The sequence below is a fragment of the Ovis canadensis genome, chromosome 1, assembly GCF_042477335.2.
Source record: "Ovis canadensis isolate MfBH-ARS-UI-01 breed Bighorn chromosome 1, ARS-UI_OviCan_v2, whole genome shotgun sequence".
Taxonomy (NCBI): Eukaryota; Metazoa; Chordata; class Mammalia; order Artiodactyla; family Bovidae; genus Ovis; species Ovis canadensis.
In genome coordinates, this window is record NC_091245.1 from 11,466,548 (window position 1) to 11,525,534 (window position 58,987).

Consider the following 58,987-nt stretch of genomic DNA (forward strand, 5'->3'; position numbering starts at 1 on the left):
AATAGCCATAGAGATCAGATGGTGGGGCAAACAGCCAGATGTCACCTTTATTGCTGATAAGACTTAGATAAGAGGACTTGCTTAGAAGTGAGGGCAAAAGAGAGTATAACATTCCCCTAATAGCTCAGATGCTAAAGAATCTGCCTGCAATGCAGGAAACCTGGCTTCAGTCCCTGAGTTGGGAAGATTCCCTGGAGAAGAGAATGGCAACCCACTCCAGTACTTTTGCCTGGAGAATTTCATGAACAAACCATGAGGTCCTAAAAAGTGGGGCAAGACAGAAGTATTAACACACTTACTTAACATATTTGCCTTCCTAGTCACAGTGAGCACAGGAAAAGCTTGGTTTTCCACAAAGTGAAGAGTCTACTTTTCCAAATTTACTGATTAAGCAATTTAAAATAAAATGGAAAAATAATTAAATCCCATTTAAATAGCATCAAGAATAAAAGTGTTTAGGAACAAATTTGAAAAAAATGTGCAAGATCTGTGCATTGAAAACTATAGAAATTAAACACCTACGTAAATGAAGAGATGCACTATGATCATGGATCAGAAGACTCAATAATAGGTGGCAAGTGGGAGGGAAGTTCAAGAGGGAGGGGACATACATGTACTTATGGCTAATTCATGTTGATATATGGCAGAAATTAAAGCAATTATCCTCCAATTAAAAATAAATTTAAACTTTAAAAAAAGCCAAAAAAAGAAGACTCAATAGTGTTACCCAAATTGACCTATAGATGAATTCCAATAAAAACTTCAGCAGACATTTTTCATCAAAATTTATTGCTAATTCTAAAATTTATACAGAAATTCAAAGGACCTAGAATAGACAAAAACAACTTTGAAAAGAAAAACATACTTGGAACTTATCTGTGGAGGATGCAGTCTAAGATGGCCCCATGTCCCCACCTCCTGGTGTAAAGGGTCCTCCTAAGTGTGGACAGGGCCTATGACTTGGTTCTAACCAGTCTGGCAAAAATGATGGGATGGGATTTTTGTGATTACATTATGTCTGATTCTGTTTGCTAGCAGACTCACTAGAAAGTCCTTCTCTCCCCTCCCCTCCCTTCTAACTGTGTGGGATGCCAAGGTGGCAAGGAACTGGGAGCGGCCTCTAGGCACTGAGGGCAGTTGTCTGCTGCCAGCCAAGAAAAACAGAAGCTCTTGGTTATACAGTTGCAGTGAACCAAATGACAAGCATAGGAGCTGGAAAATGGACTTTTTTTCCTAGTCAAGCCTCCAGATGTGAACCCAGCATGGCCTGTACTTTCAGATACTAGGTACATGATCTAACAAGCCATGCTTGGATCCTTAACCCACAGCAACTGTGAGATAATAAATGTATATTGCTTTAAGCCTCCAAATTTGTGGTAATTTGTTATGCAGCAGCGTAAAAATATGCTACCTCATTTCGAGATTTATTATAAAGCTACAATAATCAAGACAGTGTGTTGTTGGCATAAAGATATACATATATGAAACAGAATAAAGAGTCAAGAAATAGACCCATATATAAATGGCTAGTTCATTTTCAACACAAGTGCCAGGGCACATTAATGGGAGGAATCTTTTCAACAACTGGATAGACTTGTGCAAAAAAAAAAAGAACCTGACTTTTACCTCTCACCATATATAAAAAGTAGCTCAAAATGGATGCTAGAACTAAATATGAAAGCTAAAGCTATAAAACTTTTAGAAGAAAACATGGAAGAAAATCTTAGTGATCTTGAGTTTGTAAATATTTTTGAAACACAAAAGTCAACTACAAAGCAAAAATATCAATAAACTGGATTTCATGAAAATGAAAAATTTGACTCTTCATAACATACTGCAATGAAAAAGAAGAGGCAAGCCACAACCTGAAAGAAAATATTTGCAAAATGTATATTGGATAAAAGGCTTTATCTAGAATAAATGAGTTCCTACAACTTAAGACAAGTAATCATATTGAAATGATTGACAAGGACATCCTTGTCTGTCCAGGAGTTTAGACTCCACACTTCCATTGCAGAGGCTGCAGGTTCCATCCCTGCTTGGGGAACTAAGATCTCACATGGAGGTACTGCAGTCAAAAAACGTTAAAAAAAGATTGGTAGATTTGAACAGACATTTCACCTAAGAAAATAAACAAATGGCAAATAAACACTTGAAAAGATACTTAATATAATTTGTCATTGTATATGCCAAGTCACTGTTTGCGACCCTATGGACTGTAGCCCGTCAGGCTTCTCTGTCCATGAGGATTCTCTAGGCAAGAATACTGCAGTGGATAGCCTTTCCTTTCTCCAGGGTATTTTCCCAACCAAGAGATGGAACCCAGGTCTCTGCATTGCAGGCAGATTCTTTACCATCTGAGCCACCAGGGATACCTGAAATTCTCATACACTTCTGAGAATGTAAAATGAGGTAGTCACTTTGGAAAACAGTTTGGCTACTTTTAAAAAGTTCTTTAAGTTCTTTTATATGTGTGTGTGTGTGTGTGTGTGTGTTAATTAATTATTTATTTCTTACTTTAAAATATTGTATTGGTTTTGCCATACTAAGTTCTTTTAAAGTTGCACACCTACCCTAAATCCTGGCCACTTGACTCCTGGGTGTTTACACAAACAACTGTCCCTAAGACTTGTAGACAAATATTCATGTTTTATTTGTAATGGCCTCAAATTGAAAACAACCCAAATGCCCATAAACATGTGAATGAATAAACAAATAGTCCTATAGCCACATAATGGAGAACTATTCAGCATTGAAAAGTAATTGACTCATACACACAAGGTGTTTCCCTGTTGGCTTAGACGGTAAAGAATCTGCCCTCAGTGTGAGAAACCTGGGTTTGATCCCTGGGTCAGGAAGATCCCCTGGAGAAGGGAATGGCAACCCACTCCAGTATTCTTGCCTGGAGAATTCTACGGACAGAGGAGACTGGCTATGGTCCACGACGGCATCGCAAAGTGTTAGACACCACTGAGTGACTAACACACACACACACACACACACACACACACACACACACACAGAGCAACTTGGGTGAATCTCAAAATAATAATATTGAGAGAAAGAAGCAGCCAAAAGAAGAATCTATTCTGGTTATATAAAATACTAGAAAATTAAAACTGATCTATTATGAAAGCAGACCAGTGGTTGTAGAGTGGAAGGCAAGAAGAGACAAGAGGTAGGATTACCTGGGGTGGTAGGAAAGTTTTGAAGGTGATGGATATGTTTGTTTTCTTAATTGTGGTGATGGGGTCATACACGTATCAGTTCAGTTCAGTTGCTCAGTTGTGTCTGACTCTTTGCAACCCCATGAATCTCAGCACGCCAGGCCTTCCTGTCCATCACCAACTCCCGGAGTTCACTCAGACTCACGTCCATCGAGTCAGTGATGCCATCCAGCCATCTCATCCTCTGTCATCCCCTTTTCCTCCTGCCCCCAATCCCACCCAGCATCAGAGTCCTTTCCAATGAGTCAACTCTTTGCATGAGGTGGCCAAAGTACTGGAGTTTCAGCTTCAGCATCATTCCCTCCAAAGAAATCCCAGGGTTGATCTCCTTCAGAATGGACTGGTTGGATCTCCTTGCAGTCCAAGGGACTCTCAAGAGTCTTCTCCAACACCACAGTTCAAAAGCATCAATTCTTTGGCGCTCAGCTTTCTTCACAATCCAACTCTCACATTCATACATGACCACAGGAAAAACCATAGCCTTGACTAGACAGACCTTTGTTGGCAAAGTAATGTCTCTGCTTTTCAATATGCTATCTAGGTTGGTCATAACTTTTCTTCCAAGGAGTAAGTGTCTTTTAATTTCATGGCTGCAGTCACCATCTGCAGTGATTTTGGAGCCCCCAAAAATAAAGTCTGACACTGTTTCCACTGTTTCCCCGTCTGTTTCCCATGAAGTGATGGGACCAGATGCCATGATCTTCGTTTTCTGAATGTTGAGCTTTAAGCCAACTTTTTCACTCTCCTCTTTCACTTTCATCAAGAGGCTTTTTAGCTCCTCTTCACTGTCTGCCATAAGAGTGGTGTCATCTGCATATCTGAGGTTATTGATATTTCTCCCGGCAATCTTGATTCCAGCTTGTGCTTCTTCCAGCCCAGCATTTCTCATGATGTCCTCTGCATAGAAGTTAAATAAGCAGGGTGACAATATACAGCCTTGACGTACTCCTTTTCCTATTTGGAACCAGTCTGTTGTTCCATGTCCAGTTCTAACTGTTGCTTCCTGACCTGCATACTTTATGTCAAAACTCATCATATTTCCCATTTATTGAATGCCAATTAAGCATCAGTACAATGGAAAGGGAGCAGTTGCAAGCTTTCTGCAGCCCAGAGACTGAAATTAGGGGTGATGCGCAGCACCAGGTTGCGCATGCTCAGTTCTTTCTTCATGCTCACCAATCAGATCCCAGCTCGACCTGGCTCACTGAGGCCAGTGGTCCTCAGAGGCCGCCATGATGAGATGGAGTCACTCAAGAAGCGCGTGGCAGGGCTGCCTGAGGCCTTCCAGAACTCGGTGGCTTTCTATCCTGAGCGTACAGAAGCACCAGGGAAGGACTCTAAGCAGGTAAGAGGCTTAAACTGGCGTTCATTTTGAAACAGTATTTTGAAAGTGTATGGAAAATATGCTCAAGGCGGTAGGGAGTGAGCCGTCGAAAGGCTGTGGTAATTTTTTTCTCTCTCATTGGCTCCTTGTTCAACCGTGCATTCTTGGAGGGATAGGACTATCGTACTTATCACCAAAGTACTCTTGCCCAGTGGCTGGTGGTCAGAAAATTTTTGTTGAAGGGGTTGAGTAATCTCAGGTCACACAAGCTTGTACCTAAGTAAGAGCAGGATTCGTATTTAGCGCTTTTGACTCCAAACCCTGAGCTCTTCTCTTCCAAGCAAAATGAAAATGTAAAAAGTACTGAACGTTCATTTTGGGATTCAGCAGTCTAATCAGTACAATGACTTTGCCAGCCTTGAAATGTCTGCCATCAGTAATAAGGGGTTTCCGAAGGTGAGTGGAGAGATTTGAGTTTTTAAATATTAGGCAAGATTGATTTAATAAATATTATGCACTTACTCTTCTCCAGGCAGCTCATTTGGCTCTGGATGTATCAGTGAGGAGGATGGACATTGTCTTTGCCCTCACATAAAACAGACAAGGCTGTGTATTGTCATCCTGTTTATTTAACTTATATGCAGAGTACATCATGAGAAACTTTGGGCTGAAAGAAGCACAAGCTGGAATCCAGACTGCCAGGAGAAATATCAATAACTTCAGATATGCAGATGACACCACCCTTATGGCAGAAAGTGAAGAGGAACTAAAAAGCCTCCTGATGAAAGAGGAGAGTGAAAAAGTTGGCTTAAAGCTCAACATTCAGAAAACTAAGATCATGGCATCTGGTCCCATCACTTCATGGGAAATAGATGGGGAAAACAGTGTCAGACTTTATTTTGGGGGACTTCAAAATCGCTGCAGATGGTGATTACAGCCATGAAATTAAAAGACTCTTACTCCTTGGAAGAAAAGTTATGACCAACCTAGACAGCATATTGAAAAGCAGAGACATTACTTTGCCAACAAAGGTCCATCTAGTCAAGACTATGGCTTTTCCAGTGGTCACGTCTGGATGTGAGAGTTGGACTGTGAAGAAAGCTGAGCGCCGAAGAATTGATGCTTTTGAACTGTGGTGTGAGAGAAGACTCTTGAGAGTGCCTTGGACTGCAAGGAGACCCAACCAGTCCATTCTAAAGGAGACCGTTCCTGGGTGTTCTTTGGAAGGAATGATGCTAAAGCTGAAACTCCAGTACCTTGGCCACTTCATGCAAAGAGTTGACTCATTGGAAAAGACTCTGACGCTGGGAGGGATTGGGGGCAGGAGGAGAAGGGGACCGACAGAGGATGAGGTGGCTAGATAGCATCACTGACTCGATGGACGTGAGTTTGTGTGAACTCCGGGAGTTGATGATGGACAAGGAGGCCTGGCATGCTACAATTCCTGGGGTCACAGAGTTGACATGACTGAGTGACTGAAGGGAACTGAAAACAGACAAAATAATTAATAGGGAAGTGTGGTAAGTGATCTAAGATCTCTTTTTATTTTCCCTTTGAAATTTGAAATTTTACTGTGATCTGCTCTTGTGTGAGTTTTTCACGCCACCCCCCCCTTTTCCCAGTGTGTTGAGCACAGAATGGTTCCCCATTGGGGACCTCAGCCTATTAGGTCTGAGAAAGCTTTTTTGTATGAGATCTTTGATAATTTCTTCTTTTCCATTTTTTTCCCTTTCTCTCTCCTGAATTGGAACTTCTGTTGTTCAACTGTGGAACCTAATAGGTGGCACCTCTAATTTTATTTCATTTTCTCGTCTGTTTTCCACCTCTGCTTTCTGTTTTACTTTCCTGGGATAATTTTCTCAACTTTGTTTTTCATGTATGAATTTACAGTGTTAGCTATTTTAATATTTTACTTTATTTTAAATCGTTCTTTTTGTTACAGTCTCTTGTTTAGTGAGTGAAGTATCTTCTGTCTTTCTGAGAATGTAAAATGGTTTGGGGGAAGTTTTCTTGTGTTGCATTTGCATGTTCTCTATTTCCTTTCAGCTGTGTTTGCAGTTTGTTTTGTTCTCTGACTTTCATGTTGGAGACTTTCCTCAAAAAATATTAGCTAACATTTATTGAGCACTTACAGTGTTGTGGGCAAAGTTCTAAGCTCTTACAGATACTAATTTATTTAATCATCACAGTAACTAATGAAGTAGGTGCTACTACCTGCAGTTTATAAATGCTAAAATGAAGGAAATGAGAGCTTGAGTAATTTAACAAAGCTGACATAGTTTAAAAGTGGTGGAGCCAACATAATCTAGGTAGTCTAGGTTGTGTGTTCTAAGCTCTATTCTACATTGCCTCTTTATTTATTGAATTGAAGTATAGTTGATTTACAGTATTGTGTTAGTTTCTGGTATACAACAAAGTAATTCGGTTACATATATGTGTGTGTGTATATATATATACACATATATATATAATTTTTTTCAAATTGTTTCTATTATAGATTATTATAAGATGTTGAATATAGTTCCCTGTGCTATGTAGTAGAATCTTGTGTTTATCTATTTTATCTATATATAGTGTATCTGTTGATCCCAAACTCCTCATTTATCCCTCCTCCCCTTTCCTTCCCCTTTGGTAACCATAGTTTGTTTTCTGTATCTCTTAGTCTGTTTGTAAATAAGTTCATTTGTATCTTTTTTTAGATTCGTTATGTAAGTGATACCATATCTGTCTTTATCTGACTTTCTTCAGTTAGTATGATAATATCTAGGTCCATCCATGCTGATGCAAATGACATTCAGTTCAGTTCAGTCACTCAGTCGTGTCCGACCCTTTGCGACCCCATGAACCGAAGCACGCCAGGCCTCCCTGTGCATTGCCAACGCCCGGAGTCCACCCAAACCCGTGTCCATTTAGTCAGTGATGCCATCCATCCATCTCATCCTCTGTTGTCCCCTCCTTCTCCTGCCCTCAATCCCTCCCAGCATCAGGGTCTTTTCAAATGAATCAGCTCTTCGCATCAGGTGGCCAAAGTATTGAAATTTCAGCTTCAACATCAGTCTTTCCAATGAATACCCAGGACTGATCTCCTTTAGGAAGGACTGGTTGGATCTTCTTGCAGTCCAAGGAACTCTCAAGAGTCTTCTCCAACACCACAGTTCAAAAGCATCACTTTTTCTGCACTCAGCTTTCTTTATAGTCCAACTCTCATATCCATACATGACCACTGGAAAAACCATAGCCTTGACTAGACGGACCTTTGTTGACAAAGTACTGTCTCTGCTTTTTAATATGCTGTCTAGGTTGGTCGTAACTTTCCTTCCAAGAAGTAAGCATCTGTTAATTTCATGGCCCATCTGCAGTGATTTTGGAGCCCAGAAAAATAAAGTCAGCCACTGTTTCCATTGTTTCCCCATCTATTTGTCATGAAGTGATGGGACCAGATGCCATGATCTTAGTTTTCTGAATGTTAAGCTTTAAGCCAGCTTTTTCACTCTCCTTCTTCACTTTCATCAAGAGGCTTTTTAGTTCCTCTTCACTTTCTGCCATAAGGGTGGTGTCATCTGCACATCTGAGGCAAATGATATTAGTCCATTCATTTTTTGATGGCTGAGCAATATTCCCATTTGGGCTTCCCTGGTGGCTCACATGGTAAAAAATCTGCCTGCCACGCAGGTTCAATTCCTGGGTTAGGGAAGATTCCCTAGAGAGGGGAATGGCTACCTGTTCCAGTATTCTTGCTTAGAGAATTCCATGGACAGAGGAACCTGGCGGGCTCCAGTCCATGGGCTTGCAAAGAGTCATATATGACTGACTGACTTTAACTTTCAACATTCCATACGCACACACACACACACACACACACGTATCACATCTTCTTTATCCATTCATCTGTTGATGGACACTTAGGTGGCTATTGTAAATAGTGCTTCTGTGAACATTGGGGTGCATGTATCTTTTCAAATTAGAGTTTTATTGGAATATGTGCCCAGAAGCAGGATTGCTAGGTACTGTTTTTAATTTTCTAAGGAATCTCCATACTGTGTTTCATGGTGGCTGCACCAGTTGTTGTTCCCACCAACAGGGTAGAAGAGTTCCCTTTTCTCTACACCCTCTGCAGCATTTATTATTTGTATACTTTTTGACGATGGCCATTCTCACTGGTATGAGGTGATAACTCGCTGTAGTTTTGATTTTCATTTCTCTGATAATTAGCAATGATGAGCATCTTTTCATGTGACTGTTGCCCATCTTTGTGTCTTCTTTGAAGAATGTTTAAGTTGTCTGCTTATTTTTTAATTGGGTTGTTTGGTTTTGCTTTTTTTAAAACAAATATTGAGCTGTTGGAGCTGTTTGTTTCTGATTTCCTTTGCTTACACTGCCTCATATTTAAGAATGAAAACTTGCTTCTGATTAAAGGGGGTGGGTCATGCACCCATATTTACCTGTTTCTTCCACTAACCCCTCAAAACAAGAATAAATGAATAAAATAATAAGTAAATAAATAATACATTGGAAAAAGAGATACAAATCCATAATGACCCGCATAGAAAAGGAAAGGAGAGAAAAGAAATAAAATTTTGGAAGTTAGAAATCCTGTGGACGAATGGCAGCTGAATTTGCATGTCCCAGAAAGGTAAAGTGATGTGGGTAGTGATGGTGGTTTAGTTGCTAAGTTTTGTCCAACTATTGCGACCCCATCAACTGTAGCCTGCCAGGTTCCTCTGTCCATGGGATTCTCCAGGCAAGAATACTGGAGTGGGTTGCCATTTCCTTCTCCAGGGGATCTCCCCAACCCAGGCATCGAACTCAGGTCTTCTGTATTGCAGGCAGATTTTTTAACAACAGAGCTACGAGGGAAACGCTCGATGTGGGAGAAAACCAAAAGGCAAACTAGTTTTTCCTGCAGTCCACCTTCATTTTTCTCTCTCAAGCTTTCCCCCTCTCTCTCTCTCATACACGCACGCAGATACACACACACAGATTATAAATTGGAGACAGCAGGAATCTCTGGACATGGGGTTGAAGGTAGGGCAGAAAATAGGAAGGTAAGTTGGAAGAATATTAAAAATCTGTTAGGCTCCCAGAGCTTCTCTAACTTAGTCGTCAAATGACAGCGCATCTCTGCTATATTCAACCTGACAGAAGATTGAAAGTTTATTCTCTAGAGAGGATAAAACACTCTTAGTATATAAGAGCCTAGAGTACCACATTGAAAACAGAGAGTAAGTGAATGTTTACATAGTAAATTGAGGCACTTGAATATGTATTAAACAGTAAAATTCTCCCAACAGCTGTGTAGGTGTGGGCATTACTGCTTTTCCCTGATTTACAGAGAAGAAAACTGAGGCACAGTAAGACTAAATTAATTGTATCATATAGCATAGATATTTACAAAAGAATATAACATATATATATATATATATATATAGTATAAAGAAGAATGCTGTAACAGATACCTATAACCCAATATCCAACCATTCAGTTTACTAAACAAGAGAGAGAATATTACTTTTATCATTGTAGGTTTTTGTGAAGGTTTACATGTTGAACTGTGTGTGTTCCTTTGAAATCCAGTTCCAATTTTTTCCTTCTCAGATGTAACTACCGTCTTGAAGTTTGGGTTTACTGTTCCCTTGCTCTTCTGTTCTGCCATATTTCATCTTTAAACCGTACATGTTACTTTTGTTTATTTTTGAATTTTATATAATTAGAGGTACGTTGTATGCAATCTTCTGCAGCTGGTTTTGTCACTCAGTCTCAGATTTCTGAGGTCTGTGTGTCATAATTTATTTACCTATTCTATTATTAATGGTGTTGGTATATTTTTCAATATTTTGCTATTACAAACAGTGCTACTCAGAGCATTCTTATACATATCTCCTCTTCGCAAAAGCAGAAATTTCTCTGGACCACAGTTGCTGGATTGTAGGGTATGCACATTTTCAATTTTACAAAACAGTTTGTTCATTGGACCGATTTACCCTCTCACCAACAGTATCTTAAAAGTTCTCATCATTCTACATCCTGAATTTTTATCGAACTTGGTGGATGAAATTGTCTCACTGTGATGTTATCTTTTATTTTCCTTATAAGTAGTAAGACTGAACTTTCAAAAAAAGTATTTTATTGAAATACAGTTGATTTATAATGTATTAATTTCTGCTGTACAGCATAGTGATTCAGTTATATAAACTGAATCATATGTAAACATGAAACATATATAAACATTCTTTTTCATTATGGTTTATCACAGGATATTGAATGTAGTACTCTGTGCTATATACAGTAGACCCTTGTTGCATATCCATTCTATATGTTATAGTGAGATTGAACTTTTTAAATACCTTTTTTCATTCTTCATGTTCCCCCTTTTAAAAAATTGTCTGTTTCTTATGGATTTGTAGTTTTTTTTTTTTTTTTAATTTAGCAATGCTGCCTGGATTATGAGATCTTAGTTCCTGGCCCAGGATTGAACCCAGGCCATGGCAGTGGAAGGGCCGAGTCCTAACAATTGGACTGCCAGGTACTTCCTGTAGGAGTTCTTAATATGTATTGTGTACTATAATTTGCTGGTTATATATACTTGTTTTGCCTTGTATTCACTTTATTTATATGTCTTTTGATGAACTTCTTAATTTTAATCTAGATGAATTCATAGTCTTTTTTTTTAAATAGCTAGTATATTTTTGGTTAGTAGGTTATACTTAAGAAGTTCTTCCCCATCTTAGGACTTCTGTGGTGGTCCAGTGGTTAAGACTGTGGCTCCCAGCGCAGGGGGTGGGGGTTTGATCCCAAGTCAGGGATCCAAGATCCCACATGCCATGCAGTGTGTGGCAAAAATTGAAAAAAAATTTTTTTTATTAAAAAAAGAAGAAATTCTTGTCAATCTCAGGTAGCTTATATTTTTTTCCTACACATTTTTCAAGACTTGCCTTTTCACAGGAGTTGATTTTTGTGTGTGGAGTGAGGCAGGTCTCCAGTTTTATATTTCTCCATGTAGATAATTTGTTGTCCCAGTTCCGTTATTGATTAGTTTGTTCTTTGCCTAGCGGTTTGCAGTGCCGCCGCTATCATACCTGCATTGCTTCCACACATGCATGGGTTTGTTTCCAGACTCTGTAATCTGTTACACTAGTTGATTTGTTTAATCCAAGGCCACTACTTCACTGTCTTTATTACCACAGTTGAGTATAAGATTTTATATCTAGTAAGACAAATTCTTCCACTTGGTTTTTCTTTGTAAGTATCTTTGCTATTCTTTGGGTGTTTGTTCATCTATAAACACCTTAAACTAAGCTTATCTAGTTATATACACACAAACTCACACAAACCTGGTGAAACCTTTATTATGATTACACCAAATCTATAGATGAATTTGAGAATACATCTAGGTCTGTTCCCGTCCAATACATCTGCTTCTATCTGGGAGCAGTTTCTCTCTCCTTTCTCTCCATTTTAAGTCTCTTAAAATATTTTTCAATAGAATTTTTATAACTTTTTTCTGTCTAGGCTTTTTCCACATTTATTCTTCAGTGCTGTGTTATTTCTATTACTATTGTAAATTATCATCTTTTTAATACAGTAGATTTTAAAGAATATTAATCTCTTATTCATCAGTTTTCCTAAAAACTCTTATTTCTTATATAATAATTTTTCTATAGAGTATTTGGAGTTTTCATTTTTGACAGGTGTATTATATGAAAATAATAACCATTTTATTTCTTTCCTTCTAGTCTTTTTTCTTTTCGTCCTGTTGTGTTGGCTGAACTTCCAGTATAGTGCTGAAAGAAGTAAGGGTCTGTTTGTTTTATTCTTGATTTTGAAGAGAATGCTTCTGTTGTTTTACTGTTAAGAATAGAGTTTGCATCTTATAATCCTGTTTTCTGGGGACTTCCCTGGTTAAGACTCTGAGCTTCCACTGCAGGGGGCATGAGTTTGATCCCTGATCAGGGAACTAAGATCCCATATCCTGCATGGCATGGCCAAAAAAAAAAGGTAAAATATCATTGTACATGGGAGTTCATTATGCCAATCACTCTAATTTTGTGTATGTTTGAACATTTTCACAATATAATAGTAATTAAAACAGTGTTTGTTACAGGGTTTTGGTAGATACATTTTAATAGTTTGAGAAATTCCCTTTTTCTTAGTTTGCTAAGAGTTTTTTTTTTTTTTTCCTCAATCGTGAATGGGTGTTGTGTTTTAGTAAGTGATTTTTTCCCCTTCATCTGTTGGCTGGTCATATTGCTTTTTCTTCTTTAATCTGACATTTTCAAATGTTAAACACCTTGCTTCCTAGAAATATGTACAATATGGCCATGATATACATATCTGTGTATCTGTATATAAATATAGAGCCTCCTTGGTGGCTCAGAGGTAAAAAATCCACCTGCAGTGTAGGAGCCGCAGGAGATGCGAGTTCAATCCCTGGGTCAGGAAGATCCCCTGGAGGAAGGCATGGCAACCCATTCCACTATTCTTGCCTGGAGAATCCCATGAACAGAGAAGCCCAGCAGGCTACAGTCCATAGGGTTGCAAAGAGTCAGACATGACTGAAGCGACTTAGCATGTATGCACACATATATAAAATATTAAAAATACTAGATTTAGTTTCTGTTCTTTTATATTCTGTCTCTATTCTTTTAATAGCTTTTTGAAGTTTCATCATGTATGCTTACCAAATTCTGAAATGAATCAACACCTTTATCCTTGTCCTAAACAATACAGGGACCTTTAGAACACTTTAACCCTGATCACTCCACCTCCCAAGTTATGTTGATGATCAGTATTTTAGTTCTATCCTACTTGTGAAATACCTCCATCTTTATTGACAACTGATGTCAAGTAGTTGCCATCTCTGATTATTTTCTTTTTCTGCCTTACATCAATCTTTTGTTTTCCTTCCAAGTATTTATCTTGAAATAAATTTTATTTTTCTTACTTGTTGATTATCTATGTCACTGTAACTTTGTGAGAACTGGGAACTACATGTCTGCTTTATTCACTGCTTTGGAGGCATTTAGTAAATGTTTACTGAATGATTGAGTATGTATTTTTATTTTTGAAAGATCACCCTATATGCAATTAGAGAATGGATCTGAGGGTACAAGACTAGATACAGAGAATTAAGAGTCTGTTGCACTGATCCAGGTAAGAGCTATGGTAACCTGGACTTGGATAAATAGTGGTAGGGATTAGAAAAATAGAGAGGACTGAAAGATATTAGGAGGTAGAATCTACTGGATTTTATTACCATTTTGATAGGGGGGCATGCATTCAGTGTTTTGTTTTTTAGGGTTTTATCTTTGCTCTTTTCTATCTTTGTGGAACATCCCCTCTTGAAAGTTCTTGTTGATGCTTGTGGCTTCAGATACTCTCTATATGCCTGTAACTTTAAATATGGATCTTTAAGTGTAACATTTTGGGGTTCCACACCGTGTTTTTAACCATGAAGGATAGCCTTAAGGCACTCAAACTTGTCAGACACTACACTCATTATCTTTCTTTCTAAACCTGCTTCTCTAGTGTTTTCAGTCCTCTGGTGTTTTAGGATTCAGCACCACCAACCTTCTACTTGCTCAGCCTGTAATAAGGGTTCTTTTGGAGCCCAACCTAGGAGGGAATAGGGATATAAGAAACTGTCCTTTAAATGGTGTGATTAATTTTCTTTCCTCTTAATTTTCTGTTTTTATTTACTGTTTCTAAAAGAATAAAAGAAAGTAAAGCCATGAAAATGATTGTGATGAGGTAGAAAGAAAAGTAAGGACCTGCCCCAGGAACAAAGCAGAGGGCCGTGGGAATTATCAGCTATTCAGCATGTGTGAATACTAAGCTCTCTACTTAGCTTTTGACATTCATTAGTTAGTTGAAAGCAGAGTGAAAGTGAAAGTCACTCAGTCATGCCTGACTCTTTGAGACCCCATGGACTATACAGTCCATGGAATTCTCCAGGCCAGAATACTGGAGTGGGTAGCTGTTCCCTTGTCCAGGGGATCTTCCCAATTGAACCAAGGTCTCCTACATTACAGGCGGATTCTTGACCAACTGAGCTATCAGGGAAGCCTAATGTGAAAGTGAAAGTTGCTTAGTCGTGTCTGACTCTTTGTGACCCCATGGGTCACAAATGAATTCAGTTCATTAATTAAATCCTCCCACAACTCTATGAAATTTTTACAGATGAGGAAATTACAGTTAATAATGGGTCTATGCCTTTTTTTGAGGTCAGATGTTTACATGTGGTAGAGCTTTGACCCAGGTTTGTCTGATACTAAGTGTTTCAGTATGTAACTGGGTGGCATATTGTAAGTCACAGAGCAGAAACATTGTTATAGCTGTTGATAAATATTGCCACATTGCTTTCCAAAGGATCCTACTGGTATAAAATGCCAGTGTACCAATTCCTTAACAGTATCTTGCTCAATGAGTATGTATAAAATTTTTTTGAATTAATGGATATAGGATTATTATTTTATATTGACTTTGTTATGAATGAAAATTATATAGTTGTGTTTGTGCAGACTGTCCTTTTCCTTGGCCCGTTGATACACTGAGGCCATATTTATTATAAATACTTTTTCATTGAGCCCCCTCATACATTAATGAAGGAAGAAAACAAGAATGAGTTCTGCCCCTGGTAGAACTTGGTATCAGCAGCTTGGTAACTGATAGATTCCGAGAATCAGAACAGAACCAGATAGATTCTGAGTGGAATGTTGAGCTGTAGTTTACATTCACTAAGGGATTAAAATAAGACAACACCGGGTGACTGCCATCTTTGAAGTTCATTTGGTATGGTAGATCTGCATCTATTTTGTTTTAAAGAGGATGCCTTTCTTGGACATACCTGACCCTAAACTTCAGTACCCCAGAGTTTTGTTCCTAGACTTGGGTGTTCCTAAAATTCTCTAACCCACTACGGGCTAGCCTGTTCAAAGGACTCTCCTGTTCTACCAGGCCAGGTGTAGGGTTTGGGGGCTTCCATGTGTGCTTCAGAAGACCCAAAGAAATAGGCTTAATCTCTGTCAGTTCCAGCTTGGGTGGCACTACACTGCAAATCTGCCTTGGATGTCAGAACCAGGGACAGCTCCTTCTATCCCTCCCCCAGCGGCCCCTCCCCTGGCTTAGGCTGGGGAGAGAATGGGCACATTTTGGAATGGTGAACTTCTCTAGCTTCTTCTCAATGTTTCTTGCTTCCTTCTTTATGCTAGGATAGCAATATTGAGAGTTCCTGGTCTAAGTGCTGTTTCTCACCTTCATGCTTTCAGCTGATGCTGCTTAGAATGTCTTTCTCCCATCCTTCCTTTCCCTGGCTAATCCTCCTAGGCCTGTTTAAGTAGGTATATCTTCTAGGAAACCTACCCTGATTATCTGAGGCTGAGTTAGACTATCTCCTCTTAGTTCCCATGGCACCTATGTTTGCCTTTGTCATACTCAGAATCGCACTGAAATGACCATCTGTGCTGTCCAGTACAGTAGGCATTGGCCACATGTCTTAAGCACTTGAAATGCATGGCTAGTCTGAATTAAGATGTGCTCAGATCAGTTCAGTCGCTCAGTTGTGTCCAACTCTTTGCGACCCCTGGACTGCAGCATGCTGGGCCTCCCTGTCCATCACTAACTCCCAGAGTTTACTCAAACTCATGTCCATTGAGTTGGTGATGCCATCCAACCTTCTCATCCTCTATTGTCCCCTTCTCCTCCTGCCTTCAGTCTTTCCCAGCATCGGGGTCTTTTCAGATGAGTCAGTTCTTTGCATCAGGTGGCCAAAGTATTGGAGTTTCAACTTCAGCATCAGTCCTTACAATGAATATTTGGGACTGATTTCCTTTAGGATGTGCTATAAGTATAAAATGTGCAATAGATTTCAAAGACATATTTTTTAAATGTAAAATATTAATATTTTTACACTGGTGATATGTTGAAATGATATTTGGAAATTAAATAAAACATATTACTTTTTACTTTTTATAATGTGACCACTAGAAATCTAAAATTACATATGTATCTCCCATGATATTTATATTGGCTAGCACTCATCTGTATGTTTGTCTCTTCTTAAGGGTAAGGACTGACTCAAATACATACTTATCCCTTTGTATTTCTAAAGCACAATACATAGGGAATGATGGGAATACCTGATGCTAGTCCTCAGAACTTGGGCCTGAAATAGCAAGGGTCTGTCCAGCAGACATCACATGGTTTGGTTTTCCCATCCAGGAACTTGGCCTTTCTCTCTACTTAACCCAGGCTTTTTAAAATATGTCTTCTTATTGATTCTTACAAATTTTCTCTTAGATCACAAGCATCTCTCATTAAATGTATTCCTAAGGTTTTAAATTAGCTATTTTTCCATTACAGTTTCTAATTAATTAATACTTGTTCTAGGAGTGAATGCTGTAGATTTTTGTTATTTTCTCTAATCTTTCCACTTAGTCTTACTAATTTTAAAATTAGTGAGACTGCATATTTTCTTATTATATAATTGCAGCTAGAATAAAGATTTTTTTATTATGTGTTTATTTCTCTCTCTGTTCTGGCTAGAATATCCAAACTAGTATTAAAATAGTAGTAAAGAGTGACCTCATTTATTTCTTAAAAACAGGAAAGCATCTCTGCTTCTCTACTAGCTAAAGATAGATATTCTATTATCTTGTTAAGGTGATTGATTTTAATTATTTTTATTAAGTTGGGATTGAAAGAAAGTGAAAGTCACTCAGTCATGTCTGACTCTTTGTGACCCCATGGACTGTAGAGTCCATGGAATTCTCCAAGCCAGAATACCGGAGTAGGTAGCCTTTCCCTTCTCCAGGGGGTCTTCCAACCCAGGGACTGAACCCAGGTCTTCTGCATTGCAGGAGGATTCTTTACCAGCTGAGCCACCAGGGAAGCCCAAGAATGGGATTAAAATTTATCAAATATTGTTCAGTTCAGTTCAGTCACTCAGTCGAGTCTGACTCTTTGCGACCCCATGAATCGCAGCACGCCAGGCCTCCCTGTCCATCACCATCTCCTGGAGTTCACTCAGACTCACGTCCATCGAGTCCGTGATGACATCCAGCCATCTCATCCTGGGTCGTCCCCTTCTCCTCCTGCCCCCAACCCCTCCCAGCATCAGAGTCTTTTCCAATGAGTCAACTCTTCGCCTGAGGTGGCCAAAGTACTGGAGCTTCAGCTTTAGCATCATTCCTTCCAAAGAAATCCCAAGGTTGATCTCCTTCAGAATGGACTGGTTGGATCTCCTTGCAGTCCAAGGGACCTTCGAGAGTCTTCTCCAACACCATAGTTCAAACGCATCAATTCTTCGGCGCTCAGCCTTCTTCACAGTCCAACTCTCACATCCATACATGACTACTGCAAAAACCATAGCCTAGACTAGACGGACCTTAGTCGTCAAAGTAATGTCTTTGCTTTTGAATATACTATCTAGGTTGGTCATAACTTTTCTTCCAAGGAGTAAGCGTCTGCAGTCACCATCTGCAGTGATTTTGGAGCCCCCAAAAATAAAGTCTGACACTGTTTCTACTGTTTCCCCATCTATTTCCCATGAAGTGATGGGACCGGATGCCATGATCTTCGTTTTCTTAATGTTGAGCTTTAAGCCAACTTTTTCACTCTCCTCTTTCACTTTCATCAAGAGGCTTTTTAGCTCCTCTTCACTTTCTGCCATAAGGGTGATGTCATGTGCATATGTGAGGTTATTGATATTTCTCCCGGCAATCTTGATTCCAGCTTGTGTTTCTTCCAGTCCAGCGTTTCTATTACAATTATCAGGTTTATTTTTTATTAATCTACATATATGGTATATATTTATTTTTGAACCACTTCTGAATTACCCTTATGTGTGTGATATGCTGTTCTTTTAATAATAATATCATATAATGTTGTGGTTAAAAATGTTGATTTTGGAACCATCCAGCATGGGTTCATGTTCTACCTCTGCTAGTTGCAAACTGTGTGATCTTGGTCAAGCTTCTTAGCCTCTCTGTGTCTTTATTTTTAAAGATAATAAAATATCCTGCGTGTGCTCCTTAGCCCAAACTCACCTGTATGTTCTGTGATATCCCAGGAGGTTTGTGAGGATTATGTGAGTTAACTTGTGTAAAGTGTTGGAACAGTATCTGGCACTTAATATTAAGGAAATGTTTAATAATGTTAGGTGTCATATTATCATAATTTTAATAAATCTGTTACAGAATTCTGTAGGTTAGTATTTGCTTTGTCATTATCACATCCATATTCCTGAGATCTCTTTTTGTAATATCATTGTATGATAAGAGATGCGGATCTTTATCTGCTGTTGTGAACAAATTGGGGAAATTCCCCCTTTTCTCATGTTCTGGAACCATTCATATAACGTGGAGCAGAATTACCTCTTTAAGGAATGGTTGGACGCATTACACAGTAAACCATCTGGGCCAGAAATTCTTTGGCAATTTTTGATAACTTCCTCAGTGTTCTCTTTAATTGTTGCTTAATTCTTGCTTTTTATTCCTTTCTTTGCAGTTTTTAAAGAAAAAAGTTGTATGTAGTTTAAAAGTTTGATCAAGTATTAAATTCATTAGTCTATAGTTATATAAAAAATTCCCTTGAAACTGTTAGTCGCTCAGTGGTGTCTGACTCTTGTGCCCTCATGGACTGTGGCCCGCCAGCCTCCTCTGTTCATGGAATTTCCCAGGCAAGAATACTGGAGTGGGTGCTGTGCTTAGTTACTCAATCGTGTCTGACTCTTTGTGACACCATGGACTGTAGCTCACCAGGCTCCTCTGTCCATGAGGATTCTCCTGGCAAGAATACTGGAGTGGGTTGCCATGCCCTCCTCCAGGGACTCTTTCCAACCCAGGGATTGAATCCAGGTCTCCCACATTGCAGGCAGATTCTTTACTGTCTGAGCCACTAGGGAAGCCCAAGAATACCAGAGTGGGTAGCCTACCCCTTCTCCAGGGGATCTTCCCGACCCAGGGATCAAACCGGGGTCTCCTGCATTGCAGGCAGATTCTTTACCAGCTGAGCTACGAGGGAAGCCCACTGGAGTGAATAATTAATTCCCTTATATTTATTAAATCTCTATCATAAGTTTTAAAATTGGAGGGCTATAAATATGTTCACTGTTTTCATTGTGATGATGGTTTCACAGGTTGATACACATGTTCAGTCCAGTTCAGTTCAGTCGCTCAGTTGTGTCCGACTCCTTGTGACCCGATGGACTGCAGCATGCCAGGCCTCTCTGTCCATCACCAACTCCTGGAGTTTACCCAAACTCAAATCCATTGAGTTGGTGATACCATCCAACCATCTCATCCTCTGTCATCCCCTTCTGCTCCTGTCTTCAATCTTTCCCAGCATCAAGGTCTTTGCCAATGAGTCAGTTCTTTGCATCAGGTGGCCAGAGTATTGGAGTTTCAGTGTCAGCATCAGTCCTTTTAGTGAATATTGAGGACTGATTTCCTTTAGGATGGACTGGTTGGATATCCTTGCAGTGCAAGGGACTCTCACGAGTCTTCTCCAACACTACAGTTCAAAAACATCAATTCTTAGGTGTTCAGCTTTCTTTATAGTCCAACTCTCACATTCATACGTGACTACTAGAAAAACCATAGCTTTGACTAGACGGACCTTTGTTGGCAAAGTAATGTCTCTGCTTTTTAATGTGCTGTTTAGATTGGTTGTAACTTTTCTTCCAAGGAGCAAGTGTCTTTTAATTTCATGGCTGCAGTCACCACCTGCAGTGATTTTGGAGTCCAAAAAGATAGTCTGTCACTGTTTCCACTGTTTCCCCATTTATTTGCCATGAAGTGATAGGACCAGATGCCATGATCTTCATTATCTGAATGTTGAGCTTTAAGCCAACTTTTTCACTCTCCTTTTTCACTTTGATCAAGAGGCTCTTTAGTTTTTCTTTGCTTTTTGCCAAAAGGGTGGTGTCATGTGCATATGTGACGTTATTGATACTTCTCCAGGCAATCTTGATTCCAGCTTGTGCTTCATCCAGCCCAGCATTTCTCATGATGTACTCTGCATATAAGTTAAATAAAGTAGGGTGACAGTATAGAGCCTTGATGTCCTCCTTTCCCTGTTTGGAACCCATCTGTTGTTCTGTGTCTAGTTCTAACTGTTGCTTCCTGACCTGCATACAGATTTCTCAAGAGGCAGGTCAGGTGGTCTGGTATTCCCCTCTCTTGAAGAATTTTCCACAGTTTGTTGTGATCCACACAGCCAAAGGCTTTGGCATATTCAGTAAAGCAGAAGTAGATGTTTTTCTGGAACTCTCTTGCTCTTTCGATGATCCAGCGGATGTTGGCAACTTGATCTCTGGTTCGTATGCCTTTTCTAAATCCGGCTTGAACATCTGGAAGTTCACGGTTCATGTACTGTTGAAGCCTGGCTTGGAGAATTTTGAGCATTACTTTGCTAGCATGTGAGATGAGTGCAATTGTGCAGTAGTCTGAGCGTTCTTTGGCATTGCCTTTCTTTGGGATTGGAATGAAAACTGACCTTTTCCAGTCCTGTGGCCACTGCTGAGTTTTCCAAATTTGCTGGCATATTGAGTGCAGCACTTTCACAGCATCATATTTTAGGATTTGAAATAGCTCAACTGGAATTCTACCACCCCATGAACAGTATGAAACTGAACCCCATGAACAGTATGAAAAGGCAAAAAGATGGGCCACTGAAAGATGATACATATATTAGGTTTGGTTAAATTTTATATTTTGCATATGTGTAGTTTACCTATGTGAATGATACCCTAATTTTTAAAAGTCTGCCAGTTTCATCTTTCCAAAGTACAAGCTGACATTTATTAATTCCATTGTTCATGATTTCTGATTTTTAAAAATTTCTCCTGAAATAAGAAATACATTTTATTATTGATAAAAAGAAATGGTGTATGCTGGAAGTGTTGGTGATTCATTTCCTGATAGAAGGGTATATGATTTTATGTTTATTATACTATCTTGATTTCATTGTCCCTAGAGTGTTATAGGAGAAGGCAATGGCACCCCAACTCCAGTACTCTTGTCTGGAAAATCCCATGGACGGAGGAGCCCGGTGGGCTACACATGGGGTCACGAAGAGTCGGACATGACTGAGCGACTTCCCTTTCACTTTTCACTTTCATGCGTTGGAGAAGGAAATGGCAACCCACTCCAGTGTTCTTGCCTGGTGAATCCCAGGGACAGGGGAGCCTGGTGGGCTGCCATCTATGGGGTCACACAGAGGCTGTTATATAAGTATTTTTAAAAAGAAAGCACTGGTGGAGATACAGGTTTTTTTTTTTTTTTTCTTAAGCCATTCTTATTGTTTGGGGGCCAGAAACTGTAGGTTTAGAGAAGGTGTGTAAGTGGGAAAGACCTGAGTTTTGGCCCACATAGTAGACGTGTTTGTGTGTGAATTAGCTATGAATTGAGATGCAGGGATTAAACTGGAGACAGAAGGAGCCAGTAGCTTTCTGGGAAGGTACATCAGGAATTACTGGAAGAAGTTGTCTGCGTTAAAAAAAAACAAGATGCTGTCTGGAATTCCTTTATACTCTACTACTTTGCCTAGCCAAGAGTGAAATCCTTGATGATGAAGACACTCTGCATTAAGACCCGCAGTCCAGAGCCAGGCTTGACTCCACTAGCCACTTTGGAGGTGGATCAGAATAGTGACCAGTGCCTTTCCACAAAGTTAAGGTGCCTTTCACAGAGTGAGGCTTGGCATTTAGGACAGGAGATTCAAACTCTTCTTAAAGAATGCTGAGCTTCCAGCTCAGTTACACCAAGGCAAAGACCTTGCTGTTTCTGAGGATGTTTTGATGCCTTGATTCAGATCTATCTAGATTTAGTAATCATTCTGGGCACTGCTGTGCGAAGCCCTAAAGGGAGACTGAAGTGCATCTTGACATAGTCCCTGTTCTTAAAGAATTTAGACTGTAGTGCAAGAAGCAGACAGTAATTATGGGAGCAGCCAATACTTTGCCTGCATTCTTTTAGGTAATGTCCTAAGCTTTTATATGCATTAGTAATAGTCCAATGAGGTAGGTACTATTTTCACCCTCTAAAATGGAGGAGGAGGAAATTGTGACACATGCGTGTGTGCTAAGTCACTTCAATTGTGTTTGACTCTTTATGACCCTATGGGGCCATAGCCTGCCAGGCTCCTCTGTCCATAGGATTCTCCAGGCAAGAATACTGAAGTAAATGACCGCATCAGGGTTGGAAGCAAAACACTGTGGCTCTGGAGTCTTTGTTCTTAACTTTATCTTGTAGAGCTGCTGCTGCTGCTAAGTTGCTTCAGTCGTGTCTGACTCTGTGCGACGACCCCATAGATGGCAGCCCACCAGGCTCCCCCGTCCCTGGGATTCTCCAGGCAAGAACACTGGAGTGGGGTGCCATTGCCTTCTCCTCTTGTAGAGCAGTAGTTCTCAAAGTGTGGTCCCCTAGGTCAGCAGCATCAGCTTCATCTGGAAACTTATTAAAAACATGTATTCTTTGGATCCCACTCATGAGCTACTCGGAGAAGGCAATGGCACCCCACTCCAATACTCTTGCCTGGAAAATCCCATGGGTGGAGGAGCCTGGTGGGCTGCAGTCCATGGAGTCGCTAAGAGTCAGACATGACTGAAGCGACTTAGTAGTAGCAACAGCAGCAGCAAGAGCTACTGAATCACAAATTCTGGAGGTGGTGCTTAGCAATCAGTGTTTAAACAAGCCCTCCAGGTGGTACCTGTTGTTGCAGAACCTCTCCTAGAGAAAAGCAAAAAGCATACTCTGAAAAGTGTCAGAAATTAATCTTTCTAGTGGGTAGCGACTGGGTATGGCTTCTCTTCTTGAGTTCCTAGCATCTGGTGTAAAGTAGGCATCAAAAATACAGATGGATTAATATATATGAATGAATATATGGAAAAGTGATGTTTGAGCTGGGTCTCTCAGCACCTATCAGTTGATGCAGAGTGAATAGGAGAAATGTTCCTAGAAACTGAGACTAACAAGGAGGTGACTGTGATACTTTTGTCAAGATATGATAAGGGCCTGCATCAGCACAGGGAGCCTTCACAAGCATGTCAGGAGACCATATGAGCAGGTAAACAGGTCAGGACTTTGTGAACTGCTGTATAGGGTTAGAAGCAAGGGAGAGAGAGAAGCGGTCATTTCTGGGATGAAGGTGCCCTTTGTAGAGACAGGAGGTATAGGGCAAGCACTTTTGTGGGAGCAAAGATAAGAGTTTGGTTTTGAACTCTTAAAATTTGAAGTGCTGGTAGATCCAGGTGGAGCTGTCCAGCAGACACTTGGAAATATGAGTCTGAGACATGGTTGGAAATAGAGATTTGGAAGGATAGTTAAGCCATAAGAATGGATGAGACCTTGAAGCAAAAAAGTGGAGATTAGAATGGGAAGACAGCTAGGTTTGAAAACAAGGTGAACACTTTTTTTAATGGATCAAAAACAAGAGGGGGGGCTCTTGAAGAAAACCGAAAAGGACTTAGGCAATAGGAGACCTCAGAAAATGCTGAAGCCAAATAAAAGACTCAAAAAGGAAGGAGAGGCACAGTGTCAGATGCTGCAGCAAAATAAGAATTGAAAATTATCCTTTGAATTTTGACACAAAAAGTGTTTTAAGTGAGGTGGTGAGGTCAGAAGTGGATTGACTGAATTCAAGCGTGGGCTGTAAGAAAGTGGAGAGGTGCTTCCCAGCCCGTAGGTAGAGCTCAGTAGATGCACTTAAGTTGAGACGGTGACATCTTCCAGGGTAGGCAGGGTCTCTTTCATATCTCTGGTCTCAGCGCCCAGTACTCGGCCTGGAAGAGAGGGTGGCGTCAGTGAGTTCAGTGACTAGGGACGGAGAAAGGCTTCGCGGAGGCAGTCGCTTTGCAGCCGAGGCTTGAAGGATGAGGGTGATTGGGAGGAGAGGTGGGAGGCAGGGCCCCTGGGTGATGGGGCTCTCGGAGTGTGTGAGGGTGGCCTGGGAATGAGGTGGCAATATGCGCGTGGCCCTGTGCGAATGGGGGGAGGTTGTGTGTAGGCTTGGAGGAACGTGTTTGGGGAAAAGACAAGGCCGGAGGCTGCTGCGGGGTGGGGGTTGGGGGTGTGTTGTCCTCCCGCCCCGCCCCACTTACGCCACTGCGCGGTTCCGCGGCGCCTTTACCGGAGCCCTCCCGCCGGGCTGCATGGCGATGGGTGACCGCCAGGGGCCGCTGCCTCCGGTCCCCGGTGCCCCCGCCCCTCTCCATTGGCCTTTGTTGCCGTCGGAGCGCCCCGTTTGACTCGTTCCCGTCCGCCCCCTGGGCCTGGCGGTCGCGCCTGCGCACTGGCAGCTGGCCGGGCGCTCGCAGGGGGAGCTGCTGCAGGCTCCGCGGCGGCGGCGGCAACGGAGGCTGCGGGGGCGGCGGCGCGAGCGGCCGGGCTTGGGGGGGCAGCCGAGCCCGGCCCGGGAGCCCAGGCAGCAAACGTGCGGGGTACCTAGGCCCCTCACGCTGGACTCCACAGTCTCCGGGCCGCCTGATCTCCGCACGGGTATATGGGATGGAAGCGGGACCCTCGGGAGCAGGTAAGGGCCCCCAGGAGCGGGGACGGTGCATGCTCCAAGGACTAGGGGACTCTCGCGTGAAGAGCAGGGTTTCGGAGTGAGGAAGGGTTTCCTGAGTGGGGAACGGGGCTCTTCTGAGATGGGGGGCCCAGTTTGAAGGGGGCTGTGTGCAGTTCCGGGGGAAACCTTGCGAAGGGAAGCTCTGAGACGGGGGCCATTTATCAAAGGAGCCCGTATGCACTCGTGGAGGTGGGAAGTGCTTTGGAAGAAGGGCCTGAACGCACAGGAGGACTCCTGGAGGTACCAGGAGGCCTAGGGAGAGGCCCGGCAGGTGGCAGGGGGCGGGCTCCAGGTGTCCAGGAGAGGGAGGTCGACACAAATGGGCCCAGAGCTGCCGCATGCCCTGGGCGGGGGCTCAGCCGGTATGGGTTGGGCTGGGTTGATGTCTTTTGGGAGAAGGCGCCAGAGCTGGGCTGTGAGCTCCGCCCCAGCCGGGCCTGACGCGGGGGCGAGGGTCAGGGGGCAGTGGGTGGGGATCCAGCCCTGGGATTCCCCCCCTTAAGTCTGGGAGCTGGAGTGGAGGCGCCGGAGCATGCGCGTAGGTGGCAGCTGGAAGGGGCTGCCCGATGTGGTGGGGGCGTGGCCGCCCGAACCCCCCTACCCTTAGCCCCGCCAGGTTGACTTGGTAAAAGGGGCGCGCTGATGGCTTGTAGTCTCTCTTAGGTTATGCTGGCAGGACACAAATGGAAATGGGTCCCTTCCCCATCTTGGGGGTCTTAGGCTTGACTCTGAAACCTTCAGTCTCAATTTGCCAAGACTAGGTTGAGGGAGATGGACAAGTTTCTTATTCTGCCACTAGGATGAGGAAAGACGGATGGGAGCAATGTTTTAGGTTAGGGACAGGTCCTACTTGAAGACAGGCCTTAGAGAATGTATTGGTTGCTGAGGGACCAAGGCCAGGACCTGGTTTAGAAGGGATTGTTTGCCTGGTTTGCATGTTTCTGGTTCAATAGTGAGCAGAGTTGGGATCTTTTAATCCAAGGATAATGACCTCTCTATTGAATGTTTCCTGAGTTGACAGCCTAATCTTTCTATGCCTTAATGTTTTTATGGTTGCTTTCCCCTACTGGGTATCTTTTCTTTTTGCTCTCTCTACTCCCCCAGAAATTGTCAGAGCCATGTTATTAGACCCAGCATTGTCAGGCGAGCCTTTTGTCATATATAAGTTGTATGGGATAGGGGGAAGTTTATAGCCTTCACCATAGTGTGTCCCAGGTGATAGCCTTAACTTCTTATTCACCATCAGGAGAAAAGGAGATTAGAGGGGAAACTGAGGCAAGACTGTCCCAAGAAGGCCAGAGTTCCTGGATGGGGTGAGGGTGGTGGCACCTCCTGTGTCCTAGGCGTCTTATCTTTTTGGTGGGAGGAGCAGTCTGGAATCTTTTAGATCTGTCTCACTACTTCCGTTTGATCTGGAGGGGAGAATAGAATTTCTATTTGGGACATGAATTTTATTTCATTTGGGACATGAATTTCATTTCTGGTTGAAGCAAGCATCTTTGTCTTTTATACCAGATCTTATACTCTTAAGGAAATAACTCCTGCCACCTCATTCAAGTCATTCATTCAGTGATCTTTAAGTACTTAGCGACTACTTTCACCACGATGGAAACAACCTTGTAAAGGCTGTATAAGCCTTAAGGTGGAATGCAGGGGTCAACTGACTTCAGAAAACTATTAATGCTTCCTTTTTCCCTTAGGCTCCTCTCTCCCTTCCATGAACTCTCTTGGTTTTCTGGGCTGGAGACTACTTGCAGCAACCCCTGGGACTAGAGTAGTAGGACACGGAAGTCCAGACGGATTGGTGGGAGCTGGCACCCATACCAGACTGCTTATGGTTTTATTCTGATGAATTCCGTGTGGTCTCGAGAGTGATGAAAAAATTGACTTTTTGTTTTTGGTTGTTGTTACAATAAATAAGCTTCTAGGGAAGGAACTAGAGCCTGGTATCTGGAGTTGGCTGTAGCCTAATGGGGCAGCCTTTACCTCATCAGCGGGTGTGATTGAAATTCATTCTGGAAGCTGTGAATAGAGGGATCCCATAACTGCCTCCTTCCTAGGCTAGGACTGTTTTCTTGGAGGTTGGAGGACACAGTACACAAAGCAGTGTGTTGTCTCTGGCTTCACTGGGCTCAAGGCCAGATGTGCCGTCTGTGCTTAGGTGTGTTTCAAGCACATGTACTGGACTGGGAGCTCCTAGAGGGTGGAGTTGGTGTCTGATTTATCTGTGGAACCAACTAATGGCTAGGCCTTGACACAAGTACATCTTTGTTTTTTCAATTGAGTCACATTCCATTGTGAGCATAAATGGTTAAGTACATTGTATGGATATCTAATAATTTGTGTGTACTTCGTGTGTGGATAAATTCTTTTTGGAGAGATTGGGCGGCTCTTCTTTGCTTACTGGACAGCTAACCTAGTCTTGAGTTTGTGTTTTGAATGGGCAGTCTAGCCTATTGGTAGGTATGTGGGCCTCAGAACTGCAGGGAAGGGGTCCCTGAGCCAGGCCTTTAGGCTGTTACTTTTCCTTCCCAGGGCTGGCTGGGGATGGGGGAGGGGGAGTGTCCTTTTCAGAGCCCCTCCCTCCTTGCTTTTGTCTGCAGAGGACGGCCCCGCCCCCTTCCCTCAAGGCCCAAGCTTTGTCCTCTGTGCTGGGGCCCTCATCTGCATCACAAAGTGGCCGTCTGTCCCTGTCTGGGTCTGAAGGGAAGTGTCTCCCTTTCTCAGACTAAAAGCTGGGGGCAGGGTGGGGTTGGGGGAACTTTGTACTGCCGTAAGACTTGCAGGAGGATGGGGTGGGAGAGAGGTTCTCTCTTCCTCCTGCCTTCCCTAGTTTGGGTATGAAGGGGAGCGTGGGGGCCTCCCTGTTTTCCCAGAGCCTCCTAGGAATGGAGGGTGCCTAAGGCTAAGCCTGGTGTGTAGTCCTATTTCTGAGGAAGAGAAGACTCTGAGGCTAGAGTGTCTGTCCCATCCCCCATCATTTCTACCCAGCCCCTAGCTCTAGGGGATGTCTTTCTCCCCAGACTCCAAGCAATTATTCAGCCTGGGAGGCTAAGGAGGTGAATGGAATGTAAGAACGTGGGGAGGGGAAGGGTATCTCTTACCAGCTACTTCCTCTAGGGTCTTGTTTGAGCTGGATTTATAATTGTTTCTGAGCAGTTTGCAGGTGTGTGTGCGTGTGTGTGTGCTTGTGCTTGTGTGTTCTTTGTGGGATGTCTACAGTTCTGTTTGTTAATTCGTTTCTTCTCTGTGTGTTGAACACCTCCTGTATGCCCGACACTGGAGATTCAGCAGTGACCAAGGCAGATACAGTCTTTGTATCTTTGAAGAACTCACAATCTAGGTTGGTGAGGGCTATGTATACGAAGGTAAACTGTCCTGTTCTAAGTATGTGTTTGGATGTGTATGTCTGACTATGGCTTGTATATAATTTCTGTCCAGCTCTTTCTACAGTAGGTGGCCAGGTGCTAGTAGTTAAGCTTTTACTCCCCCAGGTAGCCGAGTTCTGAAGGCCTTTTCTCCTCAGGCTGGGCCTCCATTTCCCTGTTTCCCTGTAGGGTAGGCTTGACAGGTGGTTAGAAGGAGACATAGCAGTTAGCTCTGGGAAGCATGCCCCTCCCTTGAAGGGTTCTGACCTCTTCCTGACTCCCCCAGCTGAGGATATGCCCCTTCCCCCCAGCCTGGCCAACTGTGAAAGCAGATCTCTGATAATGGGAGGTTCTCGGCTGTTTTATCCCTCTCTCCTCCCAACTGGGTTGGTCCTCTATTGGCCAGGACAATCGTTGATGTAGACAAAGGGTTCTCTTAGGCAGTTTTCCTTTTGTCTTCCCTTTCCCCTCAAGCTAGAAAATAAAACCAAGGGCAGCAATCAGGCTGCTGGCATTAGAGGAGAACGTAGTGGGAGTTGGCCCAGCCCTAGCCCTTTCTCAGGGGCCTCCAGTGTCTTAAAATTGATCCCTACTGCAACTGTTGGGGCCCTCTGTGTGGAAGGAGATGTGGGCCTGGAGAGAATTTTGTATTCTTCCCAGAGCCAGTAATCTCATCTTCTCCAGCATGATAATTGCTGCCCCTCCTTCCTAAATCCTCTACTCTAGCCTGCTCTTGCCTTAGTCACCTATGTTTAGCCTACCTTCATTCCCTAGATTTTTCTTCTTTTGAAATTGTGCTTCATTCTCTCCCCACTTGCAGGAAGTACCTGCCTAGGCTGTCAGCTCTAACCTATCTTGCCCCAGCCCCTATTCCAGCCTTTCCTCCTTCCCAATTCAAGCATTTTTCTGCTGTGACCTCCAGTTCTAGCGCCTTTAGCAGCTCCCTGTTTCAGCCTCCTTTCCTTGGTCTCCAGAATCTGTCCTGTTAACCTTTTCTCCTTTTCCAACCTCAGCCATTCTGTTGCCTTAATCTTTTCCCAGACATTGGCCTTCTTCCTTGCTTGTTGCCCTGGCACTTGGCCTTCTTTAGGTCTTCCTCCTGCCTGCAGTTGGAGGAGCTTTAAGGTGTGTTCAGGAGCTTTTTTGTGTGTTCAGGATGGTGATGAGTGAAGTTAGCATCTAGCTGACAGATAATAAGGTCTGCTGGATACCTGGTGGAGGCAGATGTCTCAATCTAGCAGAGGAAAGAAAGAGCCAAATTTAGTCCCTTTATTTAGCCTGTAATAGGAAGTTATTATGTACTCACTTGATGAATTTAAGATAGATAACAAGGGTAATTTTCCTAACTGGAAAAAAAAAAAAATGGCCTGGGTTTCAACCAGTGGAAGTCCTCATTTAGGTTGGGTAGACAGGAAAGAGGCTTCCCCTACACTCTGCTGTTCTCATTCTAGGAGGCCTTGTGCTGTCTCTGATCAGAGTGGTAAGGAGATTACCAGACTGTACCCTCACCAGGCTCTCTGTCTTGCAGCTGCAGGTGCCTACCTGCCCCCCCTGCAGCAGGTGTTCCAGGCACCTCGCCGGCCTGGCATTGGCACTGTGGGGAAACCAATCAAGCTCCTGGCCAATTACTTTGAAGTGGACATCCCTAAGATTGACGTCTATCACTACGAAGTGGATATCAAGCCAGATAAGTGTCCTCGCAGAGTCAACCGGTAAGTGATGCACAGAAGCCATTAAGTCAGGTAGTCCTTATTTTCCTAAGTCTCATAGCCTTCAAAGAATCCAGAGAGGTAAAAGAAAAACTCATTGAAGGTGATATCACCAAATTCAAGAACATTTTCAAGGAAGAGATTCTAGCTTAAGGTAAATGTTGAAATAGATCACTGGATTTGGCTCTATGGAGACTATTGATAACCTTTTGCTACAGCTGTTCTAGTGGAGGAGTTGGGATAGTAATCTAAGAGTAAGTTAAGGAATAGGGGCTTCCCTGGTGGCTCAGTTGGTAAGAGTGAGTTAAGAAATAAGTGGAAGGTGATGTGGTAGGGATAGTGAGAGCAGATAGCTTTTTGCTAGATAAGTTGATAGTGAAGCATGGGAGAGAAGGAATGTGTTGGCTTGAGAAGATTCTAGGGCTCAAGCCTGCTGCATTTCATTATTTGTGGAAATGAATAAATGAAAATTTTTTAAGAATGAGATGTGGATATGTTTATAAACCAAGAAGGAGCTAGTGTAGGAGAAGTTAAAGGTACAGGACAGGGAGGAAAGGAATGAGTGGGATGTTCTGGCTAAGGCAGGAAGACACACAGGATACACAGTTTGAGGAATTAGCCTTAGAAGAAGCAATAGTTCTTCTCAAAATTAATTTATTTTGTTATTATTTGAAAACTATTCATGCACAATATAAAAAAAAGTTTTTAATATTACAGAAAGAGTAACAGTGAAAAATGTCTCCTATTACCCTGACCTCCAGTCCCCTAGTCCCTTTCCCTAGATGCATTCATTATTACCCTTCATACACTCCCAGATATTTTTCTATACATATACAAGCATATTTGTATACAAACATTTTAAAACACACGGAATATAGAATCTTATACATCTTTCTCTGCACCTTGCTTTTTCCACTGAGCAACATATTTTGGAAAGTGATACATATCAGTACCTACAGGTTCCTCATTCTTTATTATAAGATATTTAATAATAAACCTATTCAGGAGCATTTAGGTCAAATCTAAACTTTTGCTATAAAATGAAACTGTGTAGAATATTAATAGAGATATTTTTGCTCTCAAGTATGAATGTATCTGTAGGATAAAGTCCTAGGACTAGAATTGCTGGCATAGTACATTTACAGTTTTTGAGGTAGTGCCAGTTTGTTTGTTTTTTTTAAGGTAAGTTGTACCAATTTATATCCCCATTAGTAAGGTGTCCCCCCATATCTGCACAAATTCAATATATTGGATTTTTTAATCATTGGCATTCTGGTAAGTAGAGAATTATATCTTAGCCTGATTTTAAATTGTATTTCTCTAGTGAGTGATGTTGAACATATTTTCAGATACTTAAAAATTTATACATAGAAGGGATATTTCAAGTGTGAGAGGAAAGAAAAAGGAAAGGCTTGTGTATATAAATGTGTTTGTTTATATGTCTGGAAACTTGAGGGTGGCCTTGCCTTCTACACTGTACTCTTTTCAAAATTATTAAAGATGCTTTTTGATCTGAGGTAGGAATGGGTTCTGTGGAACCCATTACGGGGGTAGTGGAGAAGGTTTGACACAACCTACGAGGATGGAAATGATCAGAGTTAGGAAAAAGATTGCTGGGAGGCACTGAGGCCTAATTGACATTGAAAGCATGTGTTTACAGTTGGCTTCCAATGTATATTCTCAGTCTTTTTATCCAGTAGTGTTCAAGATGTTTGATTTTGAAAGTGAAGGGGTCAGATGGGTTGGGATTTTGAAGGATAGATGGATACTCTGGAGTCTAAATAGCAGGGGACAGGAAGTGAAATCAAGAAAGAGATAATAATGGAGAGAAAACAGGATGGTAGAACTAAAGGCTTCAGAGAGAGATGGAAGAGATGAGATTCTTCCACACTTTATTCCTATTCCAATTCAGGCTTCTTCCTCTACCTTTTTTGATTATCATCCTGGGGATTGGAGCAGCCTGGATTTTTGTTCCTGATTCTGGATAGACTCTGAGATTAAGCCCTTCTCCCCTCAGCTTCCTCTTCTGTCCAGAAGGCACTCGCAGTCACCCTTTTGGGTCCTTTGGAGCCTTGGTGATCCAAGGACCAAGAATACCACCTGACAGCACGTTAGAGATGGAGAGCATCAGACTTAGCTCTAAATCTGCTGAATCAGAATCTGCCTTTTGTATCTCCAGGTGATTCATATGCAGCTTGAGAAGCACTGTTATAGTGATTAGTAGCTGGTAGGACAGAGTTAGTGGCTGGTAGGTAGATGGGACATTGCCTGGACTTAAAATTAGTTCCAGAAGTTTGAAATAGTAGTCTTTCAGCTTCCTCTGGCCTTTCCCATTCTCCACAGGGAAGTGGTGGAATACATGGTCCAGCATTTCAAGCCTCAGATATTTGGTGACCGCAAGCCCGTGTATGATGGAAAGAAGAACATTTACACTGTCACAGCACTGCCCATTGGCAATGAACGGGTATGGCTGGGAGTCACGCTGGACCTCTGTCAAGGGTCTGGGGAGGGACAGAGCTCAAGTAGGCCTATTTGGAGTCTGGTGTCCGGACATCCCTTTCATTGTTTGTGCTGAGAAAGTGTGGTTTAGGTTGAGGGATGGGTAGGTGCTTATGTTTAGCCTACTGTATGTCTGTCTGTGTCCCAAACAGACTGAGATTAGACTTAAAATAGACCTGAAGGACTTCCTACTAAGTGTGTTTGAGAGGGGCAGAGAGATGCACTGAGCCAAGGTAGCTGGAGACTTAGGGGCTGGATTTACTCAGAAGTCTTCATTGTGAGTCCTTATCAGCCTAAGAAGCTGATTCTTGGCAAATCTTAGGGGTTAGGGACAGGGCAAGGAACATTGAATTGTGGGAAAGCACTGGAAATCTTTCACTCCTTTCTCTTTCCTGAAGGTTGACTTTGAGGTGACAATCCCTGGGGAAGGGAAGGATCGAATCTTCAAGGTCTCCATCAAGTGGCTGGCCATTGTGAGCTGGCGCATGCTGCATGAAGCCTTGGTCAGTGGCCAGATCCCTGTTCCCCTGGAGTCTGTGCAAGCCCTGGATGTAGCCATGAGGCATCTGGCATCCATGAGGTACTTGGTGTGGTTAATATCTGGGCTACTAGTGGTGGCAGAAGTGTACGGGAGGAGGAGGGAAATGAGCATATATTTTAAGGTCCCGCAGTATGCCTTTCAAATAAAAAATTCTTTGAAACCCTACCGTATGCCAGGCAAGTGTGCATATACAGTGAGGTGGTACAAAGCTTTGGCCCTGTCCCTTTTAGTTATTTTTGGACCTCACCCCATCTGTCTCTGCAGGGCAGAAAAAGGGTAGAGTCTTGTACAAGGTCAGTCACACAACTAGTAAAAGATGAGAGCTGGAATTAAAGCCCTGGTGTCCTGCCTTCCAGGCCAGGGCTCCTCCGTGCCCAGGATGCCTCACAGGGTGGGGGCCTGTGCCCGAGGGACCAGTTCTCTGCCTGTCCCTGCCAGGTACACCCCTGTGGGCCGCTCCTTCTTCTCACCGCCTGAGGGCTACTACCACCCGCTGGGGGGTGGGCGCGAGGTCTGGTTCGGCTTTCACCAGTCTGTGCGCCCTGCCATGTGGAAGATGATGCTCAACATTGATGGTGAGTGGGGAGAGCTATGGAGCCAGGGGCACCCTGAGTCCAGTGACCACACTCCCAGCCTCATCCCTCCCAGCTCTGTAACCACACTCCTAGTCTAATCCCTGCAGCCCTGGGAGCCCTCCCCCATCCCTATACCCTATGAGGAAGAGGGTGTAAAGAGCAGTGCCTCCCTTTATTCTGGAAGACAGAATCTGAGTTGAGCTGTACCTACCCTGTCCCCACAGTCTCAGCCACTGCCTTCTACAAGGCACAGCCAGTGATTGAGTTCATGTGTGAGGTGCTCGACATCAGGAACATAGATGAGCAGCCCAAAGCCCTCACGGACTCTCAGCGTGTGCGCTTCACCAAGGAGATCAAGGGTGAGGACCCAGCCAGGTGGGGAGGGGAATCAGTGCTCCTTTCTCGTGTGCGCTTCACCAAGGAGATCAAGGGTGAGGACCCAACCAGGTGGGGAGGGGAATCAGTGCTCCTTTCTCTTTAGTTCTAAAAGGAAATCCCCTTGGGATATATTCAGGCGAGAGGCCAAGCCTGGGCACATGAGCAACCTTTTCCAACTCTGACAAGCAGTGTGTGTGTCCCAGGCCTGAAGGTGGAAGTGACCCACTGTGGACAAATGAAGAGGAAATACCGCGTGTGTAATGTTACCCGCCGTCCTGCAAGCCATCAGACGTAAGTTGATGGGGCTGCTAAGCCATACCACTGGTGGAAGAGGGCCACCAGGAAGATATTTCAACATACTTCGTTCACACTCTCCATCCCCCCACCTGGCCCTGAGGATGAGCTCTGTGTTTGAAGATAAACTATAGGAATTTGGCATCCCTCCCCTAACATTCCCAGATCCATTGATAGAGACTGTCCCTACCATTTTTACCTTCTTGGTCTCTACCTTTCCTTCTTGGACTTTTACTGTAGAGCAAGTGTCTCCCTGGCTTCTTTCTCAGTTCTATAAATGTTAGAATCTCTCTGAACTTACTCCTGAAACAGAAAGCTGAGATCCTGGGTTAGACCTTGGGGAAAGTTGTCACTGATATCGTCTAAAATCTTCCACATCAGACTGTGCTGGACCATGAGTGACTACTGTGTGTCGGACTTCATGTTCAACATTAGAAATACAGATGAATCAGATATGATCTGACCATTGTATAACTTGTTTTTCAAATCTTTGGCTTCACTCTTGAGCCCTGTGTTGCCTCTGCTTTCCCGTGAGTGGCAGGAGTGTTCACAGAGGCTGGAAAGGAATGAAGTCAAGACTGGCCTTGTGCATGGTTATAGGTCTAGAAAGGTGTTATTGAATGCTGGACTATGACACCTCTTTCCCTTCCCCCAAACAGGTTTCCTCTGCAGCTAGAGAGTGGACAGACTGTGGAGTGCACAGTGGCCCAGTATTTCAAGCAGAAATATAACCTGCAGCTCAAGTATCCCCACCTGCCTTGCCTGCAAGTTGGCCAGGAACAAAAGCATACCTACCTGCCCCTAGAGGTGAGGCTGCCAAGTAATGGCCGGGCTGGGGAACAAGCATTGTACCTGCACACAGATCGTCAGAGGTCTGTTCTTCCATTTATAGTCTCATCATTTTAAGGCTTGGAAAAGTGATATTCTGAGAGGTCATTCTGTGAAACGCAGTCATCATTCTTAACTGCTGAATTCTTTACTTATCCTCATCCTGCTCTCATGGTTTTTCAGGACTTCCAGGCAGAGGCGAAGCTATATGTATTTACTGTTTAATAAGTAATTAGTCATTCAGGACAGAGATTTCAGATACCTGCACACGTGTCCTTTATTTATTTATTTATTTATTTTTTGATTTCTGTATGGCTTTATTTATAGTTGACATACAATAAACTGCACATTTTAAGTGTACCATTTGATGCATTTTGACATCCCTACAATAAAGATAATGAACACTCTAAGATACACTCATGTCCTCTTAATTTCTCTTTCCCTATCTGGAGCTGGGAATCCTAAATAACCTAAAGATACAAATGTACTTTATTTTACAGATTTTGGAGGTGAATGTTACCTGTAATGGAAATCCTATTTCCCCAGTCATCAATGTGTTCCCTTTGAAAAAGTTTTAACCAAGATTTGTCATATTTTTATGCTTCAGCCAACCTTTGAAATTCTGCAATTAAAGAAAGAATAGTAATGCTCTAGTCATAGAATGCAAATGAAGAACCACTAGTCTGCATTTGGTTTGTTATATACTAGCCATAATGTTTCGGAGAAGGCAATGGCACCCCACTCCAGTACTCTTGCCTAGAAAATCCCATGGACGGAGGAGCCTGGTGGGCTGCAGTCCATGGGATCGCGAAGAGTCAGACACGACTGAGCGACTTCCCTTTCACTTTTCACTTTCATGCATTGGAGAGGGAAATGGCAACCCACTCCAGTGTTCTTGCCTGGAGAATCCCAGGGACGGGGAGCCTGGTGGGCTCCGGTCTATGGGGTCACACAGAGTCGGACACGACTGAAGCGACTCAGCAGCAGCAGCAGCCATAATGTTTAGGTGTTCCCTGTTGGCAGCCAGAATGTCTACTGAGAACCTACCTCTGACTGCTTCATTGTCTAGTCCAGTGCCTCTCAGAGTGTGGTCAGCAGACCAAGAGCATAGTTATTACCTGAGAACTTGTTTGAAATGCAGAATCTCAGGTTCCACCTAGGCTTGCTGTATCAGTATCTCTTTTTACAGAATCCAAAGATTCTGTCAAATATGAATGTTTATGTTGACGAAGCACTAGCCTAGAGTACTGTCTTATTCTCTTCTAGCACTGGGGGTCAGATATCTGGGACCTAAGCCTTCTGTGAGCTTTTGGGATTTCAGAACTAACCAGAGGAAGTTTGGCTGAGGGAGAAAGAAGAGATCCCCAAACCTAAGAACGCTGACATAGTTAATAGCTGCTGATGCATAGAAAATGAGGTGAGGACAGCATGTTCTCTGAGATGGAAGCAGAAGTCTTTAGGGGCAGTTTCAGCTAAGTAGATAGGCTTTAGGTAATAGCTATTGCAAGCTGAGATCTGTTAGCAAATTGACATGATTTCTGTTTAAACAATAGTTTCCATGGTGAATAACTTATATAATGACATATTTTGATTTTTACTGTTGCTTATTTATTTAACAAATATTTATTGAGCTCCTGTTAAAGTCATATACTCCGAGGTGCCAGGAAGGCAACAAGAGAAGCAGGGCTCTTACTGTCATGGAGCTTAAAATCTAGAAGGGGGAAATAGACAAATAAGATAGTTTCAGATGGTGATAAGTACCATAAGGTTAAGGTGAGGTGAGGTGAAGTCGCTCAGTCGTGTCCGATTCTTTGCGACCCCATGGGCTGTAGCCTACCGGGCTCCTCCGTCCGTGGGATTCTCCAGGTAAGAATACTGGGGACAGTCATAAAGTGGAGGGGGTTGGAGATTCACTTTAGTTTTTGTGGTCAGGGAAGGCTTCTTTTAGGAGACATTTGAGCTGAATCCCAAATTATGAGATAGAACCAATCTTTTAACAACCTGAAGGAAGAACCTTTCAGGCATGAGTTTAATAGCAAGTACGTAAGCAGCAGAGAGCTTGGATATTCTTGAGAGAGATAGAAGGACATAGTGACTGGCATGTAGTTTATGAGGAGAAAAGTAGGAGATGATTTTGGAGAGAGGTACAGGGTCAAATCATACAGGCTATTGTAGGTGATATATTTTTTTCAGAATAGCTTTATTGAGACGTAATTCACATCCCATAAAGGTTGCCCTCTTAAAATGTACACTTCAGTGGTTTTCAGTGTATTTACAGTGTTACATAATCATTACCATTGTGTGATTCTAAAGCATTTTCATCATCCTTCCCCCAAAGAAAGACCAAACCCATTAATAGTCACTTAGCATTCCTTCTGTCCTCCACACTAGCCCCTACTAATCTCTAATCTGCTTCTGTCTCTATGGATTTGTCTGTCCTGGACATTTCATACAAATGAAATTATGTAATACATGGCCTTTTTAAACTGGCCAGTTTCACTTAGCATAATGTCTTCAAGGTTCATCTACATTGTAGAGTATGTCAGAACTCCCTTTTTAAGGTTGAATAATATTTCCATGTATGTATATAACACATTTATTGATGGATACTTGGGTTGCTTTCACCTTCTAGCTATTATGAATAATGCTGCTGTGAAGATAGATGTACAAATATTTGTTCTAGTCCCTGCTTTCGTTTCTTTTGAGTACATACCCAGAAGTGGAATTACTGGATCATATGGTAATTCTGTGTTTAATTTTTTGAGGACTCACCATACTGTTTTCCACACAGGTGTACCGTTTTACATTCCTACCAGCAATGCACAAGGGATCCAGTTTCTCCACATCTCTGCTTTTTTTTTGCCTAGTGTTGATTCTGTAATTGAAATTATCTGCACCTTTAAATTGCCTTCAAGAGAGCAACCTTACAAATTTTAACAATTCTGGGTTTTTATTAAGTAAATTGACTAATGTGTATTCTTTGAAATACAGAGTTTAAGGGTAGGTGACCTTGTCCTGGTTTTCCCTACCATTGTTCACCATGAACTCTGGAAATTAGGCAGAGAATCAGTACTTAGAGTATTGGCCCTATGGGAGCAAGTTTTGCATTTCATTTCATCTCAGTCCTCACAACAGCTTTAAGAGACAGCTAGTGTTTTTTTCCTATGACTAAAATTAAAGAAGCAGAGTCTTAGAGTGGTTAAGAGTCCTGCCCAAGGTAACGTCATCTAGAATTGGCAAAGCTGGACTTCAAACTGAAGTCTTCCAAATCTGTTGTTTCTCTCTCCTCTGCCAAAAGGCTTCCTGTTCACGGCTTCCTGAATATCGTATGTGTTCAGGAAGCAATAGAATGGAAATCTTATATGTCACTAGAAAGTCTTTACTGGCCTCCACTGTGTTCTCTTAGGCCCAGTACAGAGGAACCATGTGGTAAGATGTTCCTCATACCAGGAGAGGACACCGTCAGTCAACAGAGACAGTGATTTCTATAGTCCAAGGGCTCAGCGATCACCTGTGTACTGGGGCTTAAGAACTAACCAGGTCTAGTTCTCCTGGTGTGTTGCAGGATGGAACAACCTGCTGCCTGCTACCATTGGACAGCTGCCTACTAAGAATCCAGTTTGTGTATATTGAGTTTTCTTAGTATTCAGAAAAGTTCTAGGTCGGGTCCTTTGGTAAATAATAATTTATGCTACAACTTACCAAGTGTTTGGGGATGGCAACCCACTCCAGTATTCTTGCCTGGAGAATCCCATGGACAGAGGAACCTGGCAGGCTACAGTCCATGGGGTTGCAAAAGTCGTACACGACTTAGTGACTAAACCACCACCACTGAGTGCTTACTGTGTTCAGAACTGTACTTGATTTTTTAAGCGTTTTATTTTATTTAGTCTCCAAACAATTGTTACTGTTCTCTGTATTTAACATATGAGTCCTGAACCCACATCTGGCTCTGGATCCTAAGCCCTTAATCACAGAGTGGCTCTATAGACTTTTGTATTGCACATGAATGTTTTCTAACTGACCTGTCTGTGAACAAGAGATTTTGTAGTTCATTTCTCAGGACTGGCAGCCAGGGCCTTTCTGTGGGGCTCTGGGTACAGGATAGACTCTACTCAAGCCAGCGCTACCTGTTCTTCTCGTTTCCTTAGGTCTGTAACATTGTGGCTGGGCAGCGCTGCATTAAGAAGCTGACTGACAACCAGACTTCAACCATGATAAAGGCTACAGCTAGATCGGCCCCAGACAGACAAGAGGAGATTAGCCGCCTGGTCAGTGAGGATGCAGAGAAACGTATGCTTGGTGCTCAGTCATGGAGGTCCCTGGTAGCAAGTAGATGCTTCTCTGCCTTGGCAGGACTCTTAGGAAAACAAGTCTGGATTGGTTACCTGGGACTGCTCTTCCTTCTTGACCCTGTAGCTGCTTTGCTTCCTATCTCTTCTTTTCTCCTGTATTACTTCCCTATGTCATCTGCTCCCACTTACCTCATCTTCAACTTTCTCCCCCTTTCTAGGGGTAGTCCTTACCAGCCTCAGCTGCTTTTCAGGGCTTTCTGCTTGGGACCCGGAGGGTGAGCAGTGTTGCCAAGCTACTGCTGTCCTGAGATCCCCTTCTTTTGTCTTGCAGATGAAGAATGCCAGCTACAACCTAGATCCGTACATCCAGGAATTTGGGATCAAGGTGAAGGATGACATGACGGAGGTGACGGGACGAGTGCTGCCGGCGCCCATCTTGCAGTATGGCGGCCGGGTGAGCAGGGTCAGGGCCAGACAACGTCTCTGGGGCTTATGGGGGGAGGTTGGGTTGTTATAGCCAGTGGCTTTTGCTCCCCTACCCACCTGGCTCTATTGAAGCTCACCTGGGCACCCCCTCTGCCTATCCCCAGAACCGGGCCATTGCCACACCCAATCAGGGTGTCTGGGACATGCGGGGGAAACAGTTCTACAATGGCATTGAGATCAAAGTCTGGGCCATCGCCTGCTTCGCACCCCAAAAACAGTGTCGAGAAGAAGTGCTCAAGTAAGGAGGTTGAGTGTGTGGGTGGAAAGGTGGGAAGGACCGTAGAGTTGCCTAAATTCCTCTACTCCCAAGGGGCCAAGATTTGCTCTGTAGTCTGTTTTTTCTGACTTTTGACTCTGCCCCCTGTGCTGTCTGGCTTAAACTTCTTCCTGCTTCGTTTCTTCTGTCCCTCTGTGGTCAGGAGTCTTGATAAGGAGCCATATCTGTGTCAGAGATGATAATTTCAGGACGTGAACCTCCTAAGGGAGACCTGAATTGTTTTATTGTTGGAATATTTAACATGGGTGGTAAATAGTAGTAGTGATGACTATAATATTTATGCTGACGTTGTACCTAATTTTATGTTCTCTTATTTCATCTTCACAGTGAGTAGTGGTCGTATTTCCATTTTCAGCAGACTGAGGCTCAAAGAGGTTAAGTAACTTGTACAAGGTTTGCATTATCAAGAAGGTGTCAAATTGGGGGCAAATCAGATCTGAAGTTTCAGAGCTTATATTCCTGATTAGAAATAAAAGTTCAGCTGGTACTCTGAGCTGTCCTGTCCTATGGACAGAATTTGTTCAGTTGGGTCCGAGTTAGGTGAACATGAGTTGTAAGGGACTCTGAGCCACCTGTGGCTGAGTAGCTGGGAGTAGATGACAGCAAAGAAGAAAGTGACATAGCCAAGAGGCTTGAAGGAATCGGTTAGGGGAATAATGGTCTTGAATGAGTGAGTGAATAAGTGAAGAAATCATTGACCCTCCCCCTGCAGTCTTCTTTTTTATTTTTCAAATACCACAAAATTTACCCATTAGAAGTATGCAGTTCAGTTCCTGCTGCCCTTTGAAGTGCTGGCTCTCTGTTTTCTTTGGATCTGGAGTACGGTCAGTGCATTGTGGAGCTGAGAAAGAATCAGTGGAGCTGACCACTTTGGGCAGTGATGGGAATCAGTAGAGATGTGTGCCCTGGTGGGTTCACCTGACCTTGGGATTTTCATAAGAGTGGATCACAGCAGCCCCTGATGAATGTGGAGACTGTGGCCCTCCTTCTCCCCTCACAGATGCACAGCTACCTCTGTCACAATTATAGTTCTCTTAAATGAGTATCTCTTATCTCCTGTCCTGAGTTCTTGGGATTTTGGCCCTATTTAGGCCTGCTCTAGGAGAAGGCGATGGCACCCCACTCCAGTACTCTTGCCTGGAAAATCCTATGGACGGAGGAGCCTGGTAGGCTCCATGGGGTCCATGGGGTCGCACAGAGTCAGACACGACTGAGCGACCTCACTTTCACTTTTCACTTTCATGCACTGGAGAAGGAAATGGCAATCCACTCCCGTGTTCTTGCCTGGAGAATCCCAGGGACGGGGGAGCCTGGTGGGCTGCTGTCTCTGGGGTTGCACAGAGTCGGACATGACTGAAGTGGCTTAGCAGCAGGAGCAGGCCTGCTCTTAGCCTTGGCCAGGCTTTGGAGGGCTAATTTCTTAACCAGTATTAGAAAGGCTTTCAACTCTGTGTCACCTTGTTGGTTGTTCTGTGCTGGGTATGTCTCTCTCTCATTCTCATGTCTTGCCCCCGTCCTGTCCTTTTGAGGAGCAACTTGTTGTTCAGATATTTTGGGGCATGGAACCTGATAAACCTAGAATCTTTGATTAGGAAGTAGTCAGTTCATCAGACAACAACCTTCTTGCAGTGATCTCTGGATGCAGGGGGTAATATGTGACTTGTATACCTGGGCCAGTTGCTTGTATAGTCCTGGGCTAAAGATTCAAGATTTGGGAGTTCTCGGCTATGGCAGTGGATGAGATTGTCTACGGAAAATGTGCATAGTGAACAGAGGCTGAAAACAGAATCCAGAAAAACTAGAAAGGAAATAGGACAAAGTTCCTACATGTATATGAAGGAATGGGATCCAGAGCACAGGAAAAACCGTCATTTCCACTGAGACATAAGGGGAAGAGATGAAGATGGCCATGGAGGGAGAGAAATTGGTAATTGGGGACAGATAAGGGAGTCCTAGGGTCAACCCTCAGAATTTTTCTTCTGGCTAAAGAGGCCCTGTTATCTCAGCTGTGTCACTTTTAGGACAAGATTTTAAGACAGTCCCCATCCTAGAGTTCTCTCAACACTTTGTGGCCCCCAGCACTGGACATAATACCCCAAGTGCGATCTGGTAATAGAAGATAGGGAATACCACTTTCCTTGAAGTAGAGTCCTACTTATTAATGGAAGCTAGTTAACACATTGGGTTTTTTTAACAGCTATGCTGTAGTTGTATGCCAAGCAGAGAAGTGGAAGAAACACTCTTAGTAGTCCTTGAGAGTCCTGGCACTTCAGTTCAGTTCAGTTCAGTTCAGTCGCTCAGTCGTGTCCGACTCTTGCGACCCCATGAATCGCAGCACGCCATAGTTACGTGAAATAATAGATTGTATTTTTTACTCTAATGTTTGTTTGAAAAACTTAAAAAAATAGCGTAATATGGAAAACATCCATGTGTCTATCATCCAGAGTATCGTCATGTTTATTTTATCCTTTTTAAAAAGTAAATGAAATATTTCAGATAAATTTGACAGTCCTTTCTATCCTCCGTTATAGTCTCATTTCTCCTTTCTGATGCAGTCCCTTTCTTGAATTACTGTAACCTTTCTATCCAATTTATATATTTTATATACCTATATAAGTGGTTTAAAATTTTACACAACTGTGTTGTACTGTATTAATCTCATGGTTTTTTTTTAAACTGATTGTAAACATTTAGTTTCTCACTGCATAGGTTTTTGAACCCATCTTATTGATACTTGTGTGCTATATAATAACATCCCTTAAACAATTGCTTTTATTCTCTATTTGTGCATTGTTGCTTTTTAATCTAAATGCGGGTTTTTCACAAATTGAATTTCCTGCTGCTCCTTTCATTCTGTCGTCTTTATGTAGCTTGATTTTTTTTTTAATCTATTGCATGTGTACCCTCTTTTCCAACTTTGTCTCCCTTTCTTAGGGTAAAGCTCTAAAGCCCAAAGAAAGAAGCTTGTTTAATTATTTGCTCTCAGGCTTCAAACAACCCATAGGGGAGGAGGGAGCACACTTTTTCCCAAGCATCTCTTGTGCTCTGATCACTGTTGGAAGTTCATTTGTTTAATTTGAGCCAAGAGGCCTTCCTCTTGGACATCTTCCTATTGCTGTAGACTTAGAGCACAGGAGCCAGCTGCTTGAGTGGGACAGGTGCGAGACTTCGAGAATTCCCGTTCTTCTGGGCTCCCTCAGCTCTCTGCTTATACCATTGAACACTTAGCAAGTCCTACGTTGTTCTACCCAACTATAAATGTGGTTTTTACACTAGATGTGATGATGTCTCCTTCCTCTTAGACTCTGTTAGTGCTTGTCATAGTGCTGGGGACCTAAGATGGAGGCGCTGTTAGAAGTATTCCAGTGGGACTCACTGCCTCTTGTCGTGACCATGCTTGTGCTGCAGGAACTTCACGGACCAGCTGCGGAAGATTTCCAAGGACGCAGGGATGCCCATCCAGGGCCAGCCTTGCTTCTGCAAATACGCGCAGGGGGCAGACAGTGTGGAGCCCATGTTCCGGCATCTCAAGAACACCTACTCAGGACTGCAGCTCATTATCGTCATCCTGCCCGGGAAGACGCCAGTGTATGGTACAGTTCTCTTACAGTAGTGACTACAGTGATGGGACTCTTCTCAGGGTGGCTCCCTGGAAGATCCTAGGGGTGACTCAGTATGGGTGCTTGGCCCTAGCCAGAGCTGTTGCTTAGTGTCAGTGCTCCTCTCAGAGGAGAAATATCAACTTGTATGAGCCAGTCAGTCACCTCTGGTCCTGTTTACCTGCTCACCCTCCCTTTCAGTAGCATTTACTGCAGTCCTCTGTGTGCTGGTGTTTATGCCAGGCTGAGCTTAGCCAGATGCAGAGACAGGTCAGGCCAGGTACCTAACCGTAGGAGTGCATTGCCTGTCAGGCCACAGGGCAGCACACACAAGCACAGTTTGTGGGGCTTCTGTTGGTGTTCCATTGCTGGGAATGACTTAGACTTTTTGAGAAGTTTTCCTCTCTTTTAAGAATGGAAATGACTATATCCATCTCTGAGTCAGTGTTTTTCTCTCACTGTTTTTTTCCTTCTCCAGCTCTCGTCTTCAGATGAAGAGGTGTCTCTCCTCTGATCTTATTCAACCCACGTGTACTCTTTGTTTCTCTTTTATCCTGCTACCTTTGGGACACTTTAACCCTAAAACATCTTGAGAGTACATTACCACAGTCATGCCATCTCCTTTAGTTTTTTTCCCCCTATTTTCTTGCTTTTCTTCAAGAAAAATAAAAAAAACTTGAAGAGTTTTTAAATGTGTTCTATACATTTTCTACCCCCACTTCCTCACCAACCACTTACTGCTTAGCTTTTTTCATTTATCTTACTCTTCCAGTCTCCTAACCCTCCTCTGCAGAGGGTCACCAATGACCTTTCTCCTCTTGACTTCTTGATACTTTCTCCTGTCTCTCCTTAACTGTTTTTGTCATTACCAGGAATGCCTGGCATTTTCCAGAATACTGTGCCCTGCCCTCTTTTTCTCTCTTTTCATTCTAGCGAAATTCTCATACATCTCAGTTGTTTTGGTCATCAACTATTGTTAGATGTTATCCTGTATTATTAAAATCTTCATTCAACACTTGACCTCTCTGCAGTTCCTGTTTCTTCCTTTGACTTTTCTTCCTTCCACAAGAGTTCATTGATCATCTACTGTGTATGAAAAGAAACGCTGATAGATCCTGAATACATTTGTGGATAAAACAGTTGTGCCCTTTGCTTTTATAAAGTGTTTTGGTGAACTGTCTCTTTAGTAGCTTGTCTTCTCTGTCTACCAGTAAGCCCTTCTCTTTACTTTTCTCTTCTGTGTTGGTATCACAATTGCTTCTGGGTTCAGTTCAGTTCAGTCGCTCAGTCGTGTCCAACTCTTTGAGACCAAGAATCGCAGCACGCCAGGCCTCCCTGTCCATCACCAACTCCCGGAGTTCACTCAGACTCAAGTCCATTGAGTCCGTGATGCCATCCAGCCATCTCATCCTCTGTCGTCCCCTTCTCCTGCTCCCAATCCCTCCCAGCATCAGAGTCTTTTCCAATGAGTCAGCTCTTCGCATGAGGTGTCCAAAGTACTGGAGTTTCAGCTTTAGCATCATTCCTTCCAAAGAAATCCCAGGGCTGATCTCCTTCATAATGAACTGGTTGGATCTCCTTGCAGTCCAAGGGACTCTCAAGAGTCTTCTCCAACACCACAATTCGAAAGTATCAATTCTTCAGCACTCCTTTATCCAAACTTTGGGGGCAGTCTGTCTTCTCTTTGCTTACCTCTAATGCTATTTTTTTTATACAGTGTTAAATGTATTCCCTGTTCACCACCCATTCTTCTGAATTTAATGCTAACATTTCTTCATAAGTCTTTCTTGGATGAGACTTTTTGTGATTGGTACTCTCAAAAAAAAAAACAAAACCTTCATTAGTCCCCATTCACAAAATAGAACTTTTGGGGGCCCCTGATCTTAGTTTAACCTTTTCAGCTTCCTATTGTACATGTCTTTGCTACATATACCAGAAAGGTCACTTGTTCTAGAATTAGATAGAGCTGGATTTTAATCCTGACTATGCCAGTTTACTGTCTTAGGTTACCTAACCTTTCTCAGCCTCATTAATTAATTATATAAAAGACAGCATCTAACACAGGGCCTGTGACCTAGTAGATGCTCTCTAAATGCGCATTCTTTGTGTGCTTTCCAGTCTCTGGTTTTGCTTAACATCATTTGCCTTTGCCTGAAATATCTAAATACTATTTTTGCTTTATATGCTCTTAGTAGTATCTGTATTTTTCTAGTAGGACAGCATTTTGGTTGGGTTTCATTCTGGGTAATGTCACCTTGCAAGGAGTAATCCCAATTTCCTCACAAACAAATCATCATGTCATTGGTCTCAATGTGATAACAGATTAACCGCAAAATAGAAGCAAGCAAGCACAACTTCCAACGCCTGGAAATCAGAAGCTCTTAATTGTTTAGTCTTTTTTTCCTCCCAAGCAGGTATTTATTGAGAGCCTACCATGTATTGGCCATTTCTTGGTGCTAGGACTTCAGCAGCAAGACAAAGTTGTGCCCTGAGGAGCTTACATTGCAGCTGAGGAGCAAGATAAGAAGTGCTATGAAGAAAGAGTAAAGATGTAAAGAAAGTAAAGGAAGGATAAGGTGATAGAGATAGACTGATTTTAGGTTAGACTGTCTACTCTTTTTATGCCCCACCTTGCCCTTAAAATTCTATCCTTCACATTCTAATTTAAATGTACTTATTCCTGGAAGCTTTCTCTTATCATCCTACCTTTCTGGATTCATCCAGAAATTACGTCAGTTTGCTGATCAATTAATTGTTTTGAGCATGGAGTGGATCTGATTCTGCTCAAAATCGTCTTCCCTCTGTACATACATACCCAAGGAGGAGCCTTCCACTGACATGATACTCAGTACTTATGAAAGTTGGTTGATCTCCAATCCACATGTCTCTTGGGCCTTAAATTAATGTCCCTTGTTTAGAAAATAAGGATGCTTTTTAGGAGAATTGCCTTGCATAATTAGCCATGTTTCTGGTTCCCTCCATAAAGGGAGAATCCAATATTTTTGGCCTCCCTGTGTGGTGTGGTGTGGCATGCTTGGAGAAGTCAGGTGTTACTCAGAGAGTTTTCCCTACCCTGGGCTCAGTCATGTTATACCTCTCTCCAGCTTCATACCTTGATCATGACCTTGGGTTTCTTTCACTTACATGTTCTTCTTTGATTATACCACTTAGGTAATGGGGGCATTTGACTAGGAATTAAGCATGCACATAGGAGGAGCAGTCAGATTCTTTGAAAGATCCTTCACCATCCTTCCTCAGAGGCCAAGTGATAGTCAAAACAAGGTCCCCATGCATTATAATTGCCCCCAAAGTATAAAAGGACAGTGTCACATTTCCAGTTCTAATCTGCTAACATGCCTCATCCTGTCCTTAGTATTTTTAACTCCTTCCTCTCCACTAAATTGATATAATTTTTTAATGTAATTTTTAAATTGAAGTATGATATACATACAAAGATCTTTTGTGGTCAATTCAGTGAATTCTCAGTGTCACAGCAGGGGTACCTAGTTCTGATAGTAAAACATTACCACAATCCCAGGCTACTGATTACTACAACTTCCTAACAGTGATAACCACTGTTCTTTTGGCTTCTAACACCATAGATTGGTTTTGACTGTCTTTGAACTTCATATGAATGGAGTCATATATCACGTACCTTTTTACGTGTCTGTCTTCTTTCGCTCAACATTATGTTTGTTAGATTTGTCCGTGTTTGTTTAATTGTAGTTTGTTACAGTTTTTCCGTTATATGATTTTAACACAATTTACATGTATTTATCCATTCTACTGTTAATGGACATAATTGGGTTGTTTTAGGCTTTTACTGTTATAAATAATGCTTCAGTGAACATTCTTGTACATGTCCTTTGAATATATGTGCCCATTTCTATTGGGTGTGTAACTAGGAGGGCTTTTAAGTGTACAGACGTATACTTCCATCAGCAGCAAAATGAGAGTTCTAGTTATCTACATCCTTATAAGACTTGGTATTGTCATTTTCATCTTAGCCACTTATACGGGTGTTTGTTAATACTGCATTGTGCTTTTTAATTTGATTTCTCTGGTGATTGATAAGGTTGAGTATCTTTTTATATTTTTATTGGTGTTTCATTGGCCTCTTGACAGGTGCCTGCTCATGTCTTTCTCTTTTTTTATTGGCTTAGATGTTCTTTATAATTCCTTTATTAAATATGATGTGTACTACACATATCTGTAGCTTGCCTTTTTACTTTCTTAATGGGTTCTTTTGTTGAACAGAACTTTAGAATTTTAATGTAGTCCTGTCTATCAGTATTTTTCCTTTATGGCTAGTACTTTCTGAGTCCTGTTTAAGAAATCCTAAGGTCACGAAGATACTAGTCTGTGTTTTCTTTTAAATGTTTTTTTTAACCTTTCACATTTAGAACTAGCTTGTGTTTGCCAGAAATGGCTGTTGCTTTCTCTGTCTCTTGGCAGTGGTTCCTCTTTTGGTGCAAAGCCTAGAATCTCAGCCTCTTGCCCACATCTAGAATCAGCAAATGTACCCAGGGCAGAGCAGCTGCAGCAGATGGCTCACCTCTGTGAGATTCTCTTCCTCTCTGGAGTGTTAGCTCTTGCAGTTCTTTTGTCTTAGCACCTCTCTACTGCCTTCAGAAAGATGAGTTATGAATTGTATTTGGTTTTCTTGAATGTTCTCAACAGACACTGGTTTCCTTCTAACCATATCTCTTGGAGATAGAAATGATCCCTTAGCTTTTTAAACAGTCTCAAATTTCTCCCATTGAAAATATATCGTACTGTTTATTGACCCCATGTTTCCTCCATGGTATTTGATATTACCAAAAACAGTTATTGCCTCTGTTCATTAATTTTTGCCTTGCTGTCACAAAATTCTGGTCCTCGTTTTACCTCTTAGCAGCATTTGATTTGGTTGAACACTTACTCCTCCCTGAAATGCTCTTTCTTCCCTGGCATTCATGCTGCAACCCTGTCTTGATCTTCCTCCTAGATATCTGGATTTTTGTCCTTTGCAGATTCATCTTCTTCCTGTTCTACAAGTATTGTGAGCTCCTCAAGAATTGAGTTTAAGCGCTCTCCTCTCACTCCATTCACTTCCTTGTTGATCTCAAGAGCATGTCTTCAATTACTACCTGTACCTAAATATGTCATATTTTACATTTCCATTTCAGACTATTCTTGAACTTCCAATTGCTGTACTCAGTTGCCTGATTGATATCCTCAATGGGATGACCAAAAAGCTCTTCAAACTCAAAACGTTTCAAAAAGAACTTAAGATCTGTCTATTCTATTACAAAAGTCTAGAAACTCATAAGTTATCCATAAAATTATTTTCCTTTACATAGCCTCTTGAATCTGCTTCTCTCCATCCTGACAACTGCCTTCTTGAACTACCCTCATGTCTTTCCTAGGTTGTTCTGATCACCACTTTCTTTCTCTCACACGGCAGTTCCCTTGCTCTCCTTTATATCTGGTTTGCCCTTTGAGCTTCTTCAGTTCGTGGCTCTGTCCCCTATCAGTGCGTTTTGCCTGCTCTTCCCTTGGCCTGGAATGCTCTCTTCCACATTCTCTCTCCCTTGTAAGTTCTTTTCTACCTTTAAATTTCAGTTCAGTGAAGAATCCTTTCCTGGCTAGGTTATTACGCTATATCATATGCTCTCTGTGTCATAGCTCTGTGAAGTTTCCTGTTGTAGCATTTATCATTGTTACGCTTTTTATGATTTTTAAAATTAGTCACTAGATAGTAAGCACTATAAGAGTAGGGACCCTATGTGTTTCTGATCACCATTGTGTTCCCTAGCACCTCCTATACTTCCTGGAATCAAGTAGACATTCAGTAAAAATTTGCTGAATGCACTAATCAATTCTCTCCCTGATCATAGCTGAAGTGAAACGTGTTGGAGATACTCTGTTGGGAATGGCTACACAGTGTGTGCAAGTGAAGAACGTGGTCAAGACCTCGCCTCAGACTCTGTCTAACCTTTGCCTGAAGATCAATGTCAAACTTGGTGGCATTAACAACATCCTAGTCCCACACCAGCGGTATGAATGCTATTGCTTACTTGCCCTTGTCAAGCAAGGTAATATACTGGAGATTGATGAAAAGATAGGACACTGTCCAGGCAGAGTGAGTCACAAGGGAGAGGGGACCAAAGTGGGAGCTAGATGGTGCCAGGAAAAGAAGACCCAACTCCTCACCCTTTGTTTTCTCTTCCTTGTTTAGCTCTGCAGTCTTTCAACAACCAGTGATATTCCTGGGAGCAGATGTTACACACCCACCAGCAGGGGATGGGAAAAAACCTTCCATCACAGCAGTGAGTGATACTTTCCAACTTGCTCGTAAGGTTCTCTTCTGAGCCCCCAAGACTACACCTGATTTCCTTCCCTCAACTCTGGTGCTTGACCCGTCACAAGATCTTTTTATTGCAGCTGATCATCCCCATTAACCAGGCCCTTGGTTTTCTAATAAAGCTAACTGTATGACATCTTCTTTTCAGAGAGAGCAGTGAGAGAGTAGAGTGGGGCCAGAGACTTGGTTATGTCTCCATCACTTTTGTTCTGTGTTTGAATTTCCCTCTGTCTCCCTGTGCCCACTTTTGGGATGTGGGAAGGACCATATCTCCTCTCCGAAGTCGCTTTTAAGTGAATTCCTTAGTTACTGGGATTGTCTTTTACTCTTTCCTATCTGTACCCTGACTCATCTAGTAGATTAGATGGCTCTCTAATCCCTCTCCTGACAGCTCTGCTCTGTCTCACAGGGCTTCTCAGTTGACTGATGGGACCAGGCCTTCTTTCTCATTTCTTTTTCTTGAACCTTCATGTTTCTCTAGGCAGACTGGGCCTATCTCAGTAAATGTGGGGAAACCCTATACTATGCTTATCTTTATTTTCCTTGTGGCCATCCATCCTAGTCTCTGGCCTCTGTCCCCGTAGAGAATAATGTTGTTCCTACCATCCACAAGAGCACTGTTCACTGTAGTTCCTGGGGTAGATTAGCACTTGAAGAAAAGATTAGCTTGTTTTTCGGATGAAGTCACTCTTTGAGCTCACAGTGCTGAACCATCACATGCCCCTCTGTAAGGGGTGGGAAAATCAAAGTTAGCAAGTACCTACTGTGAGTGAGGTCCTGTGCGTGGTGACTTACATGTGCCACAGCAGTACTGCAGGCAGGTGTTACTCTTTTTGCCATTTGAGAAGAGGAACAAGAAGATCAGGTGGGTTAAATCACTTCCGTGTGTGTGAGAGAACAGAGATTGAAACCAGGGCTATTGAATCCAAAAAACCTACATGTTTGATTTCTTAGGTTGGTTTTTTTTTTATTCCCTCTAAGAGATCTTTCCCCAAACCCAGAACCACCAGTGTTGGGAGGGTGGAGGTTTTAGGAGCTGATCCTGCCTCTTTGATTATCAGGTGGTAGGCAGCATGGATGCCCACCCCAGCCGTTACTGTGCTACTGTGCGAGTGCAGAGACCACGGCAGGAGATCATTGAAGACTTATCCTACATGGTACGTGAGCTGCTCATCCAGTTCTACAAGTCCACACGCTTCAAGCCTACCCGCATCATCTTCTACCGAGATGGGGTTCCTGAAGGCCAGCTTCCCCAGGTAGGGCCCACAATAAGTCAAGAAAACCTTCACATTGAGGCCGTAGGGCCTAATGGTAGCAGAGAGAGTACTGCTCCCTTTCTTAAGCTGTTGACACTGGGAGGTGCTTCTACTTATGGAGGTTTGCTAAATGGAATTGGCTTGGGAGCAGAGATTCCAACTGAGAGATGGTGTGTAGAGTCATTGATAGACCTTCCTTCTTGTAATAAAAGACTCTCAGTGCCTATTTACTAGTTAATTCATGGTGAAGACTGATTCTTTAGACCAGTGGTTCTCCAGCTTTGGGCTTTCCTGATGGCTCAGCTAGTAAAGAATCCACCTGCAATGCGGGAGACCTGGGTTTGATCCCTGGGTTGGGAAGATCCCCTGAAGAAGGGAATGGCTACCCACTCCAGTATTCTGGGCCGGAGAATTCCATGGACTGTATAGTCCGTGGTGTTGCACAGAGTTGGACACAGCTGAGCGACTTTCACTTCACTGTCCAGCTTTAGCATCCATCAGAATCTTTTGAAGGGCTTACTAAAGCAGTTTGCAGAGCTCCACTCTTAAAATTTCTGCTTCATTGAATCTAGGATGGGGTATTAAAATTTGCAGCTCTGATAGGTTCTTAGTGATCCTGCTGATCTGGTGGCCACACTGCTATTGACCTTTACAGTGTTCTTAACATTCTGTCTCCCTGCTAAGCCTTCATAGCTTATTGTTTAGACTAGTATCTTCAACTGATCTCCTTTTCGACCATTTAATAATAAGTAGTATAACTACCATTTACTGGGTATCTTACGTGCCATGAACTGTGCTAACCGCTTTGTATGTGCTCTATTCAGTGCTTATAAGAATCCTATGAAGTAATTATTATTCCACCTGAGAGATGATGAAACTGAGGCTTGAAAATGTTAAATGATTTCTTCAGTGTCATCCAAGCTAATAAGCAGTGAAGCTAGGATTCAGACAAGTTGTTCAGATTCCAGAGTTCATGCTCTTAACTATTATGCTCAATTTCCTCTGAGTCATACAATGTTTCCTAAAGTACCAGGTAAATTTATAACATGTATCTGTTCAGAGATGTCCTGTGGCTTCATGTAGCCTAGGGTTAAAATTCAAAGTGCTTATGCAAAGCAGTCAGCAGTCATTAAGCCCCTGTTAGGTTTTTTATGCTTCCGCTTAATTATTTGTTTTAGTCTTCACAGACAGTTTTGTGAGGATGATCTTATTAGTGACTAGAAAATGAGACTTTATTAAAGGGGTTAAGTAACTTGCTCAAAGTAATAAAATTAGATAAAGCTTGGGGTTTAAAAACTTAGTTCTGATTGATTCTAAATTCTATTTACTTCTACCAGATAGTTTTTACTCCCTATATCTGACATCCAAGGCAACAAGGCAGCTACTGCCTGTGCTTTTTCACCTGTGGCTTCTTTAGCTAGTCTGTTTTCTTATGATACTGCTTTTTTTATAGAACTGAATTTATCTACTCCCTCTACAGCCATTCCTGAACTCTGTGTCTACTCTTTGGTGGTGGTCCCAACCCTGTCTGCTCCCATGGGGAAACGCCCATTTTCCTCCTGATCCTAAAATTGTCCTCACTCTGGACATGGTGATTTTTCTGTGAACCTTGATTCTGTGTCTTGATGTTAGGTCTCACTATGCGTAGGAACCAGGTGAGTGCTCTCTGCGGATACTAAGCCCCGCAGCTAGGTTTTATAGGAACAGAGCAGGTGAACTGTCTACAGGCACACCTCGTCTTAACTGCGCTTCGCTTTATTGTGCTTCACGGATACTGTATTTTTCACAAATTGAAGGTTTGTGGCAACCCTGCGGCCAGCAGGTCTGTCGGCACCATTTTTCCAAGAGCATTTGCTTACTTCATGTCTCTGTGTTACACTTTGGTAATTCTTGCAATGTTTCAGACTTTTCATTATTATATTTGTTATGGTGATCTGTGGTCAGTGATCTTTGATGTTACTGCTGTGACTCACTGAAGGCTCAGGTGATGGTTAGTATTTTTTAGCCATAAAGTATTTTTAAAATTAAGGTATGTACATTGTTTTCATTTTTTTTTTAAGACATAATGCTACCGCACACTTAATACACTACAGTGTAGTATAAACATAACTTTTGTATGCATTGGGAAACAGAAAATTTGTGTGACTGACTTTATTGTAGTGGTCTGGAATTGAACATGCAATATTTCTGAGGTATGCTTCTGTAAGGCTGATTTTTGGTAGGAAGGGCTTATCCTCTCTGATGGTTGGGTGTCAGCTTATAAAGGGAGGCTGAACAAAAAGCTGTATAACAAGTGGCAAACCCTTAGTTCAGAAAGATGAATGAACTCAAGAGGAGCTGTATGTCTCTTTGTCTCCCTCCTCACCCTGTGCCTAGATCCTCCACTATGAGCTGCTGGCCATTCGTGATGCCTGCATCAAACTGGAAAAGGACTACCAGCCCGGAATCACTTATATTGTGGTGCAGAAACGCCATCACACCCGCCTTTTTTGTGCTGACAAGAATGAGCGAGTGAGTGAGGGATTGAGGAAGTCACTGTTCCCTGGTCATGTCTCCCTTCTCTGAGTATGAAAGGAGCTGTGGAAATGAAATCTGGGGGTTAGTCCTTGGCCTGTCCATCGCCCCTGGCACCTTTCTTCCCCCTGACTCTTGGGGTCCTTCCTCTGCTGCTTCCTTTCCTTTGTTTCCCCCTCTCCCCTCCTTCCCTTCTTCCCTTAAACTTGATCTCCCTCCTCCTAGCTCCCTGGCCTATAAACCCCATATATAGACCAGCTCCCAGAGATGGGAAAGGGAACTTCCATTTATTGAACTTCTATGTGCCAGACACTGTGCAAGGCGTCTTCCTCACAGCAGCCCTGTGAGGTAGGTACTGTTATTATCTCCAGTTTAACCTCAGAAAGGTTAAATAACTTGCTAAGATCACACAGCTAATAAATGGTGAAAGCAGCACTTAAACACAGGTCTGTGTAACTTTAGAAGCCTGTTATTTCAGCGCCCAGTACTCTCTCTGGGAACAGCAACTTCTGCCTTACTTTTGGGATTCTGATGGAGTCAGGTTAGAATTGAGTTGAGGCCCTAGTTAGGGCCAGGCAGGTCTTGGGATCTTGGTTGTCTTTGTTTCTATACAGATTGGGAAGAGTGGTAACATCCCAGCTGGGACCACTGTGGACACCAACATCACCCACCCATTTGAGTTTGACTTCTATCTGTGCAGCCACGCAGGCATCCAGGTAGCTGGGCTATGTCCTGGGGTATCCAGTGGGTCAAAGATAATTGATCATTCCCATTGCCTTTAGAATATATCATTCATTACTGAGGGGCATTCAAATCAGGATTGTTCTCTTAATAAGCCCTTTGTGCACTTGAACGTAAGTGTACTTTCAACATCTTAGTCAGGTTGCTCATACAGTGGGTGCTTTATGACAGAGGTGGCTTTGTGTCTGCCTTTTCATGGGTGGGCCTTCCAACCCAGCCATACTCATAATGGTAATCCTATTCCTTACTGTCAGCCATCCCGTCTGCTCAACCTGGGGCCCCTCACCTTCCTATCTTCCCAGGGCACCAGCCGACCATCCCATTACTATGTCCTTTGGGATGACAACCGTTTCACAGCGGATGAGCTCCAGATCTTGACGTACCAGCTGTGCCACACTTATGTACGATGCACACGCTCCGTCTCAATTCCAGCACCTGCCTACTATGCCCGCTTGGTGGCTTTCCGGGCACGATACCACCTAGTGGACAAAGAGCACGACAGGTGAGGCCTGGAATCAGGCTGACTTCCTTTTTGCTTCAGCCTCTGGTACCAGACCCTCTCAACTTTCCATGGGTAGAAGGAAACGAGGATTGTCCAATTTGGTGTCCTGGGGCTTGTCAGCCCAATTCTGGGTTGGGGTTTTCTCTTAATTGGTATGGGAACTGGTACCCTAGGGGTGGGGGAAGGGTTAGTGGCAGCTCAGTTCACCAGGAAGGACTTCTTTCATTTTTCCTTTTCAGTGGAGAGGGGAGCCACATATCGGGGCAGAGCAATGGGCGGGACCCCCAGGCCCTGGCCAAAGCCGTGCAGGTTCACCAGGATACTCTGCGCACCATGTACTTCGCTTGAAGGCAGAACGCTGTTACCTCACTGGATAGAAGAAAGCTTTCCAAGCCCCAAGAGCTGTGCCGCCCAAATCCAGAGGAAGCAGGGAGGAGGGAGGTGGGGTAGGGAGGAATGCAGAAGGCCCTGTTTCCTTCCGCAGAGGGGGCAAAAGGGTGGGGAACAGGGCCAGTAAGCCAGACCACCAGCCAGAAATCTCTGATATTCACCTCATGCCCTCAACCCCTCACCCCATCTTGTCCCATCTGGCCCTGAACCCACTGGACCAAGAGAGGCAGCAGCGGTGCCCACCATACACACAGTGTCCCATGTGACTCACAGTGCTAAAGACTCATGCCTGACAGCTTGGTAAGGTCGGCTCTGCAGCCCTGCGGACAAAAGCTGGTAGGTTTGGGTTTGATACTTTAGATGGAAGAGTGAGGGGCTTGAGAAAGTGGGTGGGAGGAGGGAAGGATTTTTTAGGAGCCTTAATCAGAAAAGGTCTAGATTTGTTTAAGAAGAAAAACGAAATCAGATGCAGATCAATATTTTAGGATACTAGATGTTTTAATGGGTTGAGAATCCAGCCTGTAGGAAGATTTTTAATGCTAATGATTTTGGTTGCCCCTCCCCCAGCTGCCACTCCCCTTTCCCTTATTCCTCTTTCTCCACTTTTTCTACCCCACCTTACACCTGACAGACATCCAGCCCCTAGTAAGACTTAAGGCACTATGGCACTTAGCTCTGAAGTGACACGACCCTGTCTTCCTTCCGCCTGCTGGTGGGTAACCAGTGCCTTCCCTGTAATGGTAATGCTGCAGAACTGCAACCTTTTGTACCTTTTGGGGGGTGGGGGCGGGGTGGGGGGTGGGAGAGGAGGTAGGTTGGGATGAAATACCCTGTACCCAACATGCCTCCAGCCAGAGCGCCAGCTATTTTGCATTTGAAGGAATTGACTTCCATATTCATTGAGCTTTTAAAAAGATCACGACCTCAAGATGGTTAAAATCCATTGACATTTGCACTTTCAGACATGACAAGTCTAGGAGCTGCTGAGATGACTGGCCCCTGGCCTTTCCACTTATGTCTCCTTTCTTCTTGTCCCCGCTTTCTCCCCACCTGCCTGGGTCTGGAGTTAACTTTCATAGCATTTCTCACTCTTGGCTTCTTTTCCCTGATGGTCAAGCCTCTTTATGTTTCAATATTTTTTAACTGGGGTGACTTACAACAGATGATCTTTAGGTCTAAAATAAGGGGGGAAAAAAAGCAAAAACTAAATGTTATTTTTATACCATAACCTGAGTCTATTGCCAAAATCTGGAAATAAATCCCTCCCATGCCCAGTGAGTTTACATCCCAGAAACATTGAGCCATCAAAGGAACTATGTACCTGACTTGTTCTTTGGCCTGCTTTGGCTTGGCTCTGTAGGGTGTGGTTATCTCCACATGTGGGGCTCAGGCTCCACCCTTTGTGCAAATAATACCTTTCTCTTGCTGCAGGCACCTCTGCTGCACTGCCCTGCACTCTTCCTGCAAGTGCGTCTCCTTCTCTGGACTATCTTCTGATGCTTGGCTTATCCCAGATTTCAGCGTGTCCTGTGGATAGGCTGGGGGATTTTGCTGCTCCCTATTGCTTCTGTTTACACAAATGACTTTTTCCTGATTTCCCACTAGGGCATGTGAGTGGATGGCATGGGCTTTTTTTTCCTCTTTTTTTCCTGTCTTCCTGGGTAGAGATGGGGTTTGGCTGTCTTGCAGAACTGGAAAAGTAGGGGGTTCTAGCTTGGGGCCTGTTGGCCTTGAAGCAAGGCTTCCTCTTTCCTCGACTGTTCCTTTTTTCCTGTCCCACTGCTTGGGATGAGGAGTTGCAGCTTCAGTGTGGAAATTCCTCTTTTTGAGGAGCCTGGGCTTGGGTTTCCCCCAATCTGGTGATGAAGCCATGACTCTTTAGACCTAGCTCAGGCTCAAGGCCAGCCAGCAGAAGGTTGGTCTGAATATGGGCCTATGCAGTAGAGCTACCATTTCCCCTCCCCAGCAGCGCTTGTACAGACCCAGATTTGCTATGCAAAACAGTCTATCCCAGGTTCTGTTCTGGTTGGCTACTTTGTTCAGCAACTTCACAAAACGTAGCACAAACATTGATTATAGAGAAGGCATCAGGACTGTTGAGTAACTCTTCTATACTTCTTTCCTACTGGCAACAGTATGGGGTGCCCTGTGGGCACAGCCCAGCTGAAAACTGAATGGAGGGCTCTGGGAGGAGGCAGCTCACTGGAGAGCCTACATTCCTTATACAAGTGCCTAAGAGAGTGATGCCAACACTCCCATCTGCCCTGTCCATCGCCTTCATATATTGTCTACTTCGTGTTTAGTCACCCTTCAGGGAGGGGAGCTTTCTTGGGACAGTGGGCTCTGAGGGTTCTCTTCTCCGGTGCGTTTTGGGGCTGGGATCAGGGCAGTATTCCTGGAAGGTCCAGTCATTCACCAGCATTTGCAAATGTCCATTGAGAGCTGGTGGTAGCCACCTACTCTCAGCAACAAGTTTGTGTTCTTTCCTTTTTCTCTCTTTGCCTCACTCTCTCCAGTTGGGTCTTGAGCTGAGGCTTGGCATTTTTTAGCCCTTAGGCATTTACATGCCATTTAATAAATAAAAGAAACAGCTTGGGCAATGGCAAGAACATGACATCTTGCTGTGATTTTCTTTCTTTCTTTCTTTTTATCTTTGAGACTTGAAAAACACCCTTAACCTTGAGGATTCTTCTTCTTCGAAAGGTGGTGCATGCAGATTGAGAAGTGGTGTTGGCAACAAGCTTGGCTTTCTTTGATTTGGTTAAAGTGGTGCTTTGTCCTTAGGCTCAGAGGAAGTGCTGGGGAGACCCCAGCCTCATCCTCTTAGACAAGTCTCCTGGTCCCATTGTTCTACTCTTTTGCCTTCCTTTTCCTCCTCTCTCTTTCCCTGGCCTTGTTCTGTTTTTTTCTGTTCATTCAGCTTGCTTGCTGGCCTGCCTGCCTATCTGCCTATGTGATGATGAATTCTGTGCATGGCTACAATGATCCCACTGTTAGCTGGCAAGGTCAGGCTTAGCTCCTTGGCTGCAGAAGACCAAGAATCTGCTTCCCAAGCCTAGTGATGTCCTTCCTGGGTTGGACCACCCTCAAACTTACGTGAAGGTGTAGCAGAAGGCCTGCCCATCTGGCATGAAATCAGGAAGGCTTCTGGCAACTTCCACATCTGTCCACTCTTTGGAGTTGGTTTCTCTTGTTGCTTTTTCTAGATCTGATTTCATTTCTCTCTACCTGGGGCTTCCCTTTTCTGAGGGTGTCCTAGAATTGACCTTTTTG

At 43.1% G+C, this 58,987-nt stretch overlaps 1 protein-coding gene across 2 annotated transcripts; it reads left to right on the top strand.

Moving 5' to 3' along the window:
• Nucleotides 1-24,761: 24,761 nt before the first annotated feature.
• On the top strand, nucleotides 24,762-55,980 carry AGO1 (argonaute RISC component 1). 2 transcript variants are annotated; one of them, XM_069546758.1, is made up of 19 exons: nucleotides 24,762-25,077; nucleotides 30,013-30,196; nucleotides 32,537-32,657; nucleotides 33,091-33,272; nucleotides 33,672-33,808; nucleotides 34,033-34,167; nucleotides 34,390-34,477; nucleotides 35,140-35,287; nucleotides 39,460-39,579; nucleotides 39,935-40,057; nucleotides 40,194-40,327; nucleotides 43,775-43,959; nucleotides 49,845-50,004; nucleotides 50,186-50,276; nucleotides 51,373-51,567; nucleotides 53,944-54,078; nucleotides 54,696-54,797; nucleotides 55,125-55,324; nucleotides 55,564-55,980. In XM_069546758.1, the coding sequence occupies exons 1-19, from the start codon at nucleotides 25,053-25,055 to the stop codon at nucleotides 55,670-55,672; spliced, it is 2,574 nt and encodes an 857-aa protein (XP_069402859.1). In that variant the 5' UTR covers nucleotides 24,762-25,052; the 3' UTR covers nucleotides 55,673-55,980. The 2 variants fall into 2 exon arrangements, with proteins under 2 accessions (XP_069402859.1, XP_069402942.1); XM_069546841.1 differs by having other exon boundaries at nucleotides 24,777-25,077; nucleotides 39,935-40,066.
• Nucleotides 55,981-58,987: the final 3,007 nt, after the last annotated feature.

Coding starts and splice junctions, on each gene's coding strand:
- AGO1 (XM_069546841.1), top strand. CDS start 25,053: ATGGAAGCGGGACCCTCGGGAGCAG. Junction 40,067..40,193: donor ATGGCGGCCGGGTGAGCAGG/GTCAGGGCCAGA, acceptor GCCTATCCCCAG/AACCGGGCCATTGCCACACC. Junction 54,798..55,124: donor GCAGCCACGCAGGCATCCAG/GTAGCTGGGCTA, acceptor CTATCTTCCCAG/GGCACCAGCCGACCATCCCA.